Source organism: Staurois parvus, unplaced genomic scaffold (assembly GCF_062004578.1).
Source record: "Staurois parvus isolate SC_StPar_1 unplaced genomic scaffold, SC_StPar_1.0 ptg000226l, whole genome shotgun sequence".
Lineage (NCBI taxonomy): Eukaryota > Metazoa > Chordata > Amphibia > Anura > Ranidae > Staurois > Staurois parvus.
In genome coordinates, this window is record NW_028318022.1 from 470898 (window position 1) to 542986 (window position 72089).

The window sequence follows — 72089 nt, forward strand, 5'->3', positions numbered from 1 at the left end:
TATATGAAAGGAATAGAATTGTTTATTTTTTCATATCTAAAAAAATCCTAAAAGTTCTTATACACTTAAAGGGGGATGACTCCAAAGTGCATGCATATATAATTGCTCAGCAATCACAAGTGTTAAAAGCCTGGTGCACATTTGTGATTATTGGAGCACTTGTAGCTCAGGGCTGCATTTTGCTTGGCCTTGAAGCACTTTCCCAACAGAAAAGCTTGGCGGAGAGACCAGTGGATGTGGATGGACCTGTGGCACAAAAAGCCAGTATGTAATGCCCTTGTGTATGATGTCTAAGGCAGTGCTGGCAGCGGCTGTAAAGTATATGCCCTCACCTTGTAAAACAATATATATATACATATACACAGTGAGGAACAGAATGCATTGCATTCCCACTCGGAGAGACAGAATTTTAAAAATATATTCAGGAAATCACATTGTATGATTTTTAAAGAATTTACTTGTCTTGCACTGCAAAACAGCAAAAATTCTGGCTCTCAAAGACCTGTTACTGTGCCTTTTAAAAGGTCCACCTCTACTCCACTCATTAATCTAACTTAGTAGTACCTGTCTGAGCTCTTTAAAGACACCTGTCCACCCCACAGTCAGTCAGACGACAACTACTACCATGGACAAGACCAAAGAGCTGTCAAAAGACACCAGGGACAAAATTGTGGACCTCCACAAGGCTGGAAAGGGCTACGGGGCAATTGCCAAGCAGCTTGGTGAAAATAGATCAACTGTTGGAGCAATTGTTAGAAAATGGAAGAGGCTAAAGACGACTGTCAGTCTCCCTCAGACTGGGGCTCCATGTCAGATCTCACCTCGCGGGGTATCACTGATGATAAGAAAGGTGAGGAATCAGCCCAGAACTACAAGGGAATAGCTGGTCAATGACATGAAGAGAGCTGGGACCACAGTTTCAAAGGTCACTGTCGGTAGAACACTACGCTGTCATGGTTTCAAATCATGCATTGCACGAAGGTTTCCCTGCTCAAGTCATCACATGTCCAGGTCCGTCTGAAGTTTGCCAATGACCATCTGGATGATCCAGAGGAGGCATGGGAGAAAGTCATGTGGTCAGATGAGACCAAAGTAGAACTTTTTGGTCTAAACTTCACTCGGCGTGTTTGGAGGAAAAAGGCTGAGTTGCATCCCAAGAACACCATCCCTACTGTGAAGCATAGGGGTCGTAACATCATGCTTTGGGGGTGCTTTTCTGCGAAGGGGACAGGACGACTGCACTGTATTAGGGGAGGATGAATAGGGCCATTTATTGTGAGATTTTGAGCAACAACCTCCTTCCCTCAGTCAGAGCATTGAAGATGGGTCGTGGCTGGGTCTTCCAACATGACAATGACCCGAAGCACACAGCCAGGATAACCAAGGAGTGGCAGTGTAAGAAGCATATCAAGGTTCTGGAGTGGCCTAGCCAGTCTCCAGATGTAAATCCAATAGAACATCTTTGGAGGGAGCTGAAACTCCGTGTTGCCCAGTGACAGCCCCGAAACCTGACAGATCTAGAGGAGATCTGTGTGGAGGAGTGGGCCAAAATCCCTGTTGCAGTGTGTGCAAACTTGGTCAAGAACTACAGGAAACATTTGACCTCTGTAATTGCAAACAAAGGCTTCTGTACCAAACATTAACACTGATTTTCTCAGGTGTTCAAATACTTATGTTCAGCAGTGCAAGACAAATAAATTCTTTACAAATCACACAATGTGATTTCCTGAATTGTTTTTTAAATTCTGTCTCTATATTATACAGGATTTATATAACGCCAACAGTTTGCTCAGCGCTTTACAATATAACGGGAGACAATACAGTAACAATACAGTTCAATACAAGAGGGATTTGAGGGCCCTGCTCCTTGGAGCTTACAATCTAGGAGGGAGGGGCTAGTGGTACAAATGGTAGTAACTGTGGGGGATGGACTGGTTGGAAGAGTAGAAGATTCCAGTATTAGCTGAGGGCAGGATAGGATATATATATATATATATATATCCCCCTTTTTTTTTTATAAGCGTTCACCTATCCTCTGTTGCACACAGAGTCGGGGGAGGAGAAACAGCAGCACACTGTTCTTCCCAGTGAATGGCTGTGCAGGGGATGCGTGTCAGCAGAAGTCTGATCATTAGTGGAGAGCAGGCTGAGTTCCCAGCACAACTACAGAAGTGACCATAGTGTGTTCTGCGTAGTGTGGGCAATTTTTAATAAAGCAGAGGAACTGGCAGGAACATCAGGGATTTCAGGAAGCAATACAAAGAGAACAGGATACGTTTTAACACATGTATATGGTACAGCAGGCACATATCAGGAATAATAAAATGTTGGGTTTACATAATTTTATGTCCGTGCTTCCCAGCTGCGATGCTGGAATTCACATTTATTGATCTAGCTTTCCAGATTTGACCTCTGTCATTGGATCGTTGGTGCAATGTCAGGCTCCTGCAGACACTGCTGAGAGCTCTCTGTCCATATCTACGTATGGGCAGACAGTTACTCATGTATGGGGACTGTTTCATAGTAACCCATTACACCCTATATACAGGTGTAACATGTTACTAAAGGTGAACTTTAAGCTACTGTTTGGCTGATTTTCTTTTTCTTCCCACAACACTACAGTTAATATTCAGCACATAGTTGTACATTTGTGTCATAATACTCCAAGATGTTACACATTTAACAGTATATTTGTACTTTTTTTTTCTCATTTATATATTCTAAAGCATATTTTAATTATTATTCTGTGCCAAATCTTATTAGCTATGTCAGTGCACTGATCATTATTAATTTGTGTTTCCATGTAAATATGAGAAAATACACTATATTTTACTGGTATGATTCATACTGGAATAACTAATAGCATTGATATTAGTGGGCCAAATTGTATAGCCACACTTCTGCCTTTTGTGCTGTACACTTTTCTAGGCAATGCTTCTGTTTACATTTTTTATTGTGTTTGTCACTTTCTACAAATCTTAACAATAAATATTTTTTCTTAGATGTGTGCTTTAATTATTGTGTATGTTGATAAGTACATTAACCCCGAAAATATGGGGTTAAAGGGTTGAACTGGCAGCTCTATGCAAAGATTCTGTGCCTGGAATGGGAAATTATACTAAATGAAACAAATCGAATAGTATTGGTAGCTAAATTTTGCTACTAAAAAGAGTTTGAAGAAACCAGTGGAACTGGGCATTTCTAATTCTCTAAATTTAAATTTTTATTATTGAATTGTTATAGTACAGCTCTAACTCTCAGATATAGTCATGTGTCTTGTGTTGTTTTTCTCGTAGCCTCCACAGAGGCTGTCCTACGTTCCAGAGCAATTTCTTTTCTTTTTGCAAATTTTGGCTACAAAATTACTTTAAACTCACATCAGTAAAATCAGTCTGTATATACAGTAAAGCATGCTTGTTATACTCACTGTGGAATCTAAAAGATTATAATCCTCTTCATTGCGTAAAAATGCTGTTTGATCCTGACTTCTCTGATCCTCCCCTTCTTCCAGTGTCCCCCTCTTATCTCCTGATAAGACATATTGTGTGGAGTCACTCTGCACATGCTCAGTTTGGTGTGTATTGCTTGAGAGGGTTTTTGTTTCCTTGGGAGAGTGCATGTGAGCAGCACACGGCCAGTCAGCACTGTCCAGACAGAGGTCAGGGGTTCTGCATCCTCCTAGAGCAAAATGAAACTCCTCCTGCAAGCTTCAAGCAGTGCTCAGACGGACACTGTTAGAAGACACAAGACCGCTATATACTGCTGACGAGAAAAGGTATTTAGCAGTTTATATTTACTAAAATAATTGCATTTCCTTGTTCTGTGTACTGTGGGAGACCAGATATAGTGAATGTAGGGTCCTGGGTTTAGTAACACTTTTTTAAACTCCCAAACTATTATTTTATTTTAATGTATTTATTACAGGTACTTCTATGGCACCATCAATTTACATAGCGTTATACATATATATTTTACATTCACATCAGTCCCTATTCCTCAAGGGGCGTACAATCTAAGATCCCTAACTCACATTTATATATACACATACTAGGGCCGATTTAGACGAGATCCAATTAACCTACCAGCATGTCTTTGGAGTGTGGGAGGAAACTGGAATACCCGGAGGAAACCCACGCAGGCACAGGGAGAACATGAAAACTCCAGGCAGGTGGTGTCGTGGTTGGGATTCGAACCAACGACCCAAGTATTGCCAGGCGAAAATGCTAAACATGTAGCTACTGTGCTACCCGATTATATATTTTCTGAAAACAGCAGCTCAGTAGATGAAAAAATGGCAGTTGCAATAGTTTATATTTTGTTGCATGATATTTGTGCAAAAGTTTAAGCAATATTTTTAAGAAAAAATGCCCTAAAATTAATTTTATCGCACATGAATATGATAAACCTATCAAGCCTTAAAACCGCATTCGTCCATGAAATGCTGAAATACTCCGGTACCCAGAACTGTCCACAGACAACCCAATAAAACCTTTACAGCAGCTGAAGGAATGACAGCCTGAAACCAAAAGTGACGCTTCCAGCTTCATTCTTCAGAGGGTAGATCAGGCAGTGGATGTTTGCTGATTTCCCTCTGATTTTGCATACCCGACACCCTGGGCCCCCAGGAGGAGCAGTGGAACCATCAGGTCTGTACCGGTGATAAGACAGCTCTGCAGCTGCCTGGAACACCTGTACATGAAAGCCTATTGCCTACTGAAAAAAAGATACCAAGATCACCGCTTCTGTTGCAGGTGTGTTCTTATTATAACCATTTGAAGACCAGCATGACCAGACCATACCAATACATCATATGGTCCTTAAAGCCGTATGCAATCCTCAGCATTTTATAGTTCAGCATTTTATAGTTCAACACATTAAGCACAATTAAAAATTCCCCCAGTAAACGACTGTATTTGTTGAAATTCATACCCGGCACTTTCAATTTACAACTTTCATTGCTGCTGCTCCCTGGTCTGTCACTGCTGCTTCCCTGAACTTCTGTTCTTCATAAGAAAGTGTTGGCAGTAGACAGTGAAGTCTCCAGTCAGTCTGTTTGCTTGGAGAAGGAAGGAAGGGGGGAGAGGAAGGGAGTGCCTTGCCATCCTAGGCTATGGGGTTGAGTTTCTATTCATGCACACATCATAGGGAAACACAACTCTAATCCCTTCATGACTGTACAGCATGCTGAAAGTGAAAGGACCCACCCTGAAACAGGAAACCTCTTTCTTTTTTTGGGGGGGGGGGTGGGAATAGGCACTGGTATATATTGATCACATGTATTTCACTGTTTAAAATACTGCTTTAATGATAAAATCATTTATGACTGTTGAGCTGGTTAACAATATTACCGCTACAGAGAGGAACTCATAGGGTGCACCATATCCCTAGACTATTGCAATAGCAGTAATGTAATATTACTATTGTAATAGCAGGAAGGGTAATATAGACAATATCTGCAATCAGAATGTAACAGTTTAATTACTTAAAGACCAACTCCAGGCAATTAAAAATGAATGTGCCCACACTTCAAGGGTTAATTGCTTGTTTAAATCGCCTTTTACTGTTCCCAAGGACCTAGATACCCAGTTCTCCCTACTGCTAGACCAGTCCCAGCAGCATTTGCACTCCACCAGTCTAGGGTCCTGACATCATCAAGATCAATGCAGGGTCCGTAGTCCCGCACTGGACGTGAGGATGCCAAGGGACATTCCACCACCAGATCATGGGGGAGTACCACCTACGAAGGGAGCAGAGAATCAGGTAAGTAGAACTGTTTCTCCTCTTCTCTAGACAAAACAAGCTGTTAACACGTCTTTAGTTTTATTCTTGGGCACTTCAGCAAGAGGTATTATGTATTCTTATACAAATGAGCATGTCTACCAGAACACCAGCTCCATTAAACACAAACTTTATTTTTAGCAGGCAAACACTTTTTCAGACAATTCTGTCCTCAGTCATAGTTTAAATAACAAGACAAAGTTTAAATATTATCCGATACAATGAAGCACTGCCTCAACACATGTAAGATGTATAACACCTAGAGCAGGGGTGTCAAACTCCATTTCATTGCGGGCTGTATCAACATTATGGTTGCCCTCAAAGGGCCAGTTGTATTTGTAAGTCTAGATGTCCAGAGCTGTCAGAAATCCCACAACCTCCCTAACATCACCATGCACCCCCTTTGGGGGCAGAGCTGGAAAGCAGAAAGTGCATGGTCTGGAGGAGGACCAGACAAGGAGTGGAGTCTGCTGAATGCTGAGACCAGGGGAGGCAGAGATGAGGGGGTGCTGAAGCTGCACTGAGAGGTGCAGGATTTGGCAGAGGAGTTCTATTCTCTCTGCTGCTAACTTCTGAGACAAGGTGGGGGCGGAGACAAGAGGGTACCTGCAGGAGAGGTGCAAGGGCCACATGAAATTGCCTGGAGGGCCGGATTTGGCCCACGGGCCTTGTATTTGACACCTGTGACCTTGAGTGTTTAGGTAGTAGGGCTAGTGATAAGAGGGAAATAGACACTAGTACCACAATACTCTATGTACCAATATAATTATATTAAAGCTGATCTCACACAGATGTAAAAACATTAATGCAGGTCTGTAAACAATAATACATCAATACATGCTTTTTTTTAATGAAACAAGTGTAAGTACCTACCTAAATCTGACTTGGTATCAGTCTTACAATCCACTCAACAGCAGAGAAAAAGGAGAGATGCAGCGCAAGAAGCCAAATTTATGTGGTGCAGTCCAAGGAATATGGTGGCAGGAGGAGAGAGCAGAGAGATGAGCTCAGTGGGCATCATCTTCTTTTGTAGCCCAATAACTGTAGAGTGAGAGATAAGACCTTTAAGTGAAAATGAAACTGCATCAAAGGAAGACTGGGTCCTCTCCACTGCCAGATAGTTCTGCTGTGTGGCAGGACACTGTAAATTTCAGGAGCGAATGGACAGAAATACAAATACTTTACAGTTGTAATTAGTCAGTGATGAGATGCTCAGCTGCAGTAAGACATTTGAATGATGTAAACATTTGAAAGACAGCCGTACATTCGTCAGTGATGATCCCAGCCCTGGCGGGTTCCCAGCCCACAGCAGTCATTCCTGTGAACATTCAACACATGGAACACCTGATCCTGGATAATTGACACATAAGAGATGAATTTCAGCACTGATGACGACGTGAAGCAGGCTGTCCTAGGACAGTTCAAGCGTACTGACAAATCTTTGTATGCTGAAGCTTTCCAGGCCATCATTAAATGCTTGGATAGGTGTATAAACATAGTAGAGTAGTATTTTGATAAATAAATGCAGTTTCCATTCCTTGAAATGTATTCTTTTATTATATAAACTCAAAAGTCCCAGTTTGACTTGAATGCACCTCGAGTGTGTATACATGTGTGTATATATTATTATATATATATGCACACGCACACACTCTATATTGCCAAAAGTATTGGGATGCCTTTACATGTACATGAACTTTAGTGGTATCCCGGTCTTAGTCTGTAGGGTTCAATACTGAGTTGGCCCACCCTTTGCAGCTATGAGTGCTTCATCTCTTCTGGGAAGGCTGTCCACTAGGTTTAGGAGTGTGTCTATGGGAATGTTTGACCATTCTTCCAGAAGCACATTTGTGAGGTAGGCACTGATGTAGGACAAGAAGGCCTGGCTCGCAGTATTCTCTCTAATTCAGCCTAAAGGTGTTCTGTATGGTTGAGGTCAGGTCTCTGTACAGAGCAGTCAAGTTCCTCCACCCCAAACTCGCTCATCCATGTCTTTATGGACCTTGCTTTGTGCACTGGTGCGCAGTCATGTTGGAACAGGAAGGGGTCATCCCCAAACTGTTCCCATAAACTTGGGAGCATGAAATTGTCCAAAATGTCTTGGTATGCTGACACCTTAAGAGTTCCCTTCTCTGGAACTAAGGGGAAAAACAACCCCACAACATAATCCCCCCTCCACCAAACTTGACACTTGGCACAATGCAGTCAGACAAGTACCATTCTCTTGGCAACCACCAAATCCAGATTTGTCCATTGGATTGACAGACAGGGAAGTGTGACTAGTCACTCTAGATACTCTAGAACATAGTCTCCACTGCTCTAGAGTCCAGTGGTGGCGTGCTTTACATCACTGCATCCGACTTTTTGCATTGCACTTGGTGATGTAAGGCTTGGATGCAGCTACTCAGCCATGGAAACCCATTCCATGAAGCTCTCTACACACTGCTGTTGTGCTAATCTGAAGGCCACATGAAGTTTGGAGGTCTTTAGCTATTGACTGTGCAGACAGTTGGCGACTTCTGCACACTGCACGCTTCAGCATGTGCTGACCCCGCTCTGTCATTTTATATGGCCTACCACTTGGCAGCTGAGTTGCTGCTGATCTCAGTTGCTTCCACTTTGTTAAAATACCACTAACAGTTGACTATGAAATATTTAGTAGCAAAGAAATTTCACAGATGGATTTATTGCACAGGTGGCAACCTATCATGGTACCATGCTTGAATTCACTGAGCTCCTGAGAGTGACCCATTCTTTCACAAATGTTCGTGGAAGCAGGCTGCATGCTTAGGTGCTCGATTTCATATCATGGAAGTGTTTGGAACACCTGAATCCAATGATTTGGAGGGGTGTCCATATATATCTGGCACCTCGGCCATGCAGCTAATTTTTGTTGAAGTGTCATCATATTGTGCTCCTTCAAAACAACCACACTGTCTTTTTCCAGAGCAGCCTGTATTTTTCTTGTGGTTACCTATGGGTTTGCCTTTGTATCCCGAACAATTCTTCTGGCAGTTGTGGCTGCAATCTTTCTTGGTCTACCTGACCTTGGCTTGGTATCAAGAGATCCCCAAACTTTCCACTTCTTAATAGGTGATTTAACAGTACTGATTGGCATATTCAAGGCTTTGGACATCTTTTTATGTCCTTTTCCATCTTTATAAAGTTCAATTACCTGTTACGCAGGACTTTTGACAGTTTTTTTCTGATCCCCATGGCTCAGTATCTAGCCTAGTGGGTGCTTCCACATAAGAGCTAACAAACACATTGACTATTTATACACGGACACTAATTGCAATTTAAAAAGCCACAGATGTGGGACATTAACCTCTAATTGGCATTTTAACCCGTGTGTGTCACCTTGTGTGTCAGTACCAAGGCAAACATTCCAGGGTATGTAAACTTTTGATCCGGGCCATTTGGGTGATTTCTGTTATTATGATTTAAAAAGGAGCCAAACAACTATTTGATAATAAACGGCTTGATGATCATCATCCTTCAATAAAAGAGCATTTTGTGGCATGATCAGTCATATTTTCAATATAAATGCCAAAATGTCACAAATTCTGTCAGGGTATGTAAACTTTTGAGCACAACTGTGTGTGTGTGTATATATGTATGTATGCATATATATATACAGTCAGGTCCATAAATATTGGGACATCGACACAATTCTAACATTGCAGACTGTCAGCTTTAATTTGAGGGTATTTACATCCAAATCAGGTGAATGGTGTAGGAATTACAACAGTTTGCATTTGTGCCTCCCACTTGTTACGGGACCAAAAGTAATGGGATAATTGGCTTCTCAGCTGGTCAATGGCTAGGTGTGTGTTATTCCCTCATTATCCCAATTACAATGAGCAGATAAAAGGTCCAGAGTTCATTTCAAGTGTGCTATTTGCATTTGGAATCTGTTGCTGTCAACTCTCAAGATGAGATCCAAAGAGCTGTCACTATCAGTGAAGCAAGCCATCATTAGGCTGAAAAAACAAAACAAACCCATCAGAGATAGCAAAAACATTAGGCGTGGCCAAAACAACTGTTTGGAACATTCTTAAAAAGAAGGAACGCACTGGTGAGCTCAGCAACACCAAAAGACCCGGAAGACCACGGAAAACAACTGTGGTGGATGACCGAAGAATTCTTTCCCTGGTGAAGAAAACACCCTTCACAACAGTTGGCCAGATCAAGAATACTCTTCAGGAGGTAGGTGTATGTGTGTCAAAGTCAACAATCAAGAGAAGACTTCACCAGAGTGAATACAGAGGGTTAACCACAAGATGTAAACCATTGGTGAGCCTCAAAAACAGGAAGGCCAGATTAGAGTTTGCCAAACGACATCTAAAAAAGCCTTCACATTTCTGGAACAACATCCTATGGACAGATGAGACCAAGATCAACTTGTACCAGAGTGATGGGAAGAGAAGAGTATGGAGAAGGAAAGGAACTGCTCATGATCCTAAGCATACCACCTCATCAGTGAAGCATGGCGGTGGTAGTGTCATGGCGTGGGCATGTATGGCTGCCAATGGAACTGGTTCTCTTGTATTTATTGATGATGTGACTGCTGACAAAAGCAGCAGGATGAATTCTGAAGTGTTTTGGCCAATATTATCTGCTCATATTCAGCCAAATGCTTCAGAACTCATTGGACGCCGCTTCACAGTGCAGATGGACAATGACCCAAAGCATACTGCAAAAGCAACCAAAGAGTTTTTTAAGGGAAAGAAGTGGAATGTTATGCAATGGTCAAGTCAATCACCTGACCTGAATCCGATTTGAGCATGCATTTCACTTGCTGAAGACAAAACTGAAGGGAAAATGCCCCAAGAACAAGCAGGACCTGAAGACAGTTGCAGTAGAGGCCTGGCAGAGCATCACCAGGGATGAAACCCAGCCTCTGGTGATGTCTGTGCGTTCCAGACTTCAGGCTGTAATTGACTGCAAAGGATTTGCAACCAAGTATTAAAAAGTGAAAGTTTGATTTATGATTATTATTCTTTCCCATTACTTTTGGTCCCTTAACAAGTGGGAGGCACATATGCAAACTGTTGTAATTCCTACACCGTTCACTTGATTTGGATGTAAATACCCTCAAATCAAAGATGTCAGTCTGCAGGTAAAGCACATCTTGTCTGTTTCATTTCAAATCCATTGTGGTGGTGTATAGAGCAAACAATGTTAGAATTGTGTCGATGTCCCAATATTTATGGACCTGACTGTATATAAACTGATAAAATACATAGAAGAGAGTGGTTTGACCTACCAAAGGATTAGTATTTCTGTTCACCCAGTCATATTTTTTTTTTTTTTATAATTTAAATATTTATTCATTTTTCAATTAAAACAATACACATTTCCATAATTTGAAAATATAACATTACAATTTCTCTTAAAACACTAATTTTGTATCATTTTCATTTTCTCCCCATAACTCCCTTAACCCATAACCCTCCCACCTCCCACCCCATTACTATATACCCCTGACATCTGTCAGATCGACTTGTATCTCATATCCTCTGGATACCGAGGTTTGAAAAAGAAAAAGTAAGAAAGAAAGGCTAATTACTATATTTTCTCCTTTTCCCTTATCCTTTCCCCTTTTCCCTTCCTTTCTTCTTGTCCTCTCTTTCCCTTTTCTTTATGCTTACTTACTCAGTACCTTTCTTTAGCTTTACTTTAAACTCCTCCCATTTCTCCCATTTCATATGATATGTCACCATCCTATCTTCCTGTATATAAAAGAGTTTTTCCAATCTAGCAATCTGGTCCACTCTATTCATCCAATCCTCTTCCCTCGGTGCCTCAACTTTACGCCAAAACTTAGGAATCAGACTTTTTGCTGCATTTAGGTAGCTCAATATACCCAGTTCTTTATATTTATTTCCAGATAATATTGAATTATGGAAAAGACAGATTTCGGGGTCCAATCCTATCTCCATTCCAGTGATAATCGTGATTTGATTTATAACTTTTTCCCAATATATGTGTATTTTTGGACATTCCCACCATATATGATACATCGTGCCCAATCCTCCACATCCTCGCCAACACCATGGTTGTTTCTCCTCCCTCATCTTGTGCTCTATCACCGATGTAACATACCACCTTGTCAAGCATTTAAAATTCATTTCCACTTCACGCATACTAATATTTTCGTGTACCATTCTATATATTTTCCTCTGTGTGTGCTCTTCCCACTCCACTCCTAAATCCTTTTCCCATTTTTCTATATACTTTAATTTACACTTACTATCTAAATCCGTGAGAGCTTTATATGCTTTAGCAGTGCTGTGTTTCCCGTCACCTCGGTCTTCTAAGTATTTCTCAAATTCATTCCACTCTTTCCTAGTTCTAAGGGGCTTCGTCAGTTTCTCCACGAATTGTTTTAATTGATTATATCTCCATATATCTATTCCAGTGAAAATCCTTCCCTCTTCCTTTTTCAAATCCTCCAGTGTTCTTAAGTTTACCCCCTCCATTATATCTCTCAGCTGAGCGTCTTCCTTTATAATCCATCTACCTGAAATTTCCTCTTTACCTGGGGGGAAAAAATCTGAATTTCTTAGTGACATTAATAGTGAATTAAAACCCCATTTCCTCTGTTTGTGTATTTTATCCCACTCCCTTATTACAATCCTCGTGTATACACTCGTGCTCTCTTCTAATTCTCTAAATTGTAGTGGCTCCCATACACTCCTACCCAAATCCTTTCCACTAAGTGTATTTTCAATTGTGACCCAATGTTACTTTTTGAGTTATGTGTCCAGTCAAAATTTCTTGCTAGGATGACTGCCCTATGATATCTTTTGAAGTCCGCGACTCCCAACCCTCCTTTTTCTTTATTTCTACTTAGCACTTCATATGATATCCTAGGTTTTTTATTTTTCCATATATATTTAGTTACCATTCGCTTAATTGTCCTAAAATACACCTCTTGAAGACTAATGGGTATCATCTGGAATATATACAGTATCTTAGGGAGAATTACCATTTTTATCAGATTGATACGACCCAACCAGGAAGGATTTCCTCCACCCATTTTCCTCAATTCCTCTCTGATTTCGTTTAACATTGGGATATAATTAGCTTTATAAAGATTCATCTGTGAGGGAGTAAGTTTTACCCCCAGGTACTTTATTTCTCTATTTTTCCATATAAAGGGAAACTCTCTCTGTATATTTTCTTTTTCACTTTTTGGAAGGTTTATTTTTAATATCACTGTTTTGCTCAGGTTAATTTTTAGATTTGACATTTCCCCATATTCCTTCAATGTTTTCATTAGGTTAGGAAGTGTTATCCTCGGGTTTCCAACATAGAATAATAAATCGTCCGCAAATGCGGCTATCTTATGTTCTATCTTTCCAACATTTATTCCCTTTATATCTATATTTTTCCTAATTGTTGATAACAGGGGTTCTAATGATAGGACAAACAACAATGGGGACAGTGGGCATCCCTGTCTAGTTCCATTTGACATTGAAAAGGTCTCTGATCTCTCTCCATTTACCATTACCATCGCGGATGGTCCTTCATACAATTTTCCAATCCACTTTCTCATCCTACTACCCAATCCCAGGACCTCCAGTGTATCCATCATAAAATTCCAATTAACCCTATCGAACGCCTTCTCCGCATCTATCGAGAGCAGCACTACTGGATTTTTTTCCATTTTACTTTTCTGTATAAGCATCAGGGACCTCAACCCATTATCTCGACCCTCTCTTCCTCTGACAAAACCCACCTGATCTCCATGGATCCAATCTGGCATCAGGTCTCTTAATCTATTTGCCAATACTTTTGCATACAACTTCGTGCCTACATTTAATAGCGATATCGGTCTATAACTGGAACAATGGGTGATATCTTTACCTTCCTTATGTATTAAAACCACCTGTGCCAGAAGGGATTCCTTTCTTATCTCCATCTCTCCTCCTAACGCCTCCATATATCTCTTTAATTTAGGTAACAGTAAATCACTATATTTTTTATAATACCTCACAGTATATCCATCTGGGCCTGGGCTTTTTCCCGTCTTAAAACTTTTTAATGCTATTTTTAGTTCTTCCTGTGTGATTTCAGCTTCTAAGGAGTTTAATAGTTCTTCACTTAGTTTTGGTAATCCTGCATTTCTTAAATAATCCCTTCTTTTTTCAATATTTATCATTTTATCTTTATTTATAACATCCTTAGGGGCAATATTATATAATTTACTGTAGTAATCTTTAAATACCTTTGCAATACCTTTAGTTGAATGGACTAACTCTCCCTTGGAGTTTTTTATTTTATCTATATAGTTCCTATTCTTCTTTCTCCTCAAGGCTCTCATCAGATATTTTCCTGGTCTATCTCCCCATCTATATCTTTCACCAGTGATCTTATTAAAAGTTCTAATTTTTTCTTCCTCCATTACTTTCTCTAGTTCTTCCCTCTTTTTTATCACTCTTTGCTCTATCTCTTTCCTTATGTTATTTTTATGTAGGAGTTCCATCTCAGCTATTTCCTTCAAAAGCCCACTGATCTTCTCTCGTCTTTCCCTTTTTTTCTTTGCCCCAATCGCAATAAGGATTCCTCTTACATATGCTTTATGTGCCTCCCACACTGTCGCTAGTGATACATCCTCTGTTTCATTTTCCCCAAAGAACCTCTCTATCTCCTCCCTGATCTTCCGGTCAGTATCTGGATCCGTGAGGAGTGTCTCATTCAACTTCCATGATAGGCCACCTGACATTTTCCCTCCCCATTTTAATTCCATTACTACAGGTGCATGGTCCGAGATAGTTATTGCTTCAATTTCTACTTTAACCAATTCCTCAACAAGTCGGTGGTCCACCAAAATATAGTCCAATCTAGAGTATGTCCTATATACACTAGAGAAGAAAGTATAATCTCTCTCTCTTATGTGGACAATTCTCCAGCTATCCACCAGTTCGCACTCTTTCATCACCGTTTTCAATAATCCCATGGACCTATTTCCCCTTCTCTGTACTCCAGATTTTGTATCTATTTGTGGATCCATACATATGTTAAAGTCACCCGCCACTATTAGATATCCCTTTCCAAAGTCCATCAACCTTCTCATAACCCCTTTCAAAAACGTCTCTGGCTTCCTATTAGGGCAATATATGTTTACAAGCGTACATTTTATGTCATGTAATTTACCCTTCAAAAACAAAAACCTCCCCTCCGGGTCCGTCTTTCTATCTTCCAATTCAAACCTGATGTTTTTTGCAAATCCTATAGCTACTCCCTTAGCTCTCTTAACTGGGGAATCTGCGTAATACCATGTAGGATGTTGTCTAGAGTATAGCTTAATATTTTTTTTTAACTCTAGATGTGTTTCCTGCAAAAAAACAACTGAGGCCTCTCTATGTTGTAGTTCTCTATATAGTCGAAATCTTTTACCCGGGCAATTTAATCCATTTACATTATGGGTTACAAAGCGTATTTCCTCCATGTTTTATTTGTCTTCTTCCTATTTTACCATTTCCTTTCCTCTTTCCCTTCCCTATACCTCTTCTCTCATACAAGATGTCAGTTTTAAGACTCCCTATCCCCAATCCCACCCCTTTCCTCTCCCAGCCCTCCTCCCCCCCCCCTCCATCCCCCTCCCCCTCCCTCCCCCTCCCTCCCCTCCCCCATTATAAACCCCTCCCCCCCGGTAGGCTTTTTATTTGCCTATAAATAATTTGTGGAAAGAGTCCCACTTTTGATTCCTATCTGGGGGCTCAGCTCCGTCCATGTACCGCTCACCTCCCCCCCCTCCTCCCCGATGTCCCTCTATCTATTTGCTCTCTGTTTTCTCTTCTAACTAGCTGCCATTCCTCTTTTCCCAACATATATAACGCTCTCTCTTCCTCTTCCCATCCCGGTATCTCTATTCTCTGCAGTTCAAATTTATTACAAAAGTCTTTCATATCTTCAGGGGATCTCAAAAAAGCTGTAACTCCATCTTTCCAACTGATCAAACATGCTGATCGACCCCATCTATATTGCACATTCTGTTTCTTCAACAATTCCAATAATGGTTTCAATGATCTCTTTCTTCTCAGTGTCTCAGCTGCTATGTCTGCAAAAATTTGAATACTTTTCCCTCCATAATTGATGTTCGTTCTTCCTTTAATCTTCTTCCATATCTCATCCTTATCTCTATAATTATGGAACCGAACGATTGTATCTCTTGATTTTTCTGGGCCTTGTTCTTGTTGAAACTTTCCTATCCTGTACACTCCATCCAGTTTGTACATTTCCGCACCAGATCTATCCATTATGGCGTTCAAAATTTTTCCTATAATCTCCTTTTAGGTCTTCCCCCTGTTGCAGCTCTGGGACTCCTCTTATTCTAATGTTATTTCTCCTGTCCCTATTTTCTTGATCCTCCATCATATAAAGCAGTCTTTTTTGTTCCTTCCGAGTATCTATTATCAGTTTTTCTAATTTTGGGATGATTTGGGTGTGGGATTTAACTGTTTCCTCCGTTTCTTCCACTCTAGTTAACAACTGTCCCATTTCTTTCCGAATTATCCCCATCTCTTGCTTTATGGATTTTTCTAGATTTTTAAACATCTCCGCCATTTCCTTTTTATTTGGTATTTGCAGTTCTTTTTCAGTTTCTCCCAACTCCATACTTTCCAGTGTTTGTTGGCTATTGTTAACTGGTCCCAGGGAAGATCTTAAGCTATTATCAAGGCTTATTTCCAGTTCACTCCTATCACTTATTTCCTGGGATTTTACTGGAGTTAACTTCCCTTGCGACGTGTATTTTTTTATCGTTCCAGTTTGGGAGTTCTTGGGCATACAGTTGCAAGAAAAAGTATGTGAACCCCTTGGGATTACGTGGAGTTTTGCATGAATTGGGCATAAAATGTGCTCTGAACGTCATCTAAGTCACAACAATAGAAGAACACAGTCTGCTGAATATAATACTACACAAACATTAGATGTTGCCATGGTTTAATTGCACATAACATGTAAACATTCACAGTGCAGGGAGGAAAAAGTATGTGAACCTTTGGACTTAATAACTGGTTGACCCTCCTTTGGCAGCAATAACCTCAACCAAACGTTTCCTGTAGTTGCAGATCAGACCTGCACAACGATCTGGAGTCATTTTGGACCACTCCTCTTCACAAAACTGTTTCAGTGTAGCAATATTCTTGGGATGTCTGGTGTAAATCACTGTCTTAAGGTCATGCCACAGCATTTCAATCGGGTTGAGGTCAGGAGTCTGACTGGGCCACTCCAGAAGGCGTATTCCGTGCTGTTGCAGCCATTGTTTTGTTGAATTACTTGTATGCTTTGGGTCATTGTCCTGTTGCATCACCCATCCTCTGCGGAGCTTCAGTTGGCGGACAGATGGTCGTACGTTTTCCTGCAAAATGTCTTGATAAACTCTGGAATTCATTTTCCCATCAATCACAACAATCCGTCCAGGCCCTGAGGCAGCAAAGCAGCCCCAAACCATGATGCTCCCTCCGCCATGTTTTACAGTAGGGATGAGGTTTTGATGTTGGTGTGCTGTGCCTTTTTTTCTCCACACATAGTGTTGTGTGTTCTTCCCAAACAACTCAATCTTGGTTTCATCTGTCCACAGTATATTTTGCCAGTAGTGCTGTGGAACATCCAGGTGCTCTTTTGCAAACTTCAAACGTGCTGCAATATTCTTTTTGGACAGCAATGGCTTCCTCCGTGGTGTCCTCCCATGTACTCCATTCTTGTTTAATGTTTTCCTTATTGTAGATGTGTCAACAAAAATGTTAGCATGTGCCAGAGATTTCTGTAGGTCTTTAGCTGACACTCTGGGATTCTTCTTTACCTCATGCAGCATTCTGCGCTGTGCTCTTGCAGTCATTTTTACAGGACGACCATGCCTAGGGAGAGTAGCAACAGTGCTAAACTTTCTCAGTCTGTCTTACCGTGGACACATGAACATTAAGGCTTTTGGAGATACTTTTGTAACCCTTTCCAGCTTCATGCAAGTCAACAATTCTTGATCGTAGGTCTTCTGAGAGCTCTTTTCTGCGAGGCATGGTTCACATCAGACAGTGCTTCTTGAAACCAGTAAACCCAAAACAGATGTGTGTTTTTTAAGGGCAGGACAGCTGTCAGCAACACATCCAATATCATCACACTGATTGGAGTCAAGGTTGGCTCACTCCTGGCTCCAATTAGCTCTGGGAGAAGTCATTAAGCTAGGGCCTCACATACTTTTTCCTCCCTGCACTGTGAATGTTTACTTGTTATGTGCAATTAAACCATGGCAACATCTAATGTTTGTGTAGTATTATGTTCAGCAGACTGTGTTCTTCTATTGTTGTGACTTAGATGACTTTCAGAGCACATTTTATGCCCGATTCATGCAAAACTCCACGTAATCCCAAGGGGTTCACATACTTTTTCTTGCAACTGTACTTCATTTACTATTTTTCCCTTTCATATCACATATAGGATTTTTAGAGCTTTTCCAAGATTCTGGGGTATATACTTAAACTGTCACTGCTTTCTTCAGACCCTCTCTGGGAATTCCCTTCTTATTCTTTATGTTGGATGTCAGATAGTCAATAACACAAATTGAATAACTAACACTTGGGGAGACCCGCAGCTTTCACTCACCCTCCTCTATGGAGCAGCTTCTGGTTTGCAGTCCAGGGTTGCCCTTTCTCTTGCAGCCGTGTCTTCCTCTTCCAGGGAATTTCCTTGGGTCTCTTTTGTCCTCCTCTGCATATACCCCGAGAAATCCCTGGAGACAGCTCTGCAATGGATGTCAGCGCTTCCCCTGTCTCCTAAGACGCCGGCCGGTCTCTTCCTCTCCCAGCTGTACACCTCGGCAGCCCACGTGTTATCGCCACTCCTCCTTGTCGCCCGGCAACCTCACACTTTCTCTCCAGGATCACCGCAGGCAGACTTCATGGGGGAAGACAGGCTCAACCCCTCCGCTCTCCGGCCGACAGCCGCATCACCGCCGGGATCTCCCCTCTCACCAGGTCAGTCTCCAGCCGCCCTCCGACTCAGCTAGTCAGTCCCTCGGGACAATTTAGGGAGGATAGGTGGGGGAGGCTATCGGAGAGCTCCTATTCTCCGCTCTCCTGTGCCGCCATGTTCGGGCTCCGCCCCCCTCCCCCACCCAGTCATATTAACACCACTCTGTTGCACAGCACAGTTCAGTGCCTGGCAGAACCGGAGACCTCTGCAGCAGTTTAGTAATACTTACAAGTCTTGTCCCTCCCGTGTGCTGAATTATGAAGGAGAAGCAGCACACTGATCAGCTTGCCCCCTGTCACTGTGCTCTAACCTGTCAGCACTGCAGCACACCTGATTGGCTGCATGCGCTGCTTTTCCCTCTCCCAATTTGCGCTTTGCCATACAGGAACTGCAAGAGGCTGATACCAGGTCAAATTCAGGTACTTACTTCTTAATCCAGAGTCACTTACATTTGTGATCCACCCACTCTTCCTAAGGCATATGCTTTTACTACCAAAATTTGTACAATAGATTACACGTAAGAGCAAGCACAAAATGTATCATTTTAGTGTAGCGCCCTCTAAGGCTAGATGGGATTTATTCGTGAGCTAGAAGCTTGGGTTGAGTCAGTCTGGAAGTGAGGTAGTGGGTTCACCTCAGGACAAGCTAGCAGGCTCTACATCTCAGGGCTTCTGGAGCCCTTCCACCCTTCTAGAAACTTCTGGCACTTTCTGGAAGAGGAGGGGAGGAGGCCCAGATTTGTGGCCAAGGGCAACCCTTAAATATGACAGAGCCTGTGCAGCAGAGGAGTCGGGTGGAAGATGGAGTGAAGGAAGGTGCTGAAGATTGGAGCCTGGGAGAGGGCCCCAGGGAAGGGAGCCCACTTACAGACTGATTGCTGAACAGAAGGATCTCCACTGTGCCAAGTCTCCTAGGAAGGACAATACTGTCAGCCGGGAAGGAGCCAAGCCAGCATAAGGCCTGAAAGCAGCTGCAACCCTCCAAGCTAACAGGACAGTGTGAGTACTTCTACACCTCCTGGGTCAGATAAAGAAAGAGAGCGGTCAGGTGCAATACCAAACTATTTCTCATCTGGGACTACTCAAGTGGCAGATCTTGGAATCCCTTGCCCAGTGCATCTGGGTAAAGGAGGAAGGATTCATCTGGTGTCTGAGGAGGTACATCAAAGGGACTTCAGTGCGCCTTAAAGAGACAGTGCTATTTTGTAATCATCCACCTTTATTTTTCTGTACAGTTTACTAAGAAGTTTCTCCTCACGTTTGCAGTTCCTTGGGCATCCCATATACCCCTCAATAAAAAAAACAACTGTTTTACTTTACTGACACTGTGTTGAAAATATGTGTTGTCTGGCTGTGCAGAGCTTAAGGGGGACCCAATCCAATCCAGCGTCCCCTAAGGAGGTAGGCACTACATTAGCAAAACTATTAATACAGTGATAAGCAATGCCATGCTATGCACAATACTTTTCCTAGTCTTTGGTGAGGTCACATTTGCAGAATAATCTAATCAGAAAAAAATCAAAGCTATCAATTAGTATGTGTAGATCAAAGAGCTCATGAAAACATTACTAGATTTACCCTTTCGCAAAGTACAGCTCGAACAAAAAGGAAAAAAAAAAAGTTTTGGCTCAAGTTGCACTTTATATTGATTTACCTGTGTAGCAGATCTGACTGTTAATTGTTATGTACTAGTTTTGCTGTGCTGTCCAATGTGATTCTGTAATGTGATGGATACTCCCCCTTCTCCTCTTCTCTACCAGTATAAAGTAACTGACCTGGAGCTCAGATTCAATTCACTACACTGCAGCTGCCGTTTGTCCAAAGGGAAGCCCGGATTTGTCAATCTGCTATTTTGTGAGTGCTTATTATAAGTATTTTTTTTACACATGATACCAGTGTATAATGCATTGATCCAAGAGCAAACATGAATATGAATATGTTCTTTTCTTAGAAACAAGGCATACTGGATTGTAAGGGGCCCACTAACTGGGAGCTTACTGGGAGTATGCAGGTCTAATTGTGCTGAATGTTTTCAAACTTCTGAGATACTTTCCTTTATCCCATTTTCACAGTTTATCAATACTCCCCTTTTTGTGCCTATTTGGTAGCATTGTGCATACTGCGTTAATTCTTGTGGCAACCAATCAGAATTTGGCTGTAACTTATTTTGATTCAGTAAGCTCAACTGATTGTTGTGGGTTGGGCTACCAACATACATACAGAAAACATCCTCGTCAGACATGTAGAGGACTCCTCCATTGTGCAAGAAAATCACACATTTGCAAAATAAACTCCCAATGCTGCAATATAATATCAAAACGATGATAAAATTTATGCATGTTGTATAGGAGGAATGTGCAATTATCTTAGGTTAATAAAATATCCTTATGAAAGAATTCGTACAAAGGAAAATCCTAAGTAGCAAGATCAATATTAAGTTGCTAGAAACATTAAAAATCTTATTGATTTTGTAGATGCAAGATCGTCATGAAATCGTGCATTTTTTAAGATTGTCCTTTTGAACATTGCTTTAGAAAATAAGCCTGACACATATTTCTTTAGGCCTACTTCAGACCTTTGCAATCTATTATGGTGCATTACCATACTTGCGTTACACCTAAACTCTGGGAATTAGCCAAAATGTACCCTTGTAGTGAGGTCCTTTGCAGTGAGGCATTGCAACCAATGAGACCAAAAGCAAAAGGCTATGTGGGGTGGAAAAACTAACACTGCACATCATCCTGTGAAACATGGTGGTGGCAGCATCATGTTGTGGGGGAGATTTTCTTCAGCAGGGACAGGGAAACTGGTCAGAGTTGATGGAAAGATGGATGGAGCCAAATACAGGGCAATCTTAGAAGAAAACCTGTTTGAGTCTGCAAAAGACTTGAGACTGGGCAGAGGATAGCCTTCCAGCAGGACAATGACCCTAAACATACAGCCAGAGCTACAATGGAATGGTTTAGATCAAAGCATATTCATTCATGTTAGAATGGCCCAGTCAAAGTCCAGACCTAAATCCAACTGAGATTCTGTGGAAACACTTGAAAATTCACAGATGCTCTCCATCCAATCTGACAGAGCTTGAGCTATTTTGCAAAGAAGAATGGGCAAAAATGTCACTCTCTAGATGTGCAAAGCTGGGATAGACATCCCCAAAAAGATGTGCAGCTGTAATTGCAGTGAGAGGTGGTTTTACAAACTATTGACTCCGGGGGGGCTGAGTATAAATGCACACCACACTTTTCACAGATTTATTTGTAAAACATTTTGAAAACCATTTATCATTTTCCTTCCACTTCACAATTATGTGCCACTTTGTGTTGGTCTATCACATAAAATCCCAATAAAATACATTTACATTATTGGGTGCAACACGACAAAATGTGGAAAATTCCAAGGGGTATGAATACTTTTTCAAGGCACTGTAATTAAAGCATTTCTAAAGGTACATTTTTTTTTTTAAATTGCTATAATAAACATGTTATACTTACCTGCTCTGTGCAATGGAGAAGCCCAGAACCTCCTCTTCTAGGGTCCTCTGTTGGTGATCTTGGCTCCTATTCTGTGTCTGCCACTATAGCAAGCCGCTTGTTATGAGGGCATTGATGTGTTATATATTCTCATAGATACACAATTATTTTGTGCCTTCCTGCCAGTTATAGCTGTGAAGTGTCAATTATAGGAGATGCTTTACTCCAACACTTGCTTGTTAATGGACTACGTAGAGATTTGCCTTACAACCAACTGGATATTTGCTATTTGCTTTGGACAAGGCATTAGTCCTACTTTCTTTATTCTCTTAGATTACATAACTTGCAGGTGTCAGGTTGAAATATTACACTCTGTATACCAATTCCCTTGTTTAACCTAGTTGCTAAACTATTTTTTTGAGTTAGGAAAGCCTGCTGCTAATTACTCTGCATACAATGGACAGCACAGTGGCTAAATGGTTAGCACTTCCGCCTGGCAGTACTAAGGTTGTTGGTTCAAATCCCAACCATGGCACCACCTGCTTGGAGTTTGCATGTTCTCCCTGTGCCTGTGTGGGTCTCCTCCCACACTCCAAAGACATGCTGATAGGTTAATTGGATCGTATCTAAATTGGCCCTAGTATGTGTATGTATGAAGGGACCTTAGATTGTACACCCCTTGAGGGTTAGGGACTGATGTGAATGTACAATATATATGTGAAGCGCTGCGTAAAATTGACGGCCCTATATAAATACCTGTAATAAAATACAGTAATTCAATAAGATAGCCACTCATTTTATCTTCAACTATTAGGTTAGTAATGCCTTATAAAACAAGTATATTCATCCACCACCATTATTAAACAAATTGCAGGGTCCAATGTCCCTGATAAACTACTTACTTGGCTTCTGTTCATTGTCACTGCTGAATAAGCAGAACTGAATTTGTTTCCCTGCCAGAACTCAACAAAATATTCTTTGTTTCAACGCAGGAAAAAACTCCAGAAACAAGTATCGCTGTTACTCTTGCATTGATTTATGTTGGTACAGTGGGGATCGAAAGTTTGTGCACCCCAGCTAAAAATTTGTATTAATGTGCATAAAGAAGCCAAGGAAAGATGGAAAAATCTCCAAAAGGCATCAAATTACAGATTAGACATTCTTATAATATGTCAACAAAAGTTAGATTTTATTTCCATCATTTACACTTTCAAAATAACAGAAAACAAAAAAATGGCATCTGCAAAAGTTTGGGCACCCTGCAGAGTTAATATCTTGTACTGCTCCCTTTGGCAAGTATCACAGCTTGTAAACGCTTTTTGTAGCCAGCCAAGAGTCTTTCAATTCTTGTTTGAGGTATCTTTGCCCATTTTTCCTTACAAAAGTCTTCCAGTTCTTTGAGATTTCTGGGCTGTCTGTCACGCACTGCTCTTTTAAGGTCTATCCATAGATTTTCAATTATGTTGAGGTCAGGAGATTGTGAAGGCCATGGCAAAACCTTCAGTTTACGCCTCTTGATGTAATCCCCCGTGGATTTCGAGGTGTGTTTAGGATCATTATCCATTTGTAGAAGCCATCCTCTCTTTAACTTCAGCTTTTTCACAGATGGCATCAAGTTATCATCCAAAATTTGCTGAAATTTTATTGAATCCATTTTTCCTTCTACTCGTGAGTAGTGTACCACAACTCCAGTGTCTGCCAGATCTTTCTGGAGGCATCGTGCAGTCAAACGTGGGTTTTGAATTGTTTTTCTCACAATCCTGCGAGCTGTTCTGTCTGATATTTTTCTTGGTCTTCCAGATCTTGCTTTAACTTCCACTGTTCCTGATGACTGCCATTTCTTAATTACATTCCAAACAGAGGATATTGACATCTGAAAATGCTTTGCTATCTTCTTATAGCCTTCTCCAGCTTTGTGAGCGTCAACTATTTTCAGTTTCAGTTTTCTAGACAACTGCTTAGAAGAACCCATGGTGCTGATTGTTGGTGCAAGGTCAGATGAGTCTGGGCATTTAAAACCTTTGAGATTGACATAACCTGGTCTTCCCAGACGATGATTGAGAACAATCCATGAAACTGGCAGGTCTCAGCTTTGCAAAGGGGGCAGTGCATGCTATAAATTCTGCAGGGTGCCCAAACTTTTGCAGACGACATTTTTTTGTTTTCTGTTATTTTGAAAGTGTAAATGATGGAAATAAAATCTAACTTTTGTTGACATATTATAAGAATGTCTAATCTGTAATTTGATGCCTTTTGGAGATTTTTCCATCTTTCCTTGGCTTCTTTATGCACATTAATACAAATTTTTAGCTGGGGTGCCCAAACTTTCGATCCCCACTGTATATAAAAAAAACAATTTTGTGGGCTGCATATGACTATCAGTGCACCTCTGACAACAGGCCTTCTTTTGTAAAATAACAAAAACACTGTATATTGTTAAATATTATTTTTCTTCCCAATTAACAAATGGATTTCTGCAAGTGTAGAGAGATACAGCACTCTTTTTGTTACAATGGCTGCACATGCATAGTTAGGCAAACCCTTCAAAAATGCAACTAGATTAGAGAACACCTGTACTGATTTTCACTGCGTCTCAAAGAAGGAGAAAAAAATTAATATAATGTCATTATGTGGAAGGGAGGAGCCTGAGTATGGCGCTGAACGGGAGATCGAGGTAGGATCTCCTGACACCAGGCTCCTCCAGCGTCCTGCCTTAAGCTGTAAGATGGGAGGATAGCCTGAAATGAAGAGGGGGACTTGCCTACTGTTGCTCTGGTGCTGTGCGGAGTGCTCCGGTGTCCGGTCTGTCTTTTGCAGACTCTGGCGTTCCAGGTGGAGCAGTGGAGAGGGCTGAAGATGAGGAGCAGGAGGAGGTGGAGAGCCCTGGAAGCTAGAGCCCAGAGGACGCTGGGCTGCCATATGACCAGCCGCAAAGGAGCACTGGGAGGAGAGAGATGCCGGCCGGGCCACAGGAGGTTATGCAGCTCCATTCTCATTTCTCTCCCTTCTCTCCCTCATCCCCCTAATCTAAAACTCTTTCTGAAACTAAAACTGCTGTGGTTGTCGGGACTCAAGGGGGATATATGATGAGAACCCCACCCACCCTGGAAAGTCTGCTGAACTGGAAGGGCTTTTTCCTGCAACCTCCCTGTTAGTGAGACTATCAGACACCCCCCCCCCCCCCCCAGAAGTGAAGAAGTAAGAGCTAAATGGGTGAGTGAGTGGCAGAAGGAGTATGGATTGTGATACATTTTAAGTTTCAAATTGAAAATGAAGTAAATTTTGATGCACAAAGGAGTGGGGGTTGCATCTAGGGGTCATTACTGAGATTATTGAGATGATTGAGGGTCTTGTATTTAAACGGATGAAGGATAAAATAAAAGAGAGATGACCTGAAAAGAATTTTAGTTCCTGAAGGGGGATAACGAGGGAGACGGGAGAGAGGAAAAGGGAAAGATCTAATTATAAAAATGAAAAATAAAGCAACAAAAGGAGGTGAGTCAAAGGCCCCCCAATCAAGTTCAATTAAAAAATATATTCCCGGGCAGGATAAACGGACTCCTGAGAGGAAAATTGGAATAAACGAAACGAATGTGATGGAAAATAGCACTGGAGAGAGCTTCAGATTATCCCTGGGAATATCTAATAGTCAAAATTTAGAAGAAGCAAATATTGAGAAAACAGGTGTGTTGGAGAATTTAGAAGACCAAGATTCACATCTGACAACTAAATCAGAAATAGCAGAAATGTTTAAAGGTTTAGAAAAATCTATAAAACAAGAAATGGCAAAGTTACACAAAGATCTGGGGCAGGTGCTATCTAGAGTGGAGGAGACGGAAGGAAAAATAAATAAACATGCCCAAGTGATTCAGACCTTAGAAAAACAAATGGTGGAAATGAAAAAAGAACAAAGAAATCTGCTATATAAATTAGAAGATCAGGAAAATAGGGATAGAAGAGGCAACTTAAGGATACGAGGCCTTCCAGAGATTTCTCAAGAAGATCTGAGGGAAACAATAGAGAAAATGTTAGACACAATAATGGATAGATCTGCAGCAGAACCCTATAAAATTGATGGGGTGTATAGAATTGGAAGATTTCATCAAGAAAGTAGAAAAGGAAATTCAAGAGATGTTATTCAAATCCATTATTATCGTGATAAAGAAGAGATATGGAAAAGGATGAAAGGAAGAGCAGCTATAAAATATGGGGAAATAAATATACAGATCTTTGCTGATCTCGCTGCAGAGACACTGTTAAGAAAGAGAACTTTGAAATCATTAGTAGAACAAATGAGGAAGCAGAACGTTCGATACAGCTGGGAGTTCCCAGCATGTTTAATCGGATGGAAAAATGGGCATTCTGCAAGATTAAAGTTTCCTGAAGAATTGAGAGACTTCAGTGAGAGTTGCAGAATATTTATATCCCGGGTGGGGAGAAGGGGAGGGGGAGAGGTGGAATGTGGAAAATGAGAGGTGGCAGGTAGTCCAGGGGGGAAGCGGAGGGAGGGAAGGGAGGATAATATGTCAGATGTCAGGAGGGGGGATGGAGTGGAGGAGGAGAGGGGGGTGCTGTTGTGTTTTTTTTTTTTTTTTTGTTTTTCTTCATCTCACCCTTCTCCTTCCTCTCTCCTTCATTCCCTTCTCCATTTTTCCTCCTTTCTTCTTTCCTTCTATCTTCTTTTTTGTATATTTTTTTTTTATTTTCCTTCTCTTCTTTCGGGCTACTCCGGTGGGACGATGGGGGAGTGCTACTGGGGTGAGGTGTGCACGCTCAGAGCTCCACCCTGAAGTGGAATCTAGGGTGGGACTAGCACCACAAATGATTCATAGGCAAAATACTGGCCTAAAAAAGGGAGGGGGTGGGACAGGATGGGGGGAGGGGGGTGAGAGGAAGGTATGGGGAGTTTGTAGGTAGCTTAAAACTCTGCGAGAGAGTAGGAAATACATTTGTCTGGAGGAATCCTAGAGAACGAAGGGGAAGATATGGAGGAGAGAGGGAGAGAGGAGAAGGGGAAGGTGGATGAGAGGAAGGGAGAAAAAAGGAAAGAATAGAAGAGATTCACTTTGTGACTTATAATATTAGAGGATTAAATAGCCCTGGGAAGAAATTTAGGATTTTTAAGAAATTCAGCATAGATTTTCTTCAGTAGTTTTTTTTACAGGAGACACATTCAGTACAAGAAACAAATGTGAAGCTACAATCCAGATATTATCCAACGTGGTTCTATGCAGATTCCCCAATTAAACGTGCTAAGGGAGTGGCAATAGGTTTTGCGAAAAATATGAGGTTTAAGTTGGAAGAGAGATTGGTAGATCCGGAAGGGAGATTTCTGTTCCTGAAGGGAAAATTACAGGAAATAGAATGCACATTAGCAAATATTTATTGCCCGAATAAGAAACCGGAGGTATTCCTAAAAAATACTCTGAGGAAACTATTGGATTTCAAAAAAGGTAGTTTCAATCTGTGTATGGATCCTCAGATAGATATGACGTCTCCTGTGCAGAGAGATAGTAGCAGGTCTTTGACATCCTTGAGAAAAATGTTACATCAATGCCAACTTGTAGATATATGGAGAATTAAGCATATGAAGGACAGAGACTATACGTTTTATTCTCATGCACATGAGATGTCTTAAAGATTGGACTACATATTATTGGACCATCGACTTACTGAGTCTCTGGTTAAAGTAAGAATTGAAGTCATGTCAATTTCAGATCATGCTCCTGTCATAATGCAATTATTATGGGGAAATGAGCAGAATGGTGGAAAATCATGCAGGATTAAGAGATGCACCAGAAATGTAAAAAAGAAATAGAGCAATTTTTTGAGGAAAATTATTCTGGGGAAGTGTTTGTAGCAATGGTGTGGGAAGCTCATAAGGCCTATATTAAAGGAATCTTAATAGCAATAGGAGCAAAGAAGAAGAGGGAAAAAAAATAAAATAAATACGCTTCTTAGTGAACTGTGTGATTTAGAGCAGATGCATAAACATAGAGTAACAAAAAAGATTATGCAGAGGGTAATAAATAGAAGAGAAGAATTAAATAATTTCCTGGAAGAAGATAAGAGGAGAGTGTTTAATAAAATAAGTGAGAGATATAGATAGGGAGACAGACCAGGAAAATATTTAATGAGGGCTCAGAGGAAAAAAAAAATCTAGGAATTGTATAGAGAAAATAAGAGATAATAAAGAATTAGTGTATTCAACTAAGGATATAGCTAAAGTGTTTAAAGAATACTATAATAAGCTATATATTAGTCCCCTTGGTACCATAAGGGAAGATGAAGTTGGTAAAATAGAAAAAAGACAGGCATATTGAAAAAGGGCGGGATTACCGAAATTAAGTGAAGAACATTAAAATCCCTTGAAATAGCAATAACACAGGAAGAAATGCATTTAGTTTTAAAAAAGTACTACAGCTGGAAGAAGTCCAGGACCCGATGGGTACACAGTGAGATATTATAAAAAACATAAAGAACTATTACTACCCAAACTGAGGATATATATGAATGCTTTTGGGAGGAGAGATGGAAATGAGGAGGGAATCCCTGCAAGCTCATGTTGTCATACACAAGGAAGGTAAAGATGACACTCACTGTTCAAGTAATAGACCGATTTCCTTATTAAATACAGATACTAAACTTTATGCAAAAGTTTTGGCAAATAGGTTGAAAGACCTAATGCCGAAATGGATACATATAAATCAAGTAGATTTTGTCCCAGGAAGGGAGGGTAGAGACAACGGATTAAGATCTCTATTTCTCATGCAGAAAAGTAGGAAAGAGAAAACTCCTGCGTTGGTACTCTCGGTTGATGCTTAGAAGGCATTTGATAGAGTAGACTGGGAATATATGTTAGATACATTGGAAGTATTGGGGATGGGACCTAGAATGAGAGAATGGATAAAGAAATTATATAGTCAACCTTCTGCAGCAATCATGGCTAATGGGGAATTATCAGAGTATTTCAGGATGCAAAATGGAACAAGACAGGGATGTCCTCTGTCTACATTGTTATATGTCTTATCTCTGGAATCTCTCTTAGCCACAGTAAGGAATAACACATATAAAAGGAATTTGGATAAGAGAAACAGAGCACAAGGTGGCAGCTTATGCAGATAACATGCTGTTCTATGTGGGAAACCCAAGGATAACATTGCCAAATTTAATGAAATTATTGAAAGAATATGGTGAGATGTCAAATTTAAAAATCAACCCAACAAAAACAGATATCTTAAACATAAACCTTCCAAATAGAGAGAAAAAAATGTTACAAGAGGAATTCCCCTTCGTTTGGAGAGAAAGAGAGAATTAAAATATCTAGGAATAAAATTAACTGTATCTTCAAATAATCTATATAGATCAAATTATATCCCATTACTAAATGAGATCAAGGATGAACTAAGGAAATTAGGTTGGGGATCTTTGTCATGGATAGGACGTATAAACCTGATAAAAATGTTAATTGTTCCAAACATTTTATATAAATTTCAAATGATACCAATTAAATTACCAGAAGCATATTTTAGAATAATCAAAAAAATGTTAATATTTATTTGGAGGAATAAAAAACACAGAATAAGTTACGAAATTTTAAGTAGAGATAAACAGAAAGGTGGACTGGGAGTACCAGACTTGAAAAGATATAATTCGGTACTATTGGCGAGAATTTTTGATTGGACCCATAATGCACATGGGAAAGGTTGGGTAAAAATCGAAAATACACTAAGTTGTACAAATTTGAGTAGAATTGTATGGTTACCTCCTCAATACCGAGGATTAGCAGACAGCACAAGTTTGTTTACACAGAATGTTTGTTTTAAGAGTTTGGGATGTTCTACACAAACAAATGGGATGGGAATTTAATTCACTGTTAATGCCTTTAGGGTCCACTGAGTTTTTCCCTCCAGGTAAAGAAAGTATTACAGGGAAGTGGATAAAGAAAGAAGATGTACAATTAAGAGATATAATGGTGGGTGAGGAAGTATGTTCACTTACGGAATTGAAAAACAAGAGTGAAATATTTATGAGAATGGATGAGTGGCGTTCTTTTCAACTAAAACATTTTATAGGGAAACTTCCAAGGTTATTAAGAATAAAAGAGGATTGGAACCCTCTTGAGCACTTATTAGACACACGGGGAGATGGGAAACACAGGATTTCTAAAATATATAAGATCCTCACTGGATTAAGCACGGTTATAAGGCCATCATTTATAGAGAAATGGGAAAGGGATTTAGGAGTAATAATAGATGAGGAAAAGCAAAAGAAAATGTATAGTTTAATTCATGGGAATGTAAATATGAAGGAGGTGGAAATGAATTACAAATGTTTGGCAAGATGGTATATCACACCGAGTGTAGCACATAGATTAAGTGGAGATAATTCACCTTTATGTTGGCGTGGATGTTGAGGCAGAGGTACAATGTTTCAAATTTGGTGGGAGTGTCCTAAAATCCAAGAGTATTGGGGGAGTATAGTTCGCCTGATTCAGAAAATAACGGAGGTTAATATCCCAAAAGACCCAGAGATTTGTCTTTTTCATGGTACTAAGCTTTCAGCGAAAAAATATAAAAAATCTGGTTAACTGTGTTATTTGAATGCAGCGAAGGGTTTGATACCCAAATTTTGGAGGGAACAAGGAGTACCAAAAACAAAGGATTGGATAGATAGGGTGGATCAGATATATAGATTTGAGGAACTTTATCATATGGACAAAGATAAGATGGAGAGTTTCCGTATAAGATGGAAAAAATGGGAGGTATTTAAAAAGTCGAACTTATTTTTAGCGCTTATGTAATAGAGAAGATTAATATATGGGTGATCAATATAGGATTAAACTAGCATTATTCTCGGATTAGGATCTCTAGAATGAGTAGAAAAATGCAGAGTCGAGGTTGTGAAGGGAAGGGCGGGGGGAGAGGGGAGGTATGTTGTATATTGAGAGGGAGGGGAAAAAGGATATTAAGATTAATGTTAATATTTTGATATATTGTAAGGTAAATATGTGCTTCTCTATTGTTTGTTTTTTTAGTGTTTGTATAAACTGGTAATATTGCGGTATTGGGAAATGGGTATGAGGCAATGACCTTTACTTTTCCTTGCTTTTGTATAATACATTTATTTGTATCATCACAAATAAAAGGCTCATTAACACGTTATTCTTTGCTCATTCCGTCCAGTTAAAAGATAAAAAAAGTGTTTTTGACTTTAAGCCACTGCTCCGCTACAAGACAGCATGCCCCAGTGGATGCAAGCTCTGGCAGTCCATCTTCAACATCATGAACATACCATTTAGAAGAAAAAGCCGCTCTCCACTTTATAAAAGCCTTCGATTTTATTGATTCACTTAGTGCACTGACATATCCACTTGCACCTCCACCAGCCGTTGCAAAACTACAAGTCCCATTATGCCTCTGTCTTTGGGAGTCATGCTTGTAACTGTCAATCTTGAAATGCCTCACGGGACTTGTAGTTTGGCAACAGCTGGAGGGCCACCAGTTTGACACCCGTGCTTACTCAATAAAGAGCTTAATCATGGACTGGGGAATGCAGGACTGGAGCATACAGTCATTTCACCTTAATACAAAACACCTGTACCAAGCACGAACCCGCTAAAAGAAGCTACTAACAATTAGGTTTATGACAACTACACCAATACACCACTACAACGACAATCTGTTCATAGATAATATATTCAGTTGTGTTCAAAATAACAGCAGTGTGTTGAAAAAAAGTGAATAAAGCTCAAAATCCTTCTAATAGCTTTTATTTCCATACACACAAATGCATTGGGAACACTACACATTCTATTCCAAATCAAAACATGAAGAAAAATATATCAAATTTGTGTTGTTCCTCTAAAAAAAAAATTGAAGAAAAGTGAATATTAGACTGTTCAAAAAAATATCTGTGTTTGTATTCTTTACAAACTCAAACATTCACTATATAAACTGAAAATGTTTGAAGATTTTGCTTTCCTTTGAATCACTTAATTAATATTTAGTTGTATAACCACTGTTTCTGAGAACTGCTGTACATCTGTGTTGCATGGAGTCAATCAACAGGTATTCCCGCCCGGGATGATTGTACTACATTCCACAGTTCTTCTCTATTTCTTGGTTTTGCCTCAGAAACTGCATTTTTTAATGTCACCTGGTATGTGATAAATAGGCCCAACACCGTGGTATGAGAGACATCCCCATATCATGATGCTTGTTCAACCATGCTTCACTGTCTTCACAGTGTACTGTGGCTTGAATTCAGTGTTTGGGGGTCATCTGACAAACTGCCTCTGACCACTAGACCCAAAAAGAACATTCTTACTTTCATCAGTCCACAAAATGTTGCACCATTTCTCTTTAGGCCAGTCAATGTGCTCTTTGGCAAATTGTAACCTCTTCAGCACATGTCTTTTTTTCAACAGTGGGACTTTGCGGGGGCTTCTTCCAGATAGCTTGGCTTCACATAGGCGTCTTCTAATTGTAACAGTACTCACAGGTAACTTTACACCTTCTTTGATCTTCCTGGAGCTGATTGTTAGCTGAGTCCTTGCCATTTTGACTATTCATCTATCCATTCGAATGGTAGTTTTTCGCTTTCTTCCACATCTTTCAAGTTTTGATTTTAAAGCATTTGCGATCATTTTAGCTGAGCAGCCTATCATTTTCTGCACTTCTTTGTTTTCCCCTCTCCAATCAACTTTTTAATCAAGGTACGCTGTTCTTCTGAACAATGTCTGGTACGACCCATTTTCCACAGAATTTTAGAGAGAAATGCACTATAACCAGCATGTACAACATTTGCTGCCTTTCTTCCTTAAATAGGGCAATAATTGCCACCTGTTTTTCAAAGAATGAATGACCTCACTAATAGAACTCCACACTGCTATTATTTTGAACATGCCCCTTTCAATTAGTGATTCAATTACACAGAATCAGCAGCATGCATGTCATGACTGTTGGGTCTGTTGGATTTCTATTACTCTACTACACCTGCTAGTAAATTATTTGCCATGTAGAAATATCATTTCTACCAAAAACAGTGATTGATCAGGTTAGTGATGTCTGACTGCTATTATTTTGAACACAACTGTGTGTGTGTGTGTGTGTGTGTGTGTGTGTGTGTGTGTGTTTACAAAACATCCAGTATACATACACTAAATTAATACAGTGTATATACCAAATTCACTTAACCCCCATGTTCATATCTTTCCATGCAGATTAGCCTCAGTATAAGCACACATACACACCCACACAATTATTATCTCTACTATGACCTTTACAATAGAAAGCAGCTCTTTATCTTCCTCCCAGGTGGTATGTTTAGGATTTTTGATTTAAAGTATAAGTTCACCTTTTAGAGAAAAATATTGAATGCACATTTTTTTGCAGGAAAAAAAATGTGCATTTAATATTTTTGGTTACAGGAGCCTGTAAATCATTGCACCAACGATCAGCAGATCGCTGGTGCCATGCAGATCTGTCAGTATATCTGCTTGCACGTACGGGATGTATGAGCAAGCAGATATACTGACAGGAGGAATGAATGAACTATCACAGCGCTTTACAGCACCAAGGTAGTTAATTGAGGGCTACAGGCTGACAGCCGCTAAGGCTGTCGGGACTTGTAGTCTCTCATTCACAGATGACTGTGAATGAGTGACGTGGCCGTGTGTGGAGCCCAGCAAGGCTGCTTTTTTAAAAAATGTGACAGCTATCGAGGGGGTAAAAGATCACAATGGATCTATCTATTACAACGCTCTTTCAGCGTCACCTATAACGCTGCCACCTCCCCCTCACTCCCCCTCTCTGTTGGGGTCCCCCAAGGTCCTTTCCTTGGGCCCCTTCTCTTCTCCATCTACACCTCCTCCCTTGGTCAACTGATACACTCCCACGGCTTCAACTACCACCTCTATGCCGAATACACTCAAATCTATCTCTCCACCCCTTGCCTCACCCCTTCAATCTCCGCCCGAATCACTAGCCTTCTGAACGACATATCAGACTGGATGTAACTCCACTTCCTCAAACTAAACCTTGCTAAAACCGAGCTACTAGTTTTCCCCCCAGCCCGCGCCCCCCCCAGACCTCTCCATCACGACCAACAACGCCACCATCAGCCCCACCCCACAAGCCAAAGTACTAGGTGTCATTCTAGACTCCAATCTGTCTTTCCAGCCCCAAATCCAATCGCTGACAAATTCATGCAGACTCCACCTCTGCAACATCTCCAAAATACGCACGTTCCTAACTCCTGAAACCACAAAGCAACTCATTCACTCCCTTATCATATCACAACTTGACTACTGCAACTCCCTCCTCGCCGGCCTACCCCAACACAGGCTATCCCCGCTCCAGTCTATCCTGAATTCTGCGGCCAGACTCATCCACCTCACCAACCGCTCCGTATCCGCCTCCCCAATCCCTCCACTGGCTTTTGATTGCCCAACGCATAAATTTCAAAATATTGACACTGACGTACAAAGCTATCCATAACACTGCCCCAAACTACGTCACCGACATGATATCCATCTACCACCGAAAACGCACTCTCCGCTCCTTACAAGACCTCCTACTCTCCAGTTCCCTGGTCTTCTCCTCCCATGCCCGACTCCAGGACTTCTCCAGGGCTTCCCCCATCCTCTGGAACTCACTACCCCAATCCGTCAGACTGTCACCTTCCCTCCTCACCTTTAGGCGCACCCGGAATACCCATCTCTACAGAGAAGCCTACCCAGCCCTCACCTTGCTGATCTCCTCTGCTCTTCCCACCACTCCATCCCCCACAGCTATTTCCTCCTGTACCACTCTCCCTTCCCTCCTAGATTGTAAGCTCCAAGGAGCAGGGCCCTCGAACCCCTCGAGTATCGCATTGTATTGTTACTGTACTGTCTCATGTACTGTCTCCCATTATAATGTACAGCGCTGAGCAAACTTTTGGCGCTATATAAATACTGTAGAATAATAATAATAATTGTAAACACTGCAATAGCAACTGAAAATATGCAATTGCTGTAAATAGTTTACTTTCTATTTAAGACCACTCGTGCTGTTTGTTTAGATTTTCTTATACTGTACATGTTGCAGGCAGTTTATTTGCTTGTCATACTTCCAGTCTGTTCCCTAGAAGACATCTTTACTTGTGTTCATGTAAGTGATTATTATGAATTTTCTACATTATTATATGATTTTAGTTTGACTTACCCAGAGATTATACTTACACAGAGTTAAAGAGCTGAAAGATGCCTGGAAAACCCAAACTTCATTACTTTGATGGCAGAGGTAGAATGGAATCGATTCGTTGGCTACTTACAGCAGCTGGAATTGAGGTACTTGTGTTCTACTTTATTTACGGCTGACGCATTCATAGCTACAAAAATACGTTGATAACGATCTTGCATTTTTTCTGCAGTTTGATGAAGTTTTTTTAGAAACAAGAGAACAGTATGAAGCCCTACTCAAAGGTATGATCATCTAAAAATGTTAAATACTTTAACAAAACCACATTTAACAACACTGACATGCAATCAAGATTTCATGATCGTGACATCCATCTGCAAAAAAATTTGAGTGAGCAATATAAGTATTAGTTTTCTACTATCACCACCTTTCCAACCATTTTTCTTGTTACACACATATGTAGGGTAGAGTGTAACATGAATCAGAGTCACAGTCACAGCCCCCCACTCACTGATCATGGTTTCAATGCTTTGGATGCAAAAAAAAATAATATATGCAATTTTTATTACTCAATATAAGTGCATTTATTACTTTTTTTTTTTTCTTTTGCAAAATGTGGAACTAGCCTTTTACCCCTTACTGGCCAGTCCAGCCATCCACCTGTAACAGGGTCTTTACGCCCAAGGACTTGTAAATTACATGACCACTCTGATTGGCTATCACAGTGGTCACATGATCATTAGTAGAGACCAGGAGCAGTCCTTGACAGCTCAGTCACTGTGCTGCGAGTGTGCAGTGAGCACACTCTCCGCACAGAAAGCTCCACCACCCAAGGATGCATATGTGCGGCATGTGGTCATTAAAGCCCACCCTCTTTGCCGCCACAAATATGTGTTACATGGGCAGCAAGAGGTTAACATCATTCCTCCTGCTTAGGTCAATAGGATTGCAACGTATGGTCGTAAAGACAAAGACGTTAATAAAAGAAAATGTTTCCTGATTACCAAATGATATTGTCTCCATTTTTGACATTCCAGGAGGTGCTAAGTTGCCATAAACAATCACACTTGTGCTCTCTGAGCTGTTTTCTTTGTCTGCCCTGGCGGGCTGGAGTGGCCACATATAGGGTTTTTGACTGATTAATAATCTGACTTGACATTTACCCATTATTGTACTGGTGATTCATATTTTAACCTGTGTTTTATATTTTTAGAAAGAGCATTACTTTTTGATCAAGTGCCAATGGTGGAAATGGATGGAATGAAGCTTGTGCAATCAAGAGCCATAATGCAGTATATTGCTGCAAAATATGACCTGTATGGGAAGAATCTGAAGGAAAGATTGCTGTATGACTTTTTTTTTTTTTTGTTGCTAGGATAGTATTAAGTTGGTGACTAATCATGTATCATTAATGGTGCTAATGTTACCAATGAGTATTCAATTTTTACATATTGTGTATTCAATGGCACCTTTTGGGGGGGGGGAGCGGATACCTGTTTTTGATAGGTACCCACTCCCACTTCTGACTCATTTTGCCATGGCGAAGTGAGCAGGACGTTCAGCCCCCTCCTTCCTGCCGTAGTCTCCTGGGTCCCAGAAGACTGCTGGACCAATCAGAATGCACAGCACGACTTGCGCATGTGCAGTGGGCACTCAGCTGTGAAGCCACAAGCTGTCACAGTCTGGTGCCCACAGTTGTGATGTCGGCGCCGGGGAGAGAAGAGGGAGAGAAGGGACAACATGGGTGAGCACATAGCTGGACCCTGGGACAGGTAAGTGTGTGTTTATTAAAAGTCAGCAGCTATAGTTTTTGTAGCTGCTGACTTTTAATAAACAGAAAAATGACTGGAACTCCGCTTTAAGTACTATGGTTGACTGCTATACACTAGCTGTGCACCCAAATGGGAAAATATGCCTGCAATTTATGTTGTAAGGCCCTATGCATAGAGATGGCCTTGGTCTTTTTATGTTTTATAAAAACAATTTACTGCTGCGATTATCAGAGTTCTCTTTATTTAGAGGATTAATATATGAATACAATAACCTCATCTGAACTAGATATGATAGCATCAATGTATGGGAATCAAAAAATATATATTTGTGACAGGACCTATTGTACTAAATGATGTAGAATCACAAGAAAACAAACAAAAAGATCTCAAACTGCAGGAATCAAAATTAACATTTCCAAACTTATACATGAGTATGGGTAAAGAATAATCAAGTCCACCTCATCTTTATGTAGCGCTACCCCCTTGAGAGCTGCTGGTTTTCGTTCCCCTATTTTCTTGCACAGCCAGGCAGCATGCATTTCCAGAGTCAGTAACCAGTCCATGAGATTGTTTTTGTTTTTTGATTTAGGGGTGGATCTAGGGGTATATGGGATGCCCAACTTGCCTTGAAAGCAGTACTCTGAGGATAAACTTCCTAAATTCAGAACAACAAAATGTAGGATCCTGGACTTTTTTCTCCCTCTGGAGAGGTATCAGTCTCTTGATGGATCAGTAAAACAGTCTCTGATAGGAACACTTGGTCCCCTCTAAGTGAATCTCTTCAGACCCCAGCTAGAAACTACCCATCCATCTTGGCTGTCTTTGAAGAGTATCTAGAACAGACTTGTAGCACTGTCCCAGGGAGAAATGGTTGGGTATAACACCTAGCAGCCTTCTCTCCTGTAGGCCTCGGAGTGCAGAGGTACTCACACTGTCCTTGTGTGCTATAGCTTTGGATAACCTGCTTTCAGGTTTTTCATTGGGTTTCCTTCCAGAATAACAGGCTGTCCTTCCTCAACGGACTGCAGGGCAGTGCTCCCTCTGTCAACTTCCTTCTCCCATCCTTCTGACCTCTGCCCTGGAAGCAGAACCCCCCTTCTCTGGGGTCCCCTCCCAGGCTACACAGCAGCATACCTCAGCACTCCATCTTCCACCCAACTCCCCTTGTTGGACAGGCTCTCTTATATTTATGGGCCTGTATGCCACACTGCCAGGCCTCCTGCCTGGGATTGATCAGACTCCCATGAATATGCAGATCAGCACCTTCTGGCCTCCACCCACTAGCTTCTAGAAACTTCTCCAAGCTTCCAGAACCAGGGGGAGGTATCAGAGGCCTGACCTGTGGAGCCCTCCAACCTGACCTCATGCCTAACCTGCTGACACACACTCAGGCTTCTAACAAGCCTCTAACTACACTACAAACTATGTACACAAGAGGGCGCTACATCTAATTAGGTCTGATTTACACTGGTGCAATTTTAGATGCAACTTAAGTCACACAGAATCACATGACAATGGAAAACACATTGATTTCAGTGGTGCTTGTTCACATCAATGCAATGCAGCTGCAATGTGACTTTGGGGAAGTTATATGTCCTGCTTTGGTTCGGTGCATTTTTTTTGCCCCATGGACTTCAATAGAAATGCATTATAATCGCATGTACATTCATTTTTTGTATGCATTTATGTGATTTCTGTATGTTTTTCTGTTACAACTATTCTACTCCTACTCCCCCCTCCCCTTTTAGAAATTTCACCAGTATGAAAATGGTGTAAAAAATGTGTCAACAACTCTCCAAGCCACTCTTCAGTTGCACTACATAATCACATTGAAAATTCAATGAAATTGCAGCTGCACCAGTGTGAACCAGGCCTTAGAGGGAAGTATAAAAGACGCTTATCAGAACAAAAAGGAATAACATTACTCTTGAAGCCATATTGTATAATTGCACAATGATTACTGTAATCTAGCAAGAGCAATGTTTGTATGTATGGTACATAGATATATTATAATTTACTGCAAATTGTATCATTATATCTGCATAAATCTATAAAAGAGCTACTAATTATTTAAGAGTATGGCTTTCTGAATAAAAAAATTATATTTCCCTAGGTGGACGCAGCATGAATCCGATGCTGCATCTGTCCCCTGCTGGCTCTGCACTGAGAACTGAGCAATCAAACACCTCTGATCGCTCAGTTCTCCCCCTCCACTCTGAGCAGAGAGCCGAGACAGTCAGTCTCCAGCTCTCTTCTCTGCCTCTCCAGCGCTCACTGGAGTGCTGGGCTGTGGAGAGGGCTGGAGGGGCTGGCTCAGGCTCTCAGAAGATCACTGAGAGGCTGAGCCAGGTGTCGGTCCAGGCTTCTGGGTGGATCCCAACCATGTGGTCCAGATCTTTTCAGAGCTTGAACTGGCTTTGTGACATCGGCAGACAGCGGGATTTAGCCTACCATCGGCTGGAGTCACGGGAGTTCAGAATTAACTGCACTTCTATGATCCATATGAGAAGTATAGCCAAAAAAAGCTTTGGATGTACTTCTTCAGAAAATGGATACATTTGTAAATGTAGGGTAGCATCATTTTGTAGCCTTGCTGCTGTTGGGAGAAAAGCCTATTATAACAGAACTTGTGGTATCAAAGGATCCCAGAACGACTTTGGCACATGGCTTTGTCTGATATCTGATTTAAATATTTTGAGTCAGATCCAGATCAAGCATGCTACAAACAAGTTCCTAATCTCTAAAATGGTTTTGGGTCAGTGACTTAGAAAACCTTGAAGCCATAGCTTCAGCATGACAGCCAGGGAACTAGTACTCTCAAAAGAAGAGTTTATTAAAGGCAGCCTCCCAGAATCCCTTTCAAAGTTATGTCATTTATATAGTTATCCATTTTTGAAAGTATATAGTTGGTAACGAATAATTGCAGGTCATTTCTTCTTTATGCTTTCAGAATTGATATGTATGTTGGAGGCACTACTGATCTTCTAGAAATCCTCATCCCACACGCATTTTTTTCACCAGAGGACAAACAGAAGCACATTACAATTATTGAGCAAAAGGCTAAAGAAAGATACTTTCCTGTTTATGAAAAGGTAGTTTATTTTATAATGCATTTCTTCTGTCAGAATTTGATAGGGCACTTCTGCATTAATATTGATTTTTTTTTTTTTTTTATTGGTGTCCCCACTCGATAAATCTAACAAAGGTTTCAAAACAACCCCACTTTATATTAAACAAAAAATAAGTAAATTGGCTGAAGTTCTATGTTATGATTAGGACAATGGCATTTATTACATATTACTGCAATATCAGTATAATAACTAAAGTTAGTTATACACTAGTAGAAGTTAATTTGAAAATTTTCATTTTAGGAACTTTTGCTTAATTTTCTAATTGTTAGTGGGGTCAAATTGACATTTAATTTCGACCATAGTGAAGAAAATATTTGATGGAGCAGGATGGAAAATTTCTCTTAAATGAGTATATACGGGTTTCGGTTAGGAAATTACATTTATTCCAAAATTGAATGTTAAAAGCAAAAACAAAATTATGAAGTACTTTCAAACAACATTCATCAGGTCATTAAATGTACTGAGAGTTTTCGTATAAATATTTGAACGGAAATCTCTGAGTGTACGGCCAGTTTAACCACTTCCCGTCCGGCCCATGTATATAAACAGCCGAATGGGAGCATTGCAGAAGCAATCATCCTCCCTGCTTCCCTGCTTGTGCGCGCTCCCTAGGAGCGTGTGGCACCTCCAGCTTTAGACACAGCGGAACACCAATCCTCACCTGTGTGAGGTCCCGATCATGTGTCACTTGCTGACATCATTGCTTACTACTAGTGAAATCTGTGAATGATCACAGAGGTCACATGGTACAAGGCTATTCACAACAGCCTTGTACCATGTGACAAGCTGTGACCAATCACAGTATTTCTCAATGGCTGCAAGAATGCAGCCGGAGAGAAGGATAAATGATTGCTTTTACAGCCTTTATGGGTGTAAAAGCAATCGGTGTAAAAAAAAAAAAATCTTCATCACCCCCCACAAGTAGTACAGTGTCACTATGGTGATACTGTGCTACTAGGGTGACAGTATGTTAAAAAAAAAACAACACATAAATAATAATATAAAAAAAGTCAAAAAATGTTTTAAAAAATTATTATTTTTGGTTATAAACTAATTTTGTTTTTTTGTTTTGTTTTTTTTTTTACTAAAAAGATAGATGAATACATTTTGGCTAAGATTTATGAAGAAAGATTATTTATTTATAAAAACACTTTTTTTTTCAAAATGTTTGGACTTTTTCATTTATATAGCAAAAAAATAAAAATCCCAGTGGTGAATAAATACCACCAAAATACATTTTTATCTGTCTCAAAAAATGCTAACAATTTATATGCGTACAGTGTTGCATGACCGTGCAATTGTCATTCAAAGTGTGATAGCACTGAAAGCTGAAAATTGGCCTGGACAGGAAGGGGGTAATAATGTCTGGACTTTAACTTAACATTTGGTTAAGACATAACATATGGACCTATCTCTACAATTACTGCAGATCTTAAAAGATCATGGTGGGAAATTCCTGGTTGGAAATCAGCTGAGCTGGGCAGATATACAGCTGCTGGAGGCCATCCTAATGGTAGAAGAAAAATGTGCCTGCATCCTATCTGACTTTCCAGGACTGAAGGTATTGCAGTGATTACAACTTTTAAAATATACTATGGAGATGTTTTTTTCCCATAATGGCTTTATATACAACATTTTCATGTAACCTGCAGAATTATATGTAATTTATAATGAACTACAATTAGAAATAAACCCTGTGTTTGTCCCACAAATCCTTACACTCTATTCTCAGATTGATGGTTGCAGGAAGGAAGATAAAACAAGAACCAGCTGATCCATCAGTAAAACTAATAAAATATTATATCCCTTCAGCCCCACATCCAATCACTGTCCAAATCTTGCTGCCTTAACCTCAGTAACATTTCCAAAAATGCTGCTTCCCAACCAACTACACCACAAAGCTACTAATCCACTAGGTCGGCGGTCTCCAAACAAAGGGCCAGTTTACTGTCCTTCAGACTTTAGAGAGGCCAGACTTCAGCCAGTGGGAGTAAAGAATGCCCCATCAATAATATTAAAAGGGAAGAATAGTACCACATCATTGGTGTCAGTAGAAAGAATAGTGCCCCATCGTTGATATCAGTGGAAGGAATAGTGCCCCATCTTTGGTGTCAGTGGAAGGAATAGTGCCCCATTCTTGGTATCAGTGAGAGGAATAGTGCCCCATTATTGGTGTCAGTGGGATGAATAGTGCCATATCCTTGGTACAGTTAGGAGGATTACTGCCCCAGTGTTGGTTTAAGTGAGAGGAATTGTGCCCTAATGTTTGTGTGAGTTAGAGGAATAGTTTCAAGGGCCAGAAAAAAAGCAAGCAAAGGGCCGCAGTATGGAGACCACTGCACTAGATTATTTCTTTGTCTTGACTACTGGAACTCCCTCCTCATTGGTCTACTCCTACATTGGCTATCTTCTTATCATTCTGTCATGAATGCTGTTGCCATACCTATCCACCTTACTAACCGTTCAGTGTTCACCACACCTCCCTGCCAATCCCCCCACTGGCTGCTGGTATGAACACCATACAAAGCCTCTTCCCCAGCTACATCAGCAACTTTATCTCAAAATATCACTCAAGCTGTTCTCTTAGGTCCTTCCAAGACCTCCTGCTCTCTTGTTCCCTTGTCACCTCCTCCCATTCTCACCTCCAGGACACTGCCAGAGTCTCTTCAATCCTCAGGAACTCTTAACCCCAGCCTGAATGGCTGTCCCCTATTCTGTCTGCCTTTATGGCTCATTTACACTACAATCCCCGCATTCAATTGACTGAACCTAGTTTGCACCATTGTGGTGCTTTTCATGAGCAGTTTATAAAGCACAGCGCGCTGCATTTTTTTCACACACAAACATACCAGAACATACTGTAAATGCATAACTCAGTAGAAAAAAAACTGTCTAAAAAAAAAAGCACTGCAAATGTGCCACAAACACACTGCAAATGCATTAAAAGGGCATTTAAACACATTGTACTGCTCTCATTTAAACACAACACAGCATAAATAAAATGTGTTGTGTTGATGAATTGTTTGGATAGCACATTTGGTGCTATGATTTTTGCTGACACATGAGATTGAACTTACACAACACAGTTGATTTACTAAAATTGGAGAGTGCAGAATCTAGTACAGCTGTGCATAGAAACCAATCTGCTTTGGTTTTATTGTCTTAGCTTAATTGAACAAGCTGACGTTAGAAGCTGATTGGCTACCATGCACAGCTGCACCAGATTCTGCACTTTCCAGTTTCAGTAAATCAACCCCATTTTCTTTATGATGAATTGTGTTTAAATGAGAATATTGCTGCACTGTTATACTTTACTGTTGTTTTTAATGTGTGAAGCGCATATTAGTGTTAGTTGGCTACTGGTGTTTGTGATGTTTTATATATGAGTAGCAGCACAAGAGTTTTACACTATATACATTTTTTATAAAGGATTGTGGTGAGGTTTGCACATGTCTTTAGACTCTCACTTGCGGCACAGTAATAAAGCATATTTTATAGGTGCAGTGAATGTGGCATAGGTTATTATTTACAACGTAAGTAGGCTTGTCTGCTTTTTTTTTTTTTTTTTTTTTTTTTACAGACCTGCATCTGACAGGGCCCTATAAATACTGCACCCATAACCTGCTTATGTATCCACTAATACTTGCAAAACTGACCTGGTTAGTGAGTCCTGTAGTCATATTCCTATCAGAACATGCTTTTATCACTGCAATATAAAAAAAAAAGATCAGCTATGATAAATGAGACACGGAGCTTACACAAAAATTGTCACAGAGTCTGAAAAAGGTTAGAGAAATACTGCCAGGTATTGTATCTTGTACAAATCACCCGTATACTTCCTTAACATGGCACAGTGTCAGAGATTGTGCCATACACAAACATGGGCAAAAACTGTGCTATACAAAGGCACTGCCAGAGACTGCCAAACAGGGATATGGTCAAAGATTGTGATATTCAGGGACATGGCCAGAGGCTGACATACAGAGATACTGTGACATAGAGCTACACTGTCAGAGACTATGCCATAGAGACACGGTCAGAGAGTGTGCCATACATAGACACTGACACAGAGTATGTCATACAAAGACACTGACAGAGAGTATGCCATACAGAGATACTGCCAGAGACTGTGCCAAACAGGGATATGGTCAAAGATTGTGACATTCAGAGACATGGCCAGACACGGACATACAGGGATATTGTGCAATAGTGCTACACTTCCAGAGACTGTGCCACACAGAGACATTGCCAGAAATTATGTCATAGAGAGACACTGTCAGAGACACTACCATAGAGACACTGCCAGAGATTGTGCTATACAGAGGCACTACCTGAGATTATACCATAGAGACACTTGTCAGAGATTGTACCAAGAAGACACTGTCAGAGATTGTGCCATACAGAGACATTGCCAGAGATTGTGTTATAGAAAGAAGCTGTCAGAGATTATGCCATAGAGACACTGTCAAAGGTTGTGCCATACAGAGAAATGTCAAATATTGTGCCATTCAGGGACATGGCCAGAGACTGCTATACAGGGACACTGTGCTATACTGCCAGACTGTGCCATACAGTTACACAGCTATTGGCTATGCCATACCATACGCAGACATGGACAGAGACTGTGTCATACAGTGACTCTGCCAGTTATTGAACTATACAGAGACATGGCCAGAAATTGCACCAAACAGAGATATACTGTAGATAGAGACTGTGCCAAACAGTTATATGGACAGTGACTGTCATACAGATACATGGACAGAGACTGTGCTATCTAGAGACACTGGACACTGTATGATACAGGGACACTGCTAGAGATTGAGCCATACAGGCACACAGCCAGATGCTTCACCATACAGGGGCACAGCCGGATGCTTCACCATACAGGGGCACAGCCGGATGCTTCACCATACAGGGGCACAGCCGGATGCTTCACCATACAGGCACACAGCCGGATGCTTCACCATACAGGGGCACAGCCGGATGCTTCACCATACAGGCACACAGCCGGATGCTTCACCATACAGGGGCACAGCCGGATGCTTCACCATACAGGCGCACAGCCAGATGCTTCACCATACAGGGACACAGCCGGATGCTTCACCATACAGGCGCACAGCCGGATGCTTCACCATACAGGGACACAGCCGGATGCTTCACCATACAGGGGCACAGCCGGATGCTTCGCCATACAGGGGCACAGCCGGATGCTTCGCCATACAGGGGCACAGCCGGATGCTCCGCCATACAGGGGCACAGCCGGATGCTCCGCCGTACAGGCACACAGCCGGATGCTTCGCCGTACAGGGACACAGCCAGATGCTTCGCCATACAGGGACACAGCCAGATGCTTCGCCATACAGGGACACAGCCAGATAATTCGCCATACAGGCACACAGTCAGATAATTCGCCATACAGGCACACAGCCAGATAATTCGCCATACAGGGACACAGCCAGATGCTTTGCCATACAGGGTCACAGCCAGATTCTTCGCCATACAGGGACACAGCCAGATGCTTCGCCATACAGGGACACAGCCAGATGCTTCGCCATACAGGCACACAGCCAGATAATTCGCCATACAGGGACACAGCCAGATGCTTTGCCATACAGGGTCACAGCCAGATTCTTCGCCATACAGGGACACAGCCAGATGCTTCGCTATACAGGGACACAGCCAGATGATTCGCCATACAGGGACACAGCCAGATGATTCGCCATACAGGGACACAGCCAGATGATTCGCCATACAGGGACACAGCCAGATAATTCGCCATACAGGGACACAGCCAGATAATTCGCCATACAGGGACACAGCCAGATGCTTCGCCATACAGGCAAACATCCAGATGCTTCGCCATACAGGCACACAGCCAGATGCTTCACCATACAGGGACACAGCCAGATGATTCGCCATACAGGGACACAGCCAGATGCTTCGCCATACAGGGACACAGCCAGATGCTTCGCCATACAGGGACACAGCCAGATGCTTTGCCATACAGGGACACAGCCAGATGCTTTGCCATACAGGGACACAGCCAGATGCTTTGCCATACAGGGACACAGCCAGATGCTTTGCCATACAGGGACACAGCCAGATGCTTTGCCATACAGGGACACAGCCAGATGCTTCGCCATACAGGGACACAGCCAGATGCTTCGCCATACAGGGACACAGCCAGATGCTTTGCCATACAGGGACACAGCCAGATGCTTTGCCATACAGGGACACAGCCAGATGCTTCGCCATACAGGGACACAGCCAGATGCTTCGCCATACAGGGACACAGCCAGATGCTTCGCCATACAGGGACACAGCCAGATGCTTCGCCATACAGGGACACAGCCAGATGCTTCGCCATACAGGGACACAGCCAGACGATTCACCATACAGGCACACAGCCAGACGCTTCACCATACAGGCACACAGCTAGACGATTCACCATACAGGGACACAGCCAGACGATTCACCATACAGGGACACAGCCAGACGATTCACCATACAGGGACACAGCCAGACGATTCACCATACAGGCACACAGCCAGACGATTCACCATACAGGCACACAGCCAGACGATTCACCATACAGGCACACAGCCAGACGATTCACCATACAGGCACACAGCCAGACGATTCACCATACAGGCACACAGCCAGATGCTGCCCTATACATAGATACACGCTACAAGGACATTGCCAGATATACTAATTTAATTTCTGTTTCCTAGGAGTTCAAGCAGAGAATAAGTGAAATACCTACAATCAAAGCATTTCTGCAGCCTGGTAGTAAAAGAAAACCAGTGTCAGGAGATAAATATGTGGCCACAGTGAGGACAGTTCTGCAGGCCTACTACAATGTAAAATTAAATTAGTGTGGAATCAGAGTGAACATGCATCAACACGTTTACAAGGTTCTAAATGATCAAGCTTCAATTCGTGCTTAGGGCACCTGAAAGTTTTCTTTTGCATGCTAAAATGTTCTCAGTCAAAGTTATTTCAACATGCCTTAAGCGCTATGTACCACAACTTAGGCTCCTTTGTGGACCTTAGGTTCCAACATATATTAGCTGAAAAACATGTTAATTGTGCTTCACCCTAAGATAAATGATTTTGTGCAACTTTTAGATGTTGCATCATAACATTACACATGTATTTTGGAATAAAAATACTGTATGTGATTAATTTTTCTATTTATACCTTTAGCATCTGGAACATTTCTATATTTGTTATTTGCACAATGTGGTCAGATTTGTGTTGTCTAGTTATAAGGAAACCTATACTGAGACATCTTGGGCTGAGCTTCTTGAGATGTTAGTTGTCTGACTGTCTCTGGGTTCATTGCCGTTTGAGTCACTGACCTACAACAAGCATGCAGCCAGGGAAATTAGAACTTTTGATGCACATACTTGATGCAAAACAGCGATGCAGAATGTATCCAAACTGATCAGCATGACAGTCAAGCAAATAGTATTTTTAGAGAAAGATGTAACCATGACAGGACAGCCCTCACATTTTTTAGGTTAGGTTTTCTTGAAGTACTATAAATGAAGAAACACTACTCTTCTGATTAAGATTACTGATGAATCCAGAGATATTGCCAATTAAATTCAGCAATTTACCAGGTGTGGTATTGCTGATTGGACTAGATTAATGGTGAAATCGCCACCACTTTTTAATCAATAAATGTTCTTTTAACTTGTGTTTGTGTTTTGATTTTCTAATAGCAGCTGTTTAAAGTACATACTGTTGTATTTTAATTTCACATTACATCAGTGTTATTAACTACACATAGTTCTACTATGACTTACAGGAAGGGTCAATTTACATACTGCATTTGTGGTACTTTACTGCACGAGCATAATGTAGATAATGCATGTTATAGTAAGGTCACCTACTGATTTTGAATGCCAACTAACCAAAACTGACATTTTAACCTTTTTTGCTGCCAAAGGCTTTTTTTTTTGCTTTTTTTTTTGCAGACATGTTTAAAAAAATTGTTTTAGGCCTAAGGATTGAATAAACCCCCCCAAACATGATATCTTTTCTGAAAGCAGACACCCAAGAGAATAAAACAGTGGTAGTTGCAATTTTTTTCGTACAATATTACCGCAAAGGTCTACGAAATGCAACATTTCAGTAATACACACACTAAAGTTAAATTTAGGGCACACAAACATAATAGGTTGCCCATTTTTTTGTAAAATCTAAAGATGAAGTGAATAGATACCCAACATGTCAAATCTTAAATTTGTGTGCACCTGTGAAATGGCAACAAATTTCAGTACCCTTTATTTTTCAACGCTTTAAAAGCCCCATATAGGTCATCAGTTTGGAGGTACGGACAAGGTCTGTGCCAGAAATATTGCTCTCACTACAACTTGCGTATTGATATGTAACATGTTTTGCAATCGACATTTTCATGCACAGGCACCCCTGACACATGTGTTTACATTCGTGAAAGAGTATGTTGGAGGTAGGGGGCCTCAAAACTCAAGAAAAATTTTGGGGGGAGATTTTATGTGCTTGAGTGTAACTTTAATTTTTTTACAATAAAAAAAATGTACTTAACTTTTTTTTTTCATTACATAGGGGACAAAAAGCCCCCTATGTGATGATTGTTTGGTGACCATTTTTTATTTAACGGGACATCCAGGGTCTGAAAGACCCTGGATGTCTCCCCTGTGATCCACTGAATCTAATGCAGTGCAGATTGCACTGCATTAGATTCTTTCCTGGCCATAAAGGCCAGGAACACGGACATGAGGACCCAGAAGTGACATTTTACATGACGCTTCTGGGTCAGCAACAAGAAGGGGAGGAAAGCAGACGTTGAGTCCACTCTGCCCCCTCCCCTCTATCCGGTGGCACCAATTATACCAGTTACGGGACCAGAGATGGGCAAGCACAGCCGGGAATAAATGCCGGGAATAAATGTGGAAGCAAGTGGGCCACTGGGGAGTGTGTGTGTAAACCCCCCCCCCCCCGTCCATCCATACGACAGACCTGGCAGCAAAACAATTAAAAGACGTGCATTATTTTTAGTAGCAGTGTACCACAACATGCAGATGGTTGCATTAAATACACATTGTGGTGTCTTGGTAAGTTGCAGTGATTTATAATGTGCTTTCCCTAATGTTCTGAAACATTGCACTGTTCTCAGTATTCTGTAATCAGTTGTAGATGATATACTGTATGACTTCACATCCAAACATTGCCTGTGTAGCTTAGCTTAATAAAAATGTAAAACCATCATGGGGCAAGACCAGCCTGTAGTTGATTCACATTTGACCCTACAAAACACAGAACTTGGTGTAGTTCTCATACCTACAGATGCTAGGGGTTGTATGATGTAAAATTTGGCTGTAATCTTCCCCTGGGAGCCAGAGGTGCTGTGCATAGTTGCTCATAGAAATCAATGGCTGTACGCTGGTACTTGCCTAAGCATATGCAGGTGTACAGAGATACAACCCTGGGTGCAGTCTGTCTGTATCCATGGACATATGTCTGTATGCATGCATACGTTTCCACAAACGCCACAATATACATTGGGCGAATGTACTCATCATCTGTGGCTCCTTAGCAAAAAACACTCAACATTTTAAAACATACAACCCCAGGAGGCTATTTGTATAATCTGCTGCAATGAAATAAAACATCAAACTTCCAGTGTAATAGTTCCCTATCTCATCAGGACTGGAACCATATGAAACCCTATAGAAATTCTGTCACACAACTAAAGTACCTTGGGGATGACTTTCCCTGAACGATGTATATTTTAATGACCCCTTTCCTGAAAAGGCTCAAGCATCTACAAAAAAGTGGTCACAGATCCTGATTTTTATAAATAATTTTGTATTGCTAACTATGGTTCATTGTCTGGCAGGGGCTTAAACATTTAAAAAGATATCTGTCCACTGCATAGGGCAGGTGTCTCCATAGTTTTCAAAGGGCTAGTTTACTATCCTTCAGACTCCCTGGGGGCCGGAACGTGACCAGTGTGAGTGGAAAATGATTTGGCGTCAATGGCAATATACAATGCTTCATCATTGGTATTAGTGGGAGAAATAGTGCCATTTCTTTGTATCAGGAGACAGACTAGTGTCCCATCATTCGTGTAAATGAGAGGAATGGTGCTCCATGGTTGGTTCCAGTCTGAGGAAGAGTCCCTTGTACCAGAAGGAGGAATAGTGCCAATCGCCAATATCAGGGGAAGGAATAGTGCTCCATCATTGATGTCAATAGAAGGAATGGTGCCCTATTGTTCCTGTCCATGGGCTGGAGAAAGGCAAGCAAAGGGCCGCACAGTTTGGAGACCACTGTCACAGCCGGTCTTCCTATGGGATGTAAATAACTGGAGGGAGGCAGTGCAGCAGTGATAAAAACATGCTATGTGTAGACTTTTTGATTTTAAACTTCACAAATGCGGAATGATTACCAGCTGAGTGTTTATGTATAATATGGATTTTTGGGCCTGGAATCTCACTCCTGCTTCTTGGCAGTCTATCGGTTTAAAATAGACAATGCCCTAAACACAGGGATTCATGGCAGCGATATAAATGAAAAAACAAATCCATGAAAATCAAAATAAAATCCACCCTTGCAGTGAATTCTCCACACACACTGTTAAATGCTCATTATGCCCAGGAGTTACTGTAAAAGCAGAATTACTCACCTTACAACCCTTCCACCTGGCTCAAGCTGTGGTCTATGGGTGGAGCCTAGGTGTCATCATGTACAATAACCTTGTATTATACATTTAGGAGGCCGGAGTGTGACTACAGCCAGTCAAAGCTTACAGAACAGACTGAGGGGAATTTGTTGCAGCACTGGAGTGACTCTACTTAGGCAAGGAGTAAGCTGAATATTTTCTCCTTGATCCTCTGCCCCTAGACTAACAAGCATTTAACCCTTGAAGTGCAAGGGTAAAGGAGGGGGGGGCACTACAAGGATGGATTTAAGCTGACATGACAGTGCAAGGCCCCACCATGGTGAGAATTTAGCAAATCTGTGTAAAAAGAACACTAAATTCTCAAAGGTGCAGTTTGAGAAGCTCTGGCATGTTTATAGCGAATGGAGAAAGCTGTGCTATGTTTTCTCCAGATTTCATAGTTCTGGACTGGGGCCAAGATTTTGAAGATTCCAAAGTGACTTGGGTGTAAAGGAACCTTCAATCTAGTGCCCAGGCCTTGCTTGACTCTTGCAGCCTGTGTGAGTGCACACATCTTCAGGATCAACATATGACAGATCTGAGCATAGCTCAAGAGAGCTATTGGTGTTGCAGTTGCAGCCAGGAGGGAGGTGTGCTCCTCTCTACTGTAAAGGCAGCACTCCATGTGGGAGAGGTTCCTAGTCAGTAGACTCAGAACGTTGGGCCAGATGAGAGAGTCTGGGAGAATATAGCTGAGACAACTGGGAGACAATCCAGGGGACCAGAGGAATCCATGAGTCTCAGAAGAGTGAGTGAGCCTATGGTGTCAGGAGAACCTCTACATAGAGGCTAGGCCTGTGCAGTAAGTTACTGCAACCAAGGCTGGGTGAGCCTTAAGAGCCAGGTGACTTAGCGATTAACATTTGTATTTTGCTGGAGAAGAACCCCTGCGTGGGATATTGCATGTTGGACTTTTGCTTTATTTCTGTTTTTTTTTAATAAAAGTAGCCTACCAACCCCTTAAACACAGTTCCATCTGACATGGACTTCACTAAACAACACATCTACCACTGAGCTAATGATCTCCCAGGTCACAGTGGGTATACATGTATCAAAATTAGGCTGGTTCAGCAAGAACCATCTGAATTTCAGTCCATGTGTACCCGTCTGTTCAACAGAAGCCACAATTAGCAGGATATTTGGACATCTGAAATGCGTTGGGTACTCTATGGATTGTTTCCCTGACTTTTATTGAAATAAAGTTGTATCTGGACCTCTTAATAGTAGTGTGGCTCTTCAATTTTAATTTTTGTTACATAGACATTAGCTGACAGTTGTTCCCATTCTTTTCAGATTATGATGTCATGTTTATGGCAAGAGCAGACACTTATGGCAGGAAGTATTAGAGAAAATATCAGTGTACCGTTTTAAAATAAACTACCAGAAATTATCTGCTCACTGGTCCCTTCTCTTATCTTGCTAAACATTTACATGTAGGCAAGCTAAGTCAGGAGGTCAATCATTTACTATACCAGGTCTATGGTTGTGTTTGTCAATGAGGAAGCTAACAGGATGTAAAGCCTAAGTAGTTCAATGGTGATCACAGCTGTGTAAATGTCAGTAAACTCGGGCTGTATGCATGGAGAAGGCCCCAATGGCAATAGCTGATAGCACCATAGCAATATTAGACTTCAACAGTCACCTGCATTATAGCAACAGAAAACATTAGGTGGTGTCACATACCTTGGTTGGAAACCGAGTTGAGAGGGCTTTCTTTGCGGCTCTGGTCTGAGCATCCCTGAATGTAGTGACAGAGGTACAAGGCTCAAAGAAGCACTGGTGCTGGTAGCTTGATAACAGGTGACTGCCATGGTCTGGGATATAGTCAAGGTGAGCCAGAGTCATACACAGTGAGACAGCAGTGTGGTTAGGAGGCAGGCTGGGGTCGGTACCAGGTTAGCAAGCAGAGTGAAGTCCAGTAGCAAGCCAAGGTCAGCACCAGATCAAGCAGAGAATTGTCAGAGGCAAGCTGAGGTTAGCACCAGGACATCAGGCAGAGAGTAGTCTAAGTCAAGCCAAGCTCAGAATTAGAGATGAGCGAATTATTCAAAAATTCGATTCGGCTGATTCGGCGAATTCGCGGAATAAATTTGATTCGAGTCGAATATATTCGCTGCGAATCTAACTTATAAAAAGGGTGTTTCTAGGCTTCAGAGAGCCTTTATATTAGTGCAGAACACTGTACCTTTAATTTAAATGCCCTTGGAGTCTGCTGGGGAAGAGAAATAATACTGTCAGTCAGTATGACATACAGATGAGTGCCGTCGATCTTAGAATCACCGCACACTTCACTCATTTGGGCAGTCACGGGGCAAAACCCAGAGTGTGGAGCCACAGTGTGGCGGTGGAGGCAGCAGCAATGGGAGGCCATACAGCACCCTATGAAAAAATGGAACCCACCAGCAGTGTAAGGAGACCTGAAAGTGGCACATGGCAGAGTGTGGCGATGGAGACAGCAGCAATGGGAGGCCGTACAGGGACCCATGACACACTCTGGACCTGGCAGCAGCATGAGGAGGCGGTACAGGGGCCCATGACAGATTACGGGCCTGGCAGCAGCATGAGGAGTCGGTACGGGGGCCCATGGCAGATTACGGGCCTGGCAGCAGCAATGGGAGGCCCGTAATCTGCCAGCACCCTATGACAAAATGGAACCCACCAGCAGTGTGAGGAGACCTGAAAGTGGCACATGGCAGAGTGTGGCGATGGAGACAGCAGCAATGGGAGGCCGTACAGGGACCCATGACACACTCTGGACCTGGCAGCAGCAAGAGGAGGCGGTACAGGGGCCCATGGCAGAGTGGCGAACCGTAAGCAGCTTAAATTGAAGGCCATACAGAGGCCTATGTTAAAAATAATAACATGTTTGGGGCATGATTCATGGCGGATTTAGTCAGTTGTGTCAGGAACTGGTGGTTTGAAATCCAGACTAATCCACGCCTGATTCATTTTCACAAACGTGAGTCTCTCCACACTTTGGGTGGACAGTCGTGTCCTCCGTGGAGTTACAATACCTCCTGCCGCACTAAACACGCGCTCCGATGCCACGCTACTGGCCGGGCATCCTTTCAAGGGCAAATTCAGCTAGTTGGGGCCAAAGGTCAAGTTTCGTTGCCCAGTAGTCAAGGGGATTGTCTACCTCGGTTGGCAGGGTGCTGTCCAAGTAGGCCCAAGCCTGTTGTTTGAGGTCCTGCTCCAGGTCCACCTGATGCTGCTGCTGCTGCTGCGGCTGGTTAGTAGTTTCCTCACTGCGCTGGTGAAGAAAGCTACTCATCATCGACTGCAGACTGAGGCAGCCGCTGCTGGTGGAGCTGCCACTGCTCCTACCACCCCACCCCTCCCCTGCTGCCATGGCAGCGGAACGCGAGCGCACAGGGCCCACAGTGTCTGAGGATGGACGTTGGCGCAGAAAGGCAGAGACCAAGTGACTACATAGGTGGTTTTTATAGTACGTTATTTTGGCCTCCCTCTCAGCAGGTGTGAAAAAGGCCACCATTTTTGAACGGTAGCGAGGGTCCAACAAGGTGGACAGCCAAAAGTCATCCCTCTGTCTGATGGTTATTATTCGGCTGTCGCTACGCAAGCAACCGAGCATGCTATGGGCCATTTGTGCCAAGGAATGCGAGGGACTCCCTGCCTCCATCTCCACAGCATACTGCCACGGTGCGTCTGGGTCCTCTGTCTCCTCCTCCTCCTCTACCAGATGCTCCTGCTCCTCCACTCCTGTCCGCTGAGTGTAAAAACCACCCATTTCACTCAATAATTCCTGAGCACCAATGTCCTCCTCTACCTCCTCCTCTTCTTCCTGTCCTGCCCCCACAGGGGTCATGTGGCGTTGAGATCTGTGCGCCACGTCTACCGCACCCTGACCAGCCATTGTTAACAGCATTTGTTCCAGGACGTGCAACAGAGGAATGACGTCGTTCATCCCATAGTCCTGCCGACTCACGAATAGCGTGGCCTCCTCAAAGGGCCTGAGCAAGCGGCAGGTGTCACGCATGAGCTGCCAATGGCTGACATCTAAGTTACACAGGGGAGTACCTTTATCCGCTTGTAACATCAGGAAATCGTTGATGGCCTTTCGCTGTTCGTAAAGGCGGTCTAACATGTGTAGGGTTGAATTCCACCTTGTTGCAACGTCGCAGATCAGGCGATGCTGTGGAATTCCGTTCTGCCGCTGCAGCTCAAGGAGGGTGTGCTTTGCGGTGTAGGAATGGCTGAAATGCATGCAAAGTTTACGTGACATTTTAAGGATGTCTTGCAGTGGGATGGTGGATTTTAGGAACCGCTTGACAACCAGATTGAACACGTGAGCCATGCATGGCGCATGGCACAACCTTCCTTGATGCAGAGCAGACACCATGTTCTTTCCGTTGTCGGTCAACATGGTTTCGATTTTCAGTTTGCGCGGAGACAGCCATCTGTCGATTTCTCTGTTCATTACACTCAGAAGTTCCTCCCGTGTGACTACGTTCTCCAAGGCATACCAGGTGCAGCACAGCGTGACACCGTTGCGCCCTGCACATGTGATATGCCGGTCGGGTAATGGGACTTGGCACAGGGGTGGCGGCTTAGGACACGGCGGAAGAAGAGGTGGTAGAGGCAGACATCTTTGCTGGACCAAGGACGTGCAAACGTGGAGGCAAAAGCGGCGTGACCTGTCCAAGTTGCTGGTGCGGCTGTGCCGGAACCACGTTCACCCAGTAGGCCGTAAATGACATGTACTGTCCCTGACCGTAGTTACAGCTCCACACCTCGGCGCTGCCGTGCACTTTGGCAGAGACCGACATGCTCAAAGACTGGCCCACCATCTCTTCTACATGTGAATGCAGGGCTGGCACTGCCTTTTTGGCAAAGAAATGCCGGCTTGGCACTCTCCACCGCGGCTCGGCACAAGCCATCATTTCTCGGAAAGGTGCTGAGTCCACCACTTGGAAAGGGAGGGACTGCAGCACCAGCAATTTGGACAGGAGGACGTTCAGCTTCTGCACCGTCGGGTGCGTGCTCGCAAACTGTTGTCTCTTGGAAACGGATTGCAAGAAAGACTGCTGACGGAATCCGTGAAGAGGAGTAGCAGGAGAAGGAGCATCTGAACGAGCGGAAGATGCCAATGAGCGACAACTCCCCTCAGCAGAGGTGTTGGAGCCTTGACTGGCTGATAGAGGGCGATTGATGTCGGGTGACGGAGCAAGTAACGGAGCGGGGGCTGGGGCAGGCAGAACCGCCGTATCTTTATCACGGTTTTCCCAGGCCACCGAATGGCGACGCTGCATATGCTGACGCAACGCTGTAGTCCCAACATGGGCCCCCTGGCCACGCTTGACTTTCTGGCCACATAGTCGACATACGGCTACGTTTACTTCCTCGGGCGGCTTGACGAAAAATTGCCACACCGCCGAGTAGGAAACTTTGCCCCCGCTACTCCTCACTGGCTGACTGCTACTTCCTCCGTGCACACCGGCACCACTACTGGCCGTGGTGGTAGGCTGCAGTGGAGCTGGTGCTCTACTCCATGGCCGTTTGCCTCCACTGACACTGCTGCGACCTTGCTGCCTCCTGGGCAACCCACCGACTGTTTTGCTCGCTGCCAAGCTGGCACCCTCTTCTCCTGATGATGCGGAAGCAATAGCCTGATGACGACGAGGCTGCCAAGTGCGATCAGCCTCATCATCATCAATTAGGGTCTCCGCCTCACTACTAGCCCCCTCGGCTGCGTGTGGGTCAGGAGACAGACCTGTCTCTAGACCGGCTACCGAGCCACTCTCCTCGCCAGTACTTCTTCGCCTGGCTGCTGAAAAGGCGGATGTCTCCCCCCGTTCCTGACCGCCCTCTGTTAGCTCTTCCTCACTGTACAGTGGGGCTGAGCCCACAGCATGCGATACTTCGCTTGGTGAGGGAACACCAAAGGACAGGGGCAGGTAGAGGACACGTGATTTCAGTGGGCTTGCTCCCGGGCCATGCCAACTAACGGTTGTGTCTGACGTACCCACCGACCGTTGGCTGTAGGTGTCAGAGGTGACCTGGGAAGAAGAAGACGACCGAGCCAACCAATCGATGACGGCAGGGTTGTCGGTGGAGACACGACCACTGGATGACACCGGGAGCACTGGCCTCTGGCTGCGACTAGTGCTGCCTCGACCCCTTCCTCTGCTGCCACGTCTGCTCGCTCCTGAAACATTGCCTCCTCTGCCACTCCTCTGCGTGTTGTCTGACATACTCTTTAATTCAACGATTCTGTGTCCCTGAGTAACGATTCTGTGTCCCTGAGTAACGATTCTGTGTCCCTCAGTAACGATTCTGTGTCCCTGAGTAACGATTCTGTGTCTGTCCCTGAGTAACGATTCTGTGTCCCTGAGTAACGATTCTGTGTCCCTCAGTAACAATTCTGTGTCCCTCAGTAACAATTCTGTGTCCCTCAGTAACAATTCTGTGTCCCTGAGTAACAATTCTGTGTCTGTCCCTGAGTAACAATTCTGTGTCCCTGAGTAACGATTCTGTGTCCCTGAGTAACGATTCTGTGTCCCTGAGTAACGATTCTGTGTCTGTCCCTGAGTAACAATTCTGTGTCCCTGAGTAACGATTCTGTGTCCCTAAGTAACGATTCTGTGTCCCTAAGTAACGATTCTGTGGCCCTAAAGTCTCTCTGGCCCTAACTCTGTCCCTAATACAGACAGGTCTGTCTCTCTTGAATGACCGGAGGCTAATGGAGAATTGTAAGATGGCCGCAATTTATAGCTCCACCATTACACAGTGCTGGCTGGCTGGCTGGCTGCTGATTGGCTAATGCGATCACGTCATGAATGAATGCATTATGGGTCAGCGCGCCTTGTCTGCGCGCCTTCCCAGAGATCCCCGCTCCGTCGCCACACATGTCGCCGCCATTTTTGGGAAAATTCGATTCGTGCATCCGAAGTTTGCTAATTTTCGGATTCGGCGCGAATCGAATTTTTCCTGATCTTCGAAACGAATTCCACTTCGCCATGTTCGATTCGCTCATCTCTAGTCAGAATCCAGAATCCACAGAGCAAGGTCAGGAACAAGCTGGGTCAGCAATGGAAGATCAGTCGGTACAAACAGAAACACAGGTCACACGAAGAACATCCAGCGATTAGTACAAAGCAGAGTCTCTTAAAAAGGCAGCTTGGCGCCAATGCGCTAGATGTGAGCATCAATGCGTGGAGATGTGCGCGCTGATGCGCTGGCACACAGAAATGCACCTACATATCAGTGCATGCTGGATATTAGCCTTAGCTTGTCTGTATGCTGGTATACATACATGAGCAATAGCTGCATGGGAATGAGCAGTAGCAGTACCAATAGCAGTAGCAGTCAGCATTAGATGCCTGCATCCTACCAACAGCAAACATTAAACAGCAATAGCTACCTGCATCCCAGCAACACAGAATGTTAGGTGGCACTAGACGCTTGTGTCCTAACAACAGATGATGCTAGATGACAATAGCCATCTGCATCCTAGCAACCAATTGGCTGCATTAATGCTGTAGGTGTAGGCAGGTGCAGTCTATGTTCTCCACTTTAGGTGGCGCTCGACCTGAACATTACGGATGGAGAAGAAGTCCAGGGAAACATAGTTTCTCTATGGTTTCCTGGGTCTTGGAAGCAATGTTCCAGGTTGCTACAATGCATCCATCAATGTAAAATACATATTTATTCACAATCTGCTATACCGAAATCGACATTCACATGCATTATTACACACATGCAAAACACACCCATTCTATTGGCCCATGCAAAAGAACACTCCAACATGATTGCTTCATACATATCATCCCACCTCTTCCTCCTGTTGCCCTGCCTTTGTTGTGTGAGGAAATGTGTGCACCTAGTCATAATGGGCAGACTCAATTTTTCCATGTAGGAGAAAGCAGTTTCAATAATAGAGGTAATGCATACTAATAGAGTAAAGGTAAGCCAGTAAGGAGGGAGTTGCAGTAGTCAAGGTGAGAGATGACCAGGGAGTGAGTTAGAAGCTTTGTGGTATCATTGGTTAGGAAGGGGGTATGTTGGAGAAGTTGCAGAGGTTGAGGCAACAGTCATGAAGACCAAAGGAATAGAATTCTTTGAGGAGGAGGGAGTGGTCCACTGTGTCTAAGGCAGCAGAGAGGTCCAGGAGTAGGCGTACGGAATAGTGTCCTGCACTGTCTTGCCCAGGAAATCAGCACCAACTTAGGGGGATATTTATAAAGCAGTAGTGTGGATTTAGTGGTGTGTAGTGGTTGATCAGTGTTGGTCAACCTAAAAATTATAGAGAGCCTCAAGTGTGGCCCCAGAAGGCCACAATAGCAGCGCTTGTGCAGTGAAATGCAATGTGTCGTTAGCCCATAAAAAAAAAAATACCAATTCGCACCTCAATGCCCAAAAATTAAAGTCCTGCTGCATGTCTTGCAGTGTATCACAATGCATGCTAAAGATGTTGGAGTAAAATAACCCCTAGCATTGATGGCAGTGAGAGTAATAAAAAGCCCAGACATTGGTGTCAATGGACGCAATAATAAACCGCACATTGGCGTCAGTGGATGCAATAATAGCACCCTGGCATTGGTGTCAGTGGATGGAATAATAGCCCATCACATTGGTGTCAGTAGATGCAATATTATCCTCTGACATTGGTGTCAGTGGATAAAATAATAAGCCTTGACAATGGTGTCAGAGAACGCAGTAATAACCTCCAACATTGCTGTAAGTGGACAAGATAATAACTCTTGACATCAGTGTCAGTGGACACAATAATAACCCTTGACATCATTGTCAGTGGACACAGTAATAATCCTTCACATCAGTGTCGGTGGACACAATAATAATCCTCAACATTGGTGTCAGTGGACAATATAAACATGTATTGTGATATATGCGAGCCAAGAATCTGTGTTTTTATGCGTTTGCTAGAAACATGCAGGGGCATATAGCAGTGTGTAGAGGGTTCATTTAGAATTTTCAGCATAGAGTTGTCTACATGAATAGAAAACCTGAATGAAGCAGATCAAATACAGGTCAGGAGGAGATCGAATGCAACAGTCAATGATTCTGAACGACCTCAGAAGTGTCTCAAACTGATGTCAGACTGATGGCATCTGAACAAGCAAACAAGTTTAAAGCCATTTACAAAAGAAGCCTGCAGTGAGGTGTTCAGCCTGCCATTACTAACCTTCTTGTAAAAACACTAATTGTCTAGTTGTTTCTAATAATGTGAGTCACTAACCTGGAATAAGGCAGCACTCACAATCAATGACCAAACCAACTGGATCAGCATCATAGTTATCCAGCTTTTTTAGAAAAGACCACCGATGCCAGCACATATTGTATATTGTCTCCTGTCATTTACGGCTGGTTCACACCAGATACAGTCCACTTAATTTTTATTCTGCATCAAAAATGCATGGACAGTGGTTAGCATAGATTCCAATGGCCATAATTCACATCAGTGCAGTGAGTTCCCTTACAGTCAACAAAAGTAGAACATGTTGTATATTTTCTGTATAGAATGCGGAACAATAAATCCCCCACAACAAAATATTTTCCCAGCATCAATAGACCCACGCCAACAACAATAGAGCCCAGCAGCAAAATACCCCCCAGCAACAACAGATCCTCGTCAACAACAATAGACCCCTCCCTCAACAGTAGATCACTCTCAGCAACAATTTACCCCCCCAGCAATATAAATAGAAAAATAGATCCCCCCAGCAACAATAAATCCCCCACAACAAAATATTTTCCGAGCATTCATAGACACACCCCAGCAACAATAGACCCCTGCAACAAAATACCCCCCAGCAACAACAGATCCTTGTCAACAACAATAATGCCCTCCCTCTACAGTAGATCGCTCTCACCAACAATTTACCCCCCCCAGCAAAAATAGATCCCCGCCTGCAACAATAGATCCACACCAGCAACCACTATCCCTCCTGCGTACCCCCACATTCTTGCAAAAGTCACACACACACACACACACTGTTTATTTTTCTATTCAACTGAACGAAAATTATTGCTTATATATTCATAGATATCTATTCATAATAAGATTAGATAGCCCACAATAACTTTATTGTTTAATTTCTGACAACATTAGGCAGGCCATAGACGGGTCGTTTATTGGCCGAATTTTCGTCCCGATGAAAAATCAGCCGATATTCACGCAGTTAGTGGAGCCAGCCCGTCGGCCGTTTTTCGCGGATCTTCACATTTATTTTTATCGGTCATGCTGGAAAATCCATGAAAAACGGCCGTATTAACATGTGAAAACGGTTCAAACCAGTGTTTAGGCTAAATTGTGTTAGAACCAGGTAGAAGCTGATACTCAAGCACAAGAAAGAAATGAATACATTTTGCATTTCTATTTCCAAAGATTTTGCAGACCCCCATGGCTCTGACATTGCACCCCCCACACTCAGCCTTAATACGGACTGACACTGCACCCACTTCCCCCCTCATCCAGCACCCCCCATAGCCCTTACACTGCACCCCTGACAGTGCATCCCCACACCCAGCACCCGCTATTGCCCTGGCACTGCACCCCCCCCATTCTCAGCACCCCGCATAGCCTGGCATTGCACCCACTGACACCCAGCACCCCCATAGCCCTGACACTGCACCCCCTGACTGGCACTGAACCTGGTTCTTCCCATGGCACCCTATACTACTGATGCTGCACCCCCCACCCCCCATCCCTGTTTACCCTGTAGCAGTGACACCTCCTGTCTTTCATTATCTCTCACCTGACACCCCCATGTCATCCTGTAAGCATAACATTACACCCAGGTCTCCCTAGCCCCCCTCCCTGTCTATAACAGTTGTAACAGTAAATTCTGTTTCCTCTCATTTGCTGAGAGAACATCCACCACCATCAATGTCCCCATTACATCACCCATCACACCCCTCCCCCATCTTTTTCATTCCAGAACTCTTGCCCACATTTTTCTGGTCTGTTTGTATGCTCTGTTTTCTTGGTAATGCTGCAATCTGGCCTTTTTCCTGCTTCACACACAGAATCCATAAGCCTATCCTATTTCAATTATTTCTGCTTTGTCATGATGACTTGCTAGCATTAAATACAACATGTCACATCTCTGGGCTGAATATATATGATACTAGAGTGATCCTGCATAGTTTGTAACCCTGGTTTCATTTAGTCTTTCTGCCTAATGTAATGACACAGCATTTACAGGCTGAGAGCAAAAACCATATGCTAACCACAGATGTTCATAATAAACGTGTTTCTAAATGCAAACTCTTGCTTTATTTTCAAAATGGTAGACAATAAAGTCAGTTTTGCTGCACACTAGAAAATGTGTGCTCATTTATGAAATGGAAAGAAATGAAATGTTTTGTGAAAAAATAATCCTTTACTGGTGAATTAAAGAAATGTACTAAATCTAAAATATAAATAAGGTTTGATCTTTTGGATGTGCATCAGTATAGGGATTGCAGGGCAGTAATCTGTCTGATGGGTAAGGGTGGTTGCTTTTCAAATTATGGAGTGTGGGAAGTGTATGGGGTGTGCATGGTCAGTTGGTGGCAATTTGTCTCTTGTGAGCAAGAGTGGCTCAGTCAAGAGAATGTATTTTGTAGTACATAGTCTAGGTGACTAAAGGCAGTTATCAGTCTTGGGCAGGGGCGGACTGACAACTCATGGGGCCCCCGGGCAATAGGGGATCATGGGGCACCTGTGTCCTTGCCCAAACTCAAAAAAGCCTATGAAAAAGGTACCAGGGGCATCTCATGGGGCCCCCTACTGACCCCGGGGCCCTCGGGGAGTGCCCGTGTTTCCAAATGGTCAGTCTGCCCCTGATCTTGGGTTTAATTACAATAACCATCGGTATGGAGAGGGGGATTTATTTTCAGTTCTGCTGGCTCAATAGTGGGTAGGTGTCTGGCAGTCTTGGGGGGAGGTGGTTTTGGAAGTCAGTGGTGGGTCTTATGGCTAATTAAAAAAGGGTGCTAGGGCAGGAGTACATACAGCAAGGCTGCACATTGTACAACTGTAGGGCAATGAGCTTTAATAAATATATTTACAATGAGTATGAGACTGTAAAGGGTTATGGCAGTGAAACCTAGGATTGGGGGATGATAACTATGAGACAGGAAACAGTCCATACCAGAATGTGAGGGTCTAATGAAAGGTGTGCTTTGTTCTTCTTTCCTTAAAGCGTGACTCTAGGTTTCATTTTAGTTTATATGCCTGCTAACAGCCGCCATATTGCTTAGTAATGGAAATAGCTCATTTGGGCCATTTTGGCCTAAACAAACTATTTAAAGTGAAATGAAACCTGAAGTTAGGCTTTAAATCTCGACTTAACTTCACACTATAGAATGGAAACCCTATACTCAGCATGGGAACGTGAAATACTAGTATATAGAAATAAGGTGCAGGTCTCAGGAAACAATGGATATAACTATGCTGTGCTGAATTTTGGGTGTGGTGTACAAGGGCATAGATAATGTTTATGTAAACCCTAACTGTTACCTTATCCTATTAACTACTCCATGGTCTGGTAAATACATCAATATAAGCATTTTATTATAGCTGTTCAATAAGTGCAATATAATATCTGTTATTCATGCAAGAAAAGAGCTGTCCTGTGCATACCTACTGTCCACGCTCTTATTGTGGTCTACAGAATAATTAGTGTCTGCACCTGCAGGGTTTTTAAAAGGATAAGACGTGGAGAAATGTGCATGTATTGCAGAGCTGTACTGCATGTGTTTTTTTAAAATTTGTCCTAAAATACACTTTAAATAAGACCTGAGCCTTGTGTAACGCCACCCCCGAAGCTGCTGCTTGGTGACTTTAAGTTCTCTGTTCTGTGCCTCAACACCCGTTTAGTGGTAAAAGCTCTTCATCTATAGATACGGTTTAGAATAAATGGCAAATTGAAGATATATGAGCACACAGTTGATAGATTATAACACAGTAATAACAATGTTAAATTGACAAAAATGTGATTTTATACCCCTAACTAGGATCAGTATTGTAAGTTAGTAAATCAGCAATAAACAATATTAGTAAATGTTAAATGCAATATAAATGATAACACTACACTAGGTTAGAGTGCAGTCCAAGGCATTGGTTGGAATGCAGTGTCTCTTAAGAGGTACCTCATTAATAAAAACAAAAAACAAGACCTTAGGGCAGCAATTGTTATGGGCAGTCTTAAGTACTGACTCTTCAGCCAGCTAAATTTTGGAGCCCGTTAGCATACGTTAGGCAGTGTCAGATCTCTGGAGTAATTGTAAGCTCCGAGGAGCAGGGCCCTCCAATCCCTCTTGTATTGAACTGTATTGTTGCTGTATTGTCTCCCGTTATATTGTAAAGCGCTGAGCAAACTGTTGGCGCTATATAAATCCTGTATAATAATAATAATAATTGGAAGGTAGTTCCTAATGGCTCAGTCACTAAGGTCAGCCATACATGGGTCCTAAGAATAATAGGCCAATTTTTGCTCTGTTAGTGGGGCAATGGCACCAGCCGAATTTCTTGGTTCCTCCCCATTTCATTTATCGGTTATTGACATATAATCCTAAGAAGGGATTGCATAATTGTAAGAACCCAACAATAAGAATCCAGATGCCAATGTCTCTGGCATCCTATGTACCACAAAACCAAGTAATTGTCCTAGGGTTGAGACTACAGGATATAGTACAGTATATTGTATTGAATAATAGATGATTGCAGCAACTTATGTGTACCTTGCTGCTTATGGCTTTAGATTATCAGTGGCCTCGCTTATTATCCCACTATGAGTGGTTGATTTTCTTCTATGGCCCTGAAATAGTCAAAATGAGCCACCGTAATATATGTAACTGTGGAATTAAATATATATTGGTTGGGGTCTATACAAACCCACATTATTATCTTTGTGGTATTTTATTTTATACTGTACTATATACTCGGTGCTCTATGATGCTGCCTGCAGTCACCTGATATGTCCCCATGTTCAGATATCAGATCCAGCACATCCTTGTGAAATTTAAATTGCAACTTGTATTTTACATTGTGAGTAAAAATTATTGTTTTAGAGATATATTGTTTACCTGAAACTGAGGTAAATATGGTAAAATTGTGTTTTTCACTTTTTTTATATAGATGAGCCAATTTAGCTCCTGAGGAAGTTATATTTTGTCTCGAAACATGTAGCGCAAGCTACAACTGAAATTGAAAAATCCCCCATCTAGGAAGAAAATAAACACTACAGCTATAGGTGGCCTCCAGTTACCATACCGGCATTGTGATTGTAGGGGGTAGCCTATTCCAATTTATTAGGGTGCTATATTTCTATTTATGTGATCTTTTGTGATAAATGTCTTTATGAACCGTTCCTCTTTTTTTTTTAAAGAAAATGTGTAATAAAGACAAAGAAGTTTTTTTAAATATATTATGTGTTTTGGAGTGTACATGCCTATAAAGTCCATGATTTTCAACTTTATGTCATACATAGGAAGAAATAAGTCTCAGTGATCAGTTGGAGGAAACAATGCCAGTGCTGGTGGTTAGTGGGAGGAAACATGGGTGCTGTCAATGGAATAAAAAAAAAGTGTCCAGTATTCCCACTGTCATTAAGAGTAAGAACGCCATGACATGGGAGTAAGAATGCTCCAGCGTTGGTGTCAGTGGGTAATAAAACATAAAACAAAAGCAATGGTGTCAGTGGGGCAAAAGGGGAGATTTCAACGCTGGTATCAGTGTAGATGGGGGAGAATAGAACATTGGTACTCAGATTAAACTTCCACAAATTAGTGTCCCTTTCTGCTCATTCTGTCTCCCTGTCCTCTCTGAGGACACCATGAAGGTACTGTTGGCAGTTCCAATACTTGGCTTTGGGACAGAGCCCTGATCTGCAAGATCCCAGGATTTTAAAAACTAGGAACGTCCCATGTCATCCTGGACAGCTAGGAGGAGGGAATTACCTAAAATTTACAACTCATGGGGGAGATTTACTAAAACTGGTGCAGCTGTGCATGATAGCCAATCAGCTTCTAACTTCAGCTTGTTCAATTATCTCTTCACACCGAGCGCACACAAATGTGCGGCCTCTCGGCATCTGGGCCTTGATGCCGAGCGGCCGCACATTTGCGTGCAATTAAAAAAACATGTGCTGACAGCGCGTGCCCTGCGCGCTCCCAGCACACATGTCTGGTAATCACGGAAAGGTCCAGATCTCCTCTTGCGATCGGGGCCTTTCCCAATCATGTGACCGCCATGACAGTGAATCACGGCGGTCACATGACCCTAAAACCCTGCCCACCTCCCAGCTTCTGAAACCCTTGAAGGTTCAGGAGGCTCCGGCGCCAAGGGGTTAAGCTTTGGCAATAAACCCTGAAAGCGGATTGGTTGCTATGCAGGGTTGCACCAGATGTTACACTCTCCATTAGTAAATCAATCCCACTGCTGTTAACACTGGAAGCTTTCAGCCTTGTGTGGTTAGCTTTAGTCAGTCATGCTGATAGCTTTTTAGCAAAGAATGCAAAAGTAAATTAATAACATTCATGTTTGTGTATTAGCGGTGAAACAAGTTTTCATGTGAAGGGAAGTTTTTTCTTTTACAAAACGTTTACTGAGTATTCAATGTATAGACAGAAAGCAAAAAAACAGTAACAATGTGTAATAAATATACTTAACGAGGGTGTCTTTTTTAACAAAATGATAGAAAGTCCATAGTAATTCTAGTACATCCACACAGACACGATCTTAAAGTAACTTTGGTTGTGTGTTCATGATGCTCATTCAACACAAAAAATTTACCCCCAGTGTTATCAAATATCATTTATATCACTTATTACACAACGGACTGCATATTAAAACTTCCGGTCAGACATAGAAAAATAGAACACATCTACCCGTGGGATGCTTGCTGGATTGAAGAATGGTGGCGCTATCCTTTAAGCCCATTTGTATAGATGCGTTCTTCCAGATAATAGATAAAAATTGGATATAGAACCACTATTATTATTATGCAAGATTTATATAGCATCAACAGTTTGAGCACTTTACAAAATGAAGGTAGACATTACAGTTACAATACAATTTGGTACAGGAGGAAACAGAGGGCCCTGCTCGTTAGAGCTTACAATCTAAGGGAAAACACTGTGGACCTATAGGCATCCCAAGGATCACACTTTTATGCATTTTATTAAGCATCAAAAATAAAATCAATTAAAAGACATTGAGAATTAGTGCGATTTCACATGAGGAAGAAGAACTCCCCCTTTATATCATCCAAGAACATGGTGCAGATTCTTCTCCTTCCCCGTTTTGGTTGCTAGCTCATCCCTTTAAAATCAAACATATTATTTCCACAGGTTCTGATGGTAATTTAATGCAGTTAAGGCTTTAAGTAAGGTTAATTAGCTGCTTAATCAGCCACAGAACCTGTGTAATTAATATGTGTTCGGTTTTAAAGGATGAGGTGGCAACCTTATTCCCCGTTCCTCCTTGTGTAGTAACTCTGGGCAGGTCTGGATCTTTGTTGCGGGTCGGCCCTGAAGGTTCAATCTGCGCCTGTGTGCCACGAGTACCTCTGCAGTAGGAAGCCGTGCAGGATGACATGACACGCCAGCCTGTTGCTCAGCGTGGTGCACTTCCAGTTGAGGTGTTCTTAGGGAGGGAAGGTGGCCATGTAATTAGGCTGTTTCCTTTACCCCGAGCGTTGGATGAGATGAGAGGTATGAAGGCATGGCACAGTGACACAGTATTAGAAACATTGTACAGTTGTGGCCAAAATTATTCAACCCCCAATGCTGTAAAGGGGTTTAGGGACTATAGTGTACATTTGGAATTGTATTCAGAATCAAATCCTACAAGGACGTTGTAACTACCCAAATGCAACTAAAATTACATCAATTGTTTATGTAATACAGTAGTAAATGGTTCTTATGTGGTTTCTTCATTGCCACAATTATTCAACCCCTTAAAGACTACCACTCTGAAGAACAGAGGTTCATACAGGTGCTTTCCATCAGGTATTGAAAACACCTGTGGATGTCACCGAGCAGCAATCAAGCATAATAAGCACCAATTAGGCAGCTTTAAAATGACTGTGATACTCAGCTCCTTCTAGACATTTACTGGTGTGGTTACAAACATGGTGAAGGCAAGAGAATGGTCCAGGAAGACAAGAGAAGAGGTGATTTCTCTTCACAGGAAGGGCAATGGCTATAAGAAGATTGCAAAGATGTTAAACATACCAAGAGACACCTTAGGAAGCATCATTCGCAAATTCAAGGCAAAGGGCACTGTTGAAACGCTACCTGGTCGTGGCAGAAAGAAGATGCTGACTTCGACTGCTGTGCGCTACCTGAAGCGTAGAGTGGAGAGAAGTCCCCGTGTGACTGCTGAGGAACTGAGAAAAGATTTGTCAGATGTGGGTACAGAAGTTTCAGCCCAGACAATAAGACGCACACTGCGTAATGAAGGCCTCCGTGCCAGAACTCCCAGGCGTACCCCCTTGCTGTCTCCAAAGAATAAGAAGAGTCGACTGCAGTATGCCAAAAGCCATGTGGACAAACCACAAAAGTTGTGGGATAGTGTTCTGTGGACTGATGAAACAAAATTAGAACTGTTTGGGCCCATGGATCAACGCTATGTTTGGAGGAGGAAGAACAAGGCCTATGATGAAAAGAACACCTTGCCTACTGTGAAGCATGGTGGAGGGTCAATCATGCTTTGGGGCTGTTTTGCTTCTGCAGGTACAGGGAAGCTTCAGCGTGTGCAAGGTACCATGAATTCTCTTCAGTACCAGGAGATATTGGATGGAAACGTGATGCAGTCCGTCACACACCTGAGGCTTGGGAGACGTTGGACCTTTCAACAGGACAATGATCCCAAGCATACCTCCAAGTCCACTAGAGCATGGTTGCAGAGGAAAGGCTGGAACATTTTGGAGTGGCCATCGCAGTCACCAGACTTAAATCCGATTGAGAACCTCTGGTGGGACTTAAAGAAAGCAGTTGCAGTGCGCAAGCCTAAGAATGTGACTGAACTGGAGGCCTTTGCCCATGAAGAATGGGCGAAGATACCCGTAGATCGCTGCAAGACACTTGTGTCAAGCTATGCTTCACGTTTAAAAGCTGTTATAACTGTAAAAGGATGCTGTACTAAGTACTAAGATTGAATGTCACTTGGGGGTTGAATAAAACTGATAATGCTGTGAGCACAGAAAAGACATTTGTGGTTATTTCATTATAACTGTTATGTTATATTTGTCTGACCTACAAGTGCCTCTTTAATGTAAATGTAAGCAAGATGACTGAATGATCAAAAGCAATGTCAAACTGGCCAAAACACTCAATTTCAGTGGGGGTTGAATAATTTTGGCCACAACTGTATGTATTTTTGGATTACACCAGCACTTGCATTACTGTTTGTTGCTATAATTCTTGTCTACTTGTAGGATATCTACGCTGAACTCATACCACAATGGCATTTTTGTGGATGGTAATCTTTTCTTGAGGTCCCATTTGATATACAGGTATATATCATAAATCCATGCTTTCATTTCTTCCTCCTAGTAGTTTATTCATTGGACACAGCTGATCACGTGGTAAATGGCTGCTGTGACTGGCGTTTTACCTCATAATGTGATCAGCTGTGTCCTTAGGACACATCAATCAAGTAGAGCACTGGGTGCACACCGCTGGGGGGGTCATATGACGCCCTCCCAGAACTGGACAACTGCGCTGTAGCTGTCATTTGGCTATAGCATGGTTGTGAAGTGGTTAAAGATCAGCAGCTACAGTTTTTGTAGCTGATGACTTATTTTTTTACAGGATACTGGAGCTCCGCTTTAAGCTGGTCATACACTGATCAAAGTTAAGCAAATTTTGATCATTGTGTGACCCTCCCCACTTGACAAAAGTCGCTCATTTGAGTAAAGATTACAGAAAGTATTGATGTTAAAGTGGTTTTTAAAGGCAAGGTTTTTTACCTTCATGCATTCCATCATGAAGGTAAAAAATCTGCTGCACCCCCCCCCCAACCCCCACAATACCTACTTAAGCCCCTAAGTCTCGATCCATGGCTCTCTAGGGACTCTCCCTCCTCATTGGCTGACACAGCAGTGGGAGCCAGTGAGCTAATGAGGAGAGAGAGGGGACAGGGCTGAGCCACGGCTCTGTGTGTGAATGGACACACAGAGCAGCGGGTCAAGAGCGAGCCTGCTTGTGTGCCCCATTAGCAAGCTTCTTGCTCTAGGGGCACTCAACAGGTTGGAGGGGCCAAGAGAGATGGCGGGGTACCCAAGAAGAGGAGGATCGGGGCTGCTCTGTGCAAAACCACTGCTCAGAGCAGGTAAGTATAACATGTTTGTTATGTTTTCAAAATTCCTTTAATATCACTTTAAGCAATCATTTAAAAAACAGGTGGATTTTTTTAGTAGCGTAGGAGATGTGCCTGTCCATGGCTGCCTTATAGCATTAGTTCACAAATAATGGTCAACAGAATCAATGATGGTTATGTTTGGGCAGCACAGTGGCTAAATGCTTAGCACTTCTGCCTGACAGTACTAGGGTCATCAGTTCAAATCCCAACTGCCTGGAGTTTGCATGTTCTCCCTGTGCCTGTGTGGGTTTCCTCCCACACTCCAAAGACATGCTGATAGGTGAATTGGCTCCTGTCTAAATTGGCCCTAGTATGTATGAATGTAAGTTAGGGACCTTAGATTGTACGCCCCTTGAGGGTTAGGGACTGATGTGAATGCACAATATATATATATACAGCGCTGCGGAAATTGATGGCGCTATAAAAGTACCTGAAATAAATAAAATAATGCTTCAGTGCATTTTACAAACATTTCAGTATTGTTTTTGATTTGACTACGAACATAGAAATGTGTGAAAATATAATAAAATACAATCACTTTTACTTTTAATTGTATTTATAGCTAACAGACATATAGAATTATGTCATAATATAGGTAAGATTGGACAACAAATAGAATATACTGTGGGGGTGATTTACTAAAACTGGAGAGTGCACAATCTGGTGCAGCTCTGCTTAGAAACCAATCAGCTTCCAGGTTTTATTATCAAAACTTAACTGAACAAGCTCAAGGTAGAAGCTGCCATGCACAGCTGCACCAGATTTTGCACTCTCCAATTTTAGTAAATCTCCACTGTCACCAATAGTATTTGGTACTTTAGAAGTGGCTTTTGGTGTAAATATTTTTCCAGTCGAATGATCCTTTTTATACCAACAGACACCATAACCAAGAATACATACCAAAACAGTAATGAAAAAGTGGTGTATGATCTCCCTCTTGTAAGGTAGTTGCATTCAAGAAAGCACATCCGCTCATTCAAGAAATATGCATCAGTCCAGGATATATTAAATTTATTTTCACCAGACAACATAAAATCCAAATTTTTGTCTTCTAAGGAAGCTGCTCCAACACAAAAAGGTGAATGTAAAGTGGTAAACTCCTAACACTGATTGTTTATTCCTGAAATCCACATTCTGTTAGATTGGGAAGAAAGGAACTTTAAATGTATTTGCATTGTATTTAACACCAGTCAAACAACTAAACAGAATTCTGATATCCACTAATTTGTAATTCTATAGTTGCTTAATTGTCCTAAATTCCTAAACAATGGGAATGCAAATATGCTGGTAAAACATACAGTATGACCATCAGTGCAGAGATACCAGGGGAAAAGGTGTGACATTTTGCTTTCCTTAACCGCTTGCCTACTGGGCACTTATAACCCCTTCCTGCCCAGGCCAATTTTCAGCTTTCGGCGCTGTCGCACTTTGAATGACAATTGCGCAGTCATGCAACACTGTACCCATATGAAATTTTTATCATTTTTTTGAGACAGAGCTTTCTTTTGGTTGTATTTAATCACCTCTGGTTTTTTTATTTTTTGCTAAACAAACCAAAAACAACTGAACATTTTGAAAAAAAAGAGTTTTTTCTTAGTTCTTGTTTTAAAATTTTGTAAATAAGTGATTTTTCTCCTTCACTGATATGCACTAATGAGGCTGCAGTGATGGGCACTGATAGGTGGCACTGATGAGGAGGCACTGGTAGTGGGCACTGA

General features: G+C 42.2%; 2 protein-coding genes across 3 annotated transcripts in view; both read left to right on the forward strand.

Moving 5' to 3' along the window:
• CILK1 (ciliogenesis associated kinase 1) overlaps window positions 1–3003 on the forward strand; it is a 72619-nt gene extending 69616 nt beyond the window's left edge. The window contains exon 14 of the mRNA XM_089679509.1: window positions 1–3003. This exon is cut by the window's left edge and continues 7969 nt beyond it. The gene's annotated coding sequence lies outside the window, so the exon portion shown is untranslated.
• Window positions 3004–20526: 17523 nt separating this feature from the next.
• Window positions 20527–48026, forward strand: LOC149460529 (glutathione S-transferase 3-like). Of its 2 annotated transcripts, XM_089679510.1 has the most exons (8): window positions 20539–20615; window positions 32664–32737; window positions 35464–35567; window positions 35651–35702; window positions 36632–36764; window positions 40141–40282; window positions 41751–41882; window positions 47056–48026. In XM_089679510.1, the coding sequence occupies exons 3-8, from the start codon at window positions 35481–35483 to the stop codon at window positions 47197–47199; spliced, it is 690 nt and encodes a 229-aa protein (XP_089535636.1). In that variant the 5' UTR covers window positions 20539–20615; window positions 32664–32737; window positions 35464–35480; the 3' UTR covers window positions 47200–48026. The 2 variants fall into 2 exon arrangements, with proteins under 2 accessions (XP_089535637.1, XP_089535636.1); XM_089679511.1 differs by lacking the exon at window positions 32664–32737 and having other exon boundaries at window positions 20527–20615.
• The last annotated feature ends 24063 nt before the right edge of the window (window positions 48027–72089 follow it).

Bases quoted from the DNA above. Each gene is read 5' to 3' on its own strand.
- LOC149460529 (XM_089679511.1), top strand. From the start codon at position 35,481: ATGCCTGGAAAACCCAAACTTCATTACTTTGATGGCAGAGGTAGAATG. The intron at 35,568-35,650 runs GTACTTGTGTTC...TTTTTTCTGCAG, and splicing joins TTACAGCAGCTGGAATTGAG to TTTGATGAAGTTTTTTTAGA. The intron at 40,283-41,750 runs GTAGTTTATTTT...CAATTACTGCAG, and splicing joins ACTTTCCTGTTTATGAAAAG to ATCTTAAAAGATCATGGTGG.